Genomic DNA, 71931 nt, shown 5'->3' with positions numbered 1-71931 from the left:
CTCCTGTGGAATGATCCAGTCCAAATCAGGCCCATTCAGAGACTGTCACTCATTGGTGAGCCCTGATGAGTACGTTGAGCACTGTCTGTACGACATGTGTGTGTCCAGTGGGGCACAAGAAACTCTCTGTCAAAGCCTTCAAGCCTATGTAGCTGCATGCCAGGCAGCTGGAGCCAGGATAGGAACCTGGAGAAGACCATCTTTCTGTCGTAAGTTTACAGAGAGGACTTTTCGCTTTTACTTCTCCTAGTGAACTAATGCTAAACTGAAGATGCCTTCCTTACTCATTGTCCCATTTGCTGATAAATGGGGTGGGGTGGGTGAGAAGCTTTCAGGGAGATTAAACTTCTTAGAAGTTTGGGGGGTACCATTACTAGTGAGGTGGTGCCATTTCTTTCTATTTATTTCTAGGACATTAGATGGAGGGATGGTTTCTGCCTGTGGAGGCTGCTTAGATGAACTCAACATGGTGGTTCAATTATTATTATTTCTAAAGAGAGAAAATCCAGATTGGGAGCCAATAATGCCGGAAACAACATCACATCTGTTAGCTTCAGCTATTGGGTGGTATAAAAATGCAATAAATAAATAAATCTGAGGTTATTGGGTTGGGTGAAATGGTTGCCAACACAGGAGCTCCTCACCATTTCTTAAACATTTTGTGAATGAACTAATTGCTTATTACAAACACAGGTCAATACATTTTTTTCATACAGATGCAATTAAGAGTGCTCAGGGCTAGTAGTCATTGATAGCCTTTGCCTTCCTCTCTCCATAGCTCTCACTTGCCCAGCCAACAGCCACTATGAGACCTGTACCACAACTTGTGATTATAGCTGTGCCGCCTTGTCTACTGCCTCCACGTGCACAAAGAATTGCTTTGAAGGCTGCCAATGCAATGAAGGTTATGTGTTTCATGGAGTTGCATGTGTGCCTATGGACAGATGTGGCTGCATGCTTGATGGACTCTATCTCAAGGTAATTCTTTGCATCTCAATTAAATTGTTATTGCCACCTTTGGTTTAGACAGGCCAGCACGGCTCGTGGACTATCATGGACAACCCACTGTGCAAACAGAATGCTGGACTAGACAGACCCTTAGCCTAATCGAGAATGGCTCTTCTTACATTCTTATGAGACATAAGAACATAAAATGAACCATGCTGGATAAGACCAAGGGTCCATCTAATTCAGCACTCTGTTCATTCAGTGGCTAACCAGCTATTGACCAGGGACCCACAAGCAGGACATGAGTGCAACAGTATCCTACGACCCATGTTCCCCAGCAACTGGTGTTTATAGGCTTACTTTTCTGATACTGGAGGTAGCACATAGCCAACAGGACTAGTAGCCATTGATAGCCTTCTCCAAGAATTTATACAACCCCCTTTTAAAGCCATCCAAATTGGTGACCATCACTATGGACATGAATGCGTTTCTACTACAAACTTATGATGGAATTAAATATCTATATATAAACCTGGGCAGAACCTTTTGGTCAAGCTTTTTGTGACAATTGGGTGGGAAGAGAAAATAACCCCAGAATGGGGGGGGGGGGGAATCTTAGATATTATTATTATTATAATAATTTGGTGGGTGGAGATGAGGTGACTTAGGTCTTTTTCTCCCATGTTTTTAGATTAATAAAAAAGAAAGACCTGTGGTCTCTCATAGCAACAGTAAGTCAGTCTGCCAGCCACATTTTCCAGAGTATCCATGGCGCATAACTTTGATCCCCTGGCCATTTCATGGGGGGCACAGCTTAGAGGCTATGGGGATCCTCAGTGTTGTTTTGAACGTCAATATGCATTAAAAATAAAAACTCTGAAAGTGGGGGGGAAATAACCCATCAGCCACCTCAGCTAAGCTAAAATAAGTGAACCATCCTCCAAAAAATTATTGGAAATGTACCTCTCCCTTTCAAAAACCAGCAGAATATCCCCCCTCATTTTCATAAAAATTTGGAGGGATTTTGATATGCCTTATTCTGTTCCATGTGGTTTTTGCAACTTTTCAGTGTTTTCTTTCCGTTGTCATTTTGCATTTCTTTCCTTTGTCATTTTGCAACTTTTCAGTGTAATTACTTTTCATTTCATTGATGGAATCATTTTCCCCTTTTGGAAATGTATGCAAAAACATCTGCCATGATTTACGTAATTTTTCCTGATATGCAAAATTTTGCTTATTTTTCATAGTGTTACACAGCACAGGCTGAAGAAAGATCAGAGGTGTATGAAGTTTTATTTTGAAACAACAACAGCAGGAGCAGCAACAAGCATACACTGTCATATACATTAGTGTATCTTCCATAGCTTTCATACTTTTATTTGATTACAGTTGCATACAATTCCTGAAAGAGAGAAGTCCGAAGTTTGCTGTGGGGCGTTCAAAAAAGCAAAGCAAAGAAAAACAAAACAAAACCGAAATCTTTTCCTTTTGTCATAACAACTTTTTTTTAAAATTTCCCAACAGACTGGAGAAAGTGCCTTATCAGGCAACTGTGCAGAGAACTGCACCTGTAATCTATCAAGCCAGCTCACCTGTGAGAAAACCGGCTGCCGCACCTGCACACTTAAAGATGGGGTGCCTGGCTGTGTGAAGATGGGAGGGCAGTGCAAACTCACCCCTAGGGGGCAGCTCACCTCTTTTGATGGTGCTTCCAGGAAGTACACCTGCAGTGGAGTCTATGAAATTGCCTCTGTTTGTGATGAGAATGCTGTCAAGTGGTTCAGATTGCTAGTGAGCATTGAAAAAGACCGTCACACTGGTATGGTAGCTGGAAGGACTGTCTACTTTTATTTCCCGGATGGATCCATCATGGTTAAAAACAACAGAAGGACGTGGGTAAGTGGAGGCCAGGAGGAACTGAGCCCTGGGGAATATGATGTGAAGTTCAGCGTAGGTTCTGTAAAGGCTTGTTTGCATCAGATGCCCTCAGGACATTTTAATGGTGACATCAGCCAATGATGGACACTGCTGGCGTGATGCACTGCAGATTGCTTGGGCTGCTTTAACAGATGCACATTTTTAAAGATGCAGGACTCCCCTGTGTCTTGGTCACCAGTAATTTTGATGTCAGTTTCTTTTTACAATTCTCTGCCTGGCATTGGTGGTGAATCTGGAAGTGGCAGGAATGTCTTGATTAAGCAAGTAGCAGTATCAGGACCATCAGTTGGACAATGGCTATTTGCCAGCTCTAGGTGCCCTGTAGAAGAAAGGGAAGGGGGAAATGACCTTGTGAACAGTGGAGACTGGTGACCCCTATGTCAGTAGGTCAGTGAATCCGCTCTGGGTTTCAGTCCAAACCAGTCAAAACTCTAAAGGAGTTATCCAAGGTGCTGAATCCATTTTGGGAATATGGTTCAGCACCTTGGAGAGCTCCTTTAGAGCTGTGATTGGTCCTGACTGAAACCCACAGCAGATCCACTGTCCCGCTGACATTGGAGTCACCAGCCCTCACTGCTTGTGGGCACTTCCTTTTGGAATTGGGAGCAATTAAGGCTTCAGTCCTATGAACCCTTACTAAAGAGGCTTCTGGACCTCCACACACATCCATATTCCATCACCTGTTCCAATATTATGTTTTTCAGGTAAATGGACGCCTGGTAACACTGCCATACACAAAAACCTGTAAGGAAAGTTCTCTATCTATGAGCAATGTTCGGGATGGGATTGTCATTGACCAGGACTCTCAAGTGCAGGTTCACCTCCATGCTGATGGGGAGGTGACAGTGAAAGCCAAGGAGACCTTTGCAGGGAAGCTGTGTGCCCCATGTGGAAACTTCAATGGGAACAACTTGGATGACTTGAAGCTGCGCAGTGGGGAGACCACCAATAATTTTGATGACGTCCTTAAAGACTGGGAAGCTGAAGCTTACTAAGGTTAGTAAGATGATCCATGAACACAACAACATATACAGTAGCTATCTCTGATGCATCTAGTCTCACTTTAGAAGACTTTCATGGAGGGTTACGTGCAGGGGTGGGGGAAAATCCATTTGGAATCCACTTCAGTGCTTGGGATAGGGCTGCTTCACTCTTGACAGCTTCGGGGAAGACGTCTTTGGCTTCAGACTTGAGGCTGAGCCTTCCTTGGGTTCCTCAAAGCTTCTGCAGCTGTCAGGGTGGGGAAAATAAAGGCTACACTCACAATGCAGCTTTTATTCTCCCCACCCCACTGATATCTGTCCCATTTGTGCCTTCAGTGGCAGACCCTGCTCACAATGTCAACAGGAGTGCTGCTCTGAAGGTACACATCAGGACTTGGCCAGTTGCCCCTGATTTTCCAGTTATTTTAATTCATGCAGAGAGGTTCCATGGATAGTATCAAACAGTGTCCTCTGCTTGTGGAGGGTGATGGCAATAGTGATAGAGGGCCAGTGAAACTCAAGTTGAACTCCATTCTTTTTTCCTGATCTTAGCTCACATCAAAATCCATTTTCCCCCTGGTTTGGAATTCTGGAATTCAGTTTGGAATGTCATTGAGAACATGATGGGGGGCATAGGCCTTCCTGATCCCAACCTCCTTTCTCACTCCCTCTCTCTCTCCAACTTACATGGTCATAGGGGCAGAGAGAAGGCTTATAACAGGGCTTCCATCCACCCTACATTCTGTTGCGACATTCTTCAGGTCTATCCATGGGGCTCCCAACATCTCCATCATGGATTCCAGAAACCATGGGGACTTTATATCCCATAATTCCTGGAAGTCCTTGTCGATGCTTGTGAAATATCTGTGGCAAATGTCTAAGAATGCCACTCCATAGGAAATATAGTGTTTGTGGTCCACAGACCTTTTAGTAGAATTGTGGGCTTGTCCAGAAGATGGCAGCCCTAATTCTGAGCTGCTGGAAAACTTCAGTGGGGGTGGGGTGGCTCATGCATTATCAGCTGTTCTAATTCATTTTCCAAGCCTGATAGTTCTGACACTTAGTACAATCACTAGACATAGTTAAGACATGGGTATAGCCCAGCCATTATTATGCTTGCTCAAGAGCAGTTTCCATTGATTGAATCCATTCAGCCTGATCCTATTTTGATTCCATCAGAAGTAAATCCGATGGAATCCCCACTGAATTCAGTGCAAATTAAAGGGTTGCAGCTGTGGTTGTGGGAGCATCGCTCAGCTTATGATCAAGCTGTAAAGCTGCTTTTATGTTTCTTTCCTAGGCAGCTCTTCAATCCTTGCAGCTTATAATGCTTTTCTACACCTGTCCTTGCCGATGCCAGGCCTACCTACGTCTCAGATCACAATGGACCACAGCAAAGCAGAATGGATGACTGTCATTTTGTGCAGCATCTGCTGTAGGCCATGGGAACAATGAAGCAACAACAGAAGACCTTCTTTCCAGTTCTGCATAGCACAGTATCTTCTCTTTGACTTTAAGGGTGGCTGCCGTTTTATTCAATGAAAAATCATGAATGCTCCTGCAGAACTGAAACGACAGTATCTGCCTCTGTAAACCTCATCCTGCTGTTGACTGATAAGCTGTCCAGTGGAATAGTTAACTTTTGTTATATGGAGCATCATTTCTGGAACAGCCTGTCTCTTCAAGGGTGACATCTCTGAAGTACTGTAATGGAGGGCAAGAGTAGCCTCCAGATAACAGGAATGGGTGGGCCTGAAGCCCAAGACCTTGAATATATTTCAGTGAGGGCCAAAACAGGTATTACATTAAACACATATTTAAGCTACGTCTCCCTCCCCCTATTTTTACTCTAAAGTTTGGAGGGGAGGGGGGCTTTTAAGATCTAGCATCTGTTAGTATACTGTTACCTTTCTCAATAAAAAGGATCTACTACTACTACACATACCCTCTAAGCGGTAAACCCTACCTCTCAGTTGATCAGTCTCTGAATTATGTTTCATTGTTGTAATATATAATAAATTCTACATTTTCTACAAATGTTGAGATTTGTTTTTCAGTCTGGGTAGACTCATTGTTTGTCTGGATTATTTGCCTGGATTAAAGTAGGTCCCAGTGAAACGTTCCATTGGACATTTGCTTCAAGCAAATGCCATTGCTGTCAGATGTTCCAAGAGAGGGTCAGAGAGAGAAAGTGATGAATGAGATGAACTTTCTGCCCAGAACTTACAGAACAAAGTAGTCCTTTCCACACGTCACCATGAGCCACTGAAATACATCACCTCCTATATCAATAAAGTTAATGAAGTATGACCATGTACGTTCAAATGTGTCACTATCTGACTGGTCTCTTAAATGCCTCTTACTGAGTCAGTTTCTTCCACCCATTGCTCAAATCAGGGTGCCTGTCCCATTTCCAGTTTTGGGCAAAAACTGGTCTAGCAGCCAGGTAAAGGAATGAGTTTAGATCTTTTTGCAAATAATTCATATTGAATTCACTATATAAATTAAGAAGATCAAGACTAATTAATTGATTACTGATTTTGTTAATTCCATTTTCAGTCTCAAAGAGTTGAGCAAACAGACAAGTCCTCCATAGCTCTACACACACACACACACACACACCAGTCTAATAGAGATGGACGTTTACTTGTTCTTGCAAGCTTCACTGGAGTGAAGTGCCATCTATAAATCACCTTGATTTAATTTTCTTTAGTATGGGTTGAGATTGATTTCAATGAGTGGGTATACCATTTTTTTTGCCAGTTTTGGTCATTTATTTCATATCCCAGATCATGCTTACAGGCTATTTTTAAACTTTTCTTGCTATAATTAGCAGTATCGAGAAGGTATTTATAAAGTTCTGAGACTCTTCCTTTAGATCCCAGGATATAGTTAATTACATAGTTTTCAAATTGTCTAAGCATCCTCGTAGCTTGCTGCTTGACCGATAGTACATTTACAAAGTGAAGTATTTCGTGGACTTGAAACCACAAATTTGGAGTATTCGGAATTCTATCTTTAATTTGTTGGGAAGAAATCCAACATTATATATAAATCACCGTCCTTCCATCTAGCAAATTGTGCTTTTTTATCAGAAGCAAAGAACAGTGGGTGGATTAAAAAGGGTGTGAGAGAAGTTATTTGGGGTATAAAATATCTGCACCATTTATTCCAAATTTGTAAGGCAAATTTCAAAAAAGGGCTATTTAATGTAGCTATATTTTTGTTAGTACTGGACAAGAAGAAATAATTGAGAAAGTTATCTCTGGTATGTTCTGTTTCCAGGCCATGTCAAAATCTTTATATAATATTGGAAAGATTTGGCATAATTGAAATGCATCATGATCTTTAATAATGTCAGGAACATCAAGACCATGCAGGATAGACTGTTGATTTATAATAGTTTGGGCAACTCTTGGCTTCCCCCCTTCCATTTCTGTGAATACAGATTTAAAATACAGTTTTAAAACAGCAGAGCTAAAAGACTAAGGCACGATCTACACTACTGCTTTATAATAGTATTGAAGTACATTGACAACTGTTGGGACCGTGACATAATCAATTTTCAAACCATTTTCAAAGTGTTATATCCTACTTGGTGTAGATCTGGCCTAGGATGCTGATATGCTATAATATTCGGAAAATAAAAAGGTCTTCACCTGATGCTAAAAGGAGTACAAGGGCCTTGCTAGACAAGGTCTTAGCACGCTGTGAGGCCCGGTTTCCCTGCTGTGCGTCCAGATGACTCACGGGAATACGGGGTCAGGCCGCGCTGAAACCTCATTTGACACGCCATAAGCGAAGTCTCTTATGGTGCGGCTTTTCCACAGCCCCGGCCTGAGGAACGTCTAGCAGGGTCCGTGGCTTTCTGCGGCTACTCGCTCGCGAGTAGCCGGGAAAAGCCACAGACTGGGCACAGCGCTCATACGAGCGCTGTGCCCATCGGGCCGGGGGGAGATGGGGGGAAGGCTGGACCAGCAGGAGAGGGGGATGGTGGGGGTGGCACACATATCGGGGGCGGGGAGGGATGGTGGAGGGTGGCAAATCTAGGGGACGGGGAGGGATGACGGAGGGTGGCACATCTAGGGGACGGGGAGGGATGGTGGAGGGTGGCACATCTAGGGGACGGGGAGGGATGGCGGGGAAAGAGTGGGCATGGGGCTTAATTAAAAAAAGGGTGGGGGGCTTAATTAAAAAAAACCCACTTACTTTCTCCGGAGTCTTCGGGGCGCACGTGGCCCCTTTAACAACAAAAAAAAATGACCGACGCTGCAGGGCTTCCAGAGTCCCTGCGCGTCGTGCGTCTAGGAGGCAGCGCGGCGAGCTAAAGTTAGCATGCTGTCGCCTTGCCTCCCTGCCAGCTTATCCGGCATGGTCTAGCAAGGCCCCAACATAGGTGCCAGGCGAACCTCTCCAGGGAGCTCATTCCACAGCTGGGGAGATATTACCTTACACTTACCTTTCTGATAAGTAAGATTTTACTGCTCCTTTTCTCTGTGCATAGTTTCCAGAGGAAGAGTTAAATAGCGTGATGCCTCCATGTGTTCCTTTTTCAAGTTTTTTTTAAAAAAGCAAACAAATTAATCATAACTGTGATCACACAAATATCTTTTTTGCAAGCAATTTTTAAAAAATATTTATTTATTTTTGAGAGATAAAATTTCAGCACTTCATAGCTGGTATAGAAAACTTTTTTCTTTAATGATTCAGTCGTACAAGAATAGCAAAGCTGCAAAGGCCAAGTGTGCCTCTTTTGTTTTTCAGTGAAAACCTTTTTGTATAGGTCTGTGCATAATTGGGACTAGGGCTGTGCATGGACCCCCTGAACCGCTTCGTGGCCTGATCCAGAACTTCTGGATCGGGCCCGAACCACTTTGGGTCAATCCGCCCATCCCCTGCTCCGCTCTGCGGAGCAAGATCCAGAGGGGCAGATCAAGATTTTGCCCCCCCTTCCCTACTTACTTGCCTCCATGGCGGACGGAGGAGGCAGGTAACGGGGGAAGGGGGGACAAAATGGGGGCTGATAAGCCCAACTCCCCCCGCTCCCTTACCTGTGTTTGTCATGGTCCATCGTGGGCTTCAATTGAGGCCCCGGCTTGAAGCTGGAAGAGGAGGCCATAGCCTCTTCCGGCTTGAAGCCAGGGCCTCAATTGAAGCCCGCGATGGACCGCGAAAGACACGGGTAAGCCCCCTCCCCCTGCCCCCTTATCTGGCTCTGCCACCATCACCGCAAGGACTGCGGCGGCGGCAGAGCCAGGTAAGCGAAACTCCACCCCACCCCCTTATCTGGCTCCGTCATGGTCCAGCGCGGGCTTCAACTGAGGGCCAGGCCTCAAAGCTTTGAGGCCTGGCCCTAAGTTGAAGCCCAGGACAGACCGTGATGGAGCAGGTAAGCCCCCCTCCCCCCTTACCTGGCTCCGTGACCGTTGCTGCATGGATGGCTGCGGTGGAGCCAGGTAAGCCAAATTCCCCCTGCCCCCTTACCTGTGTCCGTCGCTGTCCATCGCAGGCTTCAATTGAGGACCTAGCTTCAAGCTGCACCCTCCTCTTCTGTCTTCAAGCCAGGGCTTCAATTGAAGCCTGTGATGGACACAGGTAAGCCCCCTTCCCCCCTGCCCCCTTACATCATCATTGCCGCACAGACGGCGCCAGCGCCAGGTGAGTCCCCCCCCACACTTACCTGCGTCCGGAGCTCTGGATCGAGGCAAACCACTTCGCCTCAATCCGCAGCCCCCCGACCCGATTCATCTCCGCCTTTGTGGGAGGCGAATCAAGCCACTCCGCTATCGCTTCTACGAAGCGAAGCGAAGCAGAGCACAGCCCTAATTGTGACTGAATGCCTAATATAACAAAGCACAGAAAAATGGGTTGGAACTGTTCACATTGGTGTGCTTTACAGATTTCTTTGATACTCCACGGACAGAATACATTGCAATGGTGTTTCTGAAATTCCCACTTCTCTCTTTTGGAATAATTCTATATGAACGGCCTGATGACCAACCTGAGTGATGCAAAGCATTAGTTCTATGTCTGAGCAAGGCAGTGGTATAAGAGAGGTTATGGAATGGGTTGGACAACAGAGGCTCAGGTACACTCATTCTTAGCAGCTGAACCATCATCAAAGACCTATAAAGGATATTATAGAGATGGAAAAAGTGCAGAAAAGGGCAACTAAAATGATTAAGGGGCTGGAGCATCTCCCCTAGGAGGGAGGTTTACATCAACTGGGATTGTTTAACTTGGAAAAAAGGAGGCTAAGGGGAGACATGATAGAAGTGTACAAAATTATGCATGGTGTGGAGAATGTGTATAGGGAGACATTTTTCTCCCTCTCTCAAAATACTAGAATCCAGGCTCATCTGATGAAGCTGATTGGAGGGAGATTCAGGACAAATAAAAGGAAGTACTTCTTCACACAGTGTATAGTTAAATTATGAAACTCACTACCACAAGATGTAGTGATGTCCACCAATATGGATGGCTTTAAAAGGGGTGGTGGTGGATAAATCCCTGGAGGCGAAGGCTATCAATGGCTACTAGCCCTGATGGTTGTGTGCTATCTCCAGTATTCGAGGCGATAAGCCTGTGTGCACCAGTTGCTGGGGAACATGGGTGGGAGGGTGCTGTTGCACCATGTCCTGCTTGTTGGTCTCTGGTCGACAGCTGGTTGGCCACTGTCTGAACAGAGTGCTGGACTAGCTGGTCCCTTGGTCTGATCCAGCATGGCCCTTCTTATGTGGTTTTATGTTCTTACACTCTTAAGACTTCTGGTGCAACAGCACCCTCCCACTGATGAGGCAATGAGCTGACACACAAGACCATCATTTATGTGTTTAAAAACACTGGACTGTTGCTGTTTTGCAAGAGATTGGCTCCATTTGAGAGAGTTCCTGGGAACTTTGGGGGAGATATAAATATATTTGCCTCCTGGCGTAGCAGAGATAGTGTTGACGCCTCTCCAGGGCCAACTTGTACAGATTGCAAGATCACATCTGACCCCTTGCATTATTAGAGGAGCAAAGAGCATCGTCCCAGGGGTTGTAATCTGCTGGTTTCATATAGCAAGCCATTTGGTTCTTGCATTTGCCCTGCCAATAAACTCAGCCCTTGGGGCTGTAAGAAATTCCCTGTAAATTCATTGGAAATAGGCATTGTTGACCCCTTTTCTCTATAAAAGGGGGGAAGCAGCTGGGATACAGAGGGAGGGGTAGAATTCTCATTCTTTCACTTCTTCAGTCCAAGACAGGTCTTCCAAAGAACTGAAGGTAAGAGATAATTTTGGATTGTATCTTATGTGAATTTTTTCAGCAGCTCCTACTAAGCAAAGCTGTTCACAGGTCGTGTTAGAACTGAACAAGGATCCATCTAGTTTACCGCCTTTTTCCCATCAAAGGCCAGGGGGAAAAAACCTAAGGCCCTTCAATCTAATGGGTGTCGGTACTGCAATAATCTGTAGAGGAAAACAAGATTATTACCATTGAGAAATGGGGACCTCTTTTCCCCTTATGGCTACTGTTGTGTCAGCTATGAGCCAGCACTGGAAACATCACATCTCAATAAAACATAATGCTGGGGCAAAACTTTACTGCTATGTGTGTTTGTGCATGTATGTGAGAGAAACACCTTTGCTTCATTTTGATGTGTGCAGCTGTTCCCTGCAGATTATTATTATTATTATTATTATTATTATTATTATTATTATTATTATTATTATACATTTTTATACTGCCTAATAACCACGGGTCTCTGGGCACTTCACAATTAAAACCATAAAATACAACATGACAAGACACAATATAAAACTTTAAAAGCTTAAGAGTGCCACATAAAACCAAAGTGAAACCCAGCAGCACTTGTAGCCCAGGTGAAGCCTGTGTGAAAAGGAGGCATTTTCAGGCAGTGTTTGAAAGTTTTTACATTTTCCACCTCCCAAACAAGAGGGTTTTTGAGAGGGTGGGTGCTGCTACAGAAAAGACCTGCCACCAAGGTTCTTCCTGGTGTTATTCCATTCAATTTGGCATGACCAGCAAGTTGAAACTGACTAGGCAAGAAAGCCAGCAGGACGGATATTGACAAACCAACTTCTGATGTGCACCTCAGCTTTACAATACTGCTTAAAAATACTGATGGGGAGCTGTTGGAGTCAGATCATTGGTCCGTTGAGCTCAGTGTTGTCCACACCAACAGGCCTCCAGAGTTTCAGACAAGGCTCTTCCTTAGCCTTTCCCAGAGATGACAGTGACTGATCTTGGGACTGGGTGCTTCTGTGTGCATAGCTTGCACTCTGCTACTGAGCTATAGCTATTCCCCAGCTCTGAAAAAAACTACTATCCATGAATAACTGCAGTTTCAAGAATAGGAAACAAAGACGTTCTCTGCACGTGTTTTTGAATGCAAAGGGTGGAGAAAGAGACATTTCTTCAACTCTCTTCCTTTTCTTGTTTAGCAGCCATGGCAGTGAAGAGGATTCTGTTCCTCTTGGCTGATCTGGTGCTACTGAGTGGTGAGTAAATTGGGCTGGAGGACATGTCAGCTCACCACTACCCTGTTTTTTAGGATGTTTATTTGGTGCTTACTCTGTCAACTGATACCAAGGACACCCCCTGTTTTCTGCTCCCTGGTGAATCATTGTCCTCATTTTGCTTTTGGGGAAAATCTTAGGATGCCTCTAAGTGTTCCTTTAAGTCTCTAGAAGCTATTTTGGGAGAGGAGGGGGTGAATACATCTTAATTCTGTTGCCCATCCTAACATTTTTCCGAATGTATTTGAGATGTTCCCTGGGAGTGAGCCCAAATAGAGAGCCTACTTTTGGGGAAACCTTTCACTCCTTTGCATAAGGGCCCCTCATTTGGCAATGTCTCAACAGTGGTCAGGAGTATGTTTGCACAGCTGAGGTACATGCGCCAACTGCGCCCATTCCTAGAGATGTCTGATCAAACCCCAGTCGTGCATGGCTTAATCACATCCTGTTTGGACTACTGTGATGTGTTCTATGTGGAGCCAATGTTGATACCAGTTCTGAGACTTTAGCTGGTCCAGAATGCTGTGGACATTCTGTTGAGCAGAGCTGGTTACAGGGAGCAGGTGATTTCCTTGTTACAACAGCTTGACTGTCTGTTTATGGACAGAATTCAAAGTGCTCCTTATGACCTATAAAGCCTTATATGGCTTGGGATCAAGGTACCTGAAAAGACCACCTTCTCCCTGCCCAGTTCTTAAGATCTTCAAGACCACTCCTTTCAGAGGCCCGTTTCGTGGTGACCTGGGAGAGGATGATTTCGGTGGTTGCTCCCAGGCTATGGAACTCTCTCCTCTGGGAGGCTAGGTTTGCTCCCTATCTGCTGTGCTTCCATTGGCAGGCTAAGATCACTTTGTTTAAGAAGCCTTTAGCATGTAAGTAAGTCTGTTGGGCTGGGTCCTATTTTAAAAAATATTTTTTTCCCTGTAATAGTTTTTTAAATTTTGTTTTAAAGCATGATTGTATTGTTTTAATTGATTTTAATAGTTTCTGTAGGCTGCTTGAGAGCCTGTTTTTGGTAGAAGGTGGGGTACAAATTCAGGATTAGAGGTAGTAAGCCTATGTGGACCAGTTGCTGAGGTGCTTGTGGGTTTCACATGGGCAGCTGGTTGGCCGTTGTGTGAACAGAAAGCTGGACTAGATGGACACTTGGTCTGATCCATTATGGCTGTTTTTTATGTCCTTGTGTTCTAAAATAAAATAAATGTTCAGCGGGCAGAGAACCAGAGGCAATGGGGGAGAATGGTCATTCCTCTTCATATTTCTGATGCATGGAAAGGAACAGGGAGTTGTGGCCCATATGTGCAAGCTACTATTGTATCTGAATTAGGAATGTAAGAAGCAGACCCCTGGTCCATCTAGCTCAGTATTGGCAATACTGAAAGACAGCAGTTCTCCATGGTTCTCCCAGCCTGACCTGGAGAAGCCAGGGACTGAAACTGGGACATGCTGCATACAAAGCGTAAGAACATAAGAAGAGCCCCACTGGATCAAACCAAGGGTTCATGTAGTCCAGCGCCGGATCTACACTACTGCTTTAAAGCGCTTTATAACAGTTTTATAGCGCTTTAACTGCTTTAAAGTGCTATAAAACTGTTATAAAGCGCTTTAAAGCAGTAGTGTAGATCCGGCGTGCCACTCTGTTCACACAGTGGCCAGCCAGCTCCCCACAGGACGCCCCCAAGCAGGACATGAGTGCAACAACACCCTCCTGCCCATGTTCCCCAGCAACTGGTGTACATAGGTGTACTGCCTCTGATACTGGAGGTAACATATAGCCATCAGGACTATTTGAATATTCTCTATCACTGAGCTACAGCCTTCTCCTAAAATCCCACCCCACCAATTGTGTGTGTGTTTGCACATTACACTGGAATAACAGTTAAAGGAAGTGCTGTGATGTTGCATTATTTCTCCTTCTTTGGTTCCCCTCACCCCCACTGTGTCATAAATTGCAAAGTCTCATGCAGTGTTCTATCCATGCATATCCAAAGGGCATATTTACATAGCTTGTTTACTTTTCAAAAACCCTCCTGTTGCTGCAAGATCAAGAAGAACCAGGTACAACATGAGGACATCACTTTTACTCAAAACTGTCTCATGAAATGCTTTACAGTTGGCCATGGGCACCAGTCTTGTTAGCCTAATTAGCAATCTAAACTTACCCATCATTTACATCTTAAAGCTATTTGCACTTGGGAAGGACTCCTGCATTGAGATTAATCAATGACTTGAGGATGTGATCTGCAAATCAGTGGAAGATAAAATTCCAAGGACAAGTGTGAACATATTAAATTAGGGGAATAGCACAAGAACATGCAGATGATGTGGCACTGAACTTCTAGCTGTGTTATATTTTCAAGATATTGCTGGGTGGATTCTGTGAGGGTCACAAGCAGAGGAGTTATTTGATTTAGTTTCATTTGATTTTATTTGTACCTTGCTATGTGGAAATGTTGTGTTGATTCCAGCCCAGCTCTGCACCGAGATTCCTAATCCTGGATCCCTGAAACAGATTGATGCTGGAAATGGGCTGGTGGTAGGCGTGGAGCCAACAGGCAATGCATTCATGCTGAATGGAGAAGACTGGCTCTATTTGGCAGGGAACATGAAACATGTGACTTCTGGAGTCAGTGGTGTGTGGATGGTGGACAATGACAACAACGTCTATAAGATGATAGCGGGCAATTTGGTGAACGTGCCAGGTAGGTACTGCAGCATCTCTGATAGGTATTGTGAGTGTCCAGAGGCCCAACACGCAAAGCATAATCAATATTTGAATGTATAAAGATGTTTTTAGAAAGTTTTAGGATGCTTTTTAGTATGTTTTTAACAATGTATATTATGTTTTAATTCAGTTTTATGTATTTTATCGCTTATTATTGTTCCCCGCCTCGATCAAAATGGAGAGGCGGGTAAGAAATGAAATTATTATTATTATTATTATTATTATTATTATTATTATTGGCCCTCCTTTGAAGCTCTTTCACCACACAGCATATCGAGCTTCAGCGAAACTGTTCCCGGAGTGCAAGCGGGCGATTGAATGGCTGCTCCCTTTTATAAAACTCTCTGCCCACAGAAAACTAGCTGCCATTAAGAAGGCCTAGTCATCCCCATGGGCAGAGACATATAACACTGTCTTCTTCCAAGTTCAACCATAACAGCAACTCACTCAAGAACAAAATGGCCACTCTAGTAGTCTGCTTATATGCCTGCAGTTAGATACAGAGCCTGTATCTCCTCAAACTGATAAAATTGGTGGATTCAGAGACTACACATGGAATAGCTACATCCAGTTCTACTACAGGGTTAGCCCACCTTCCTGAGCCATGAGCACGTTTGGTCATTTCTGACCCTGTCCTCAGGAACCATCATAAAATAGGGAGGCATGGCAAAAGACAAACAACCTGCTCGAAAGACTGAGTATAAGACAAAAGTGGTCTCAGAGCAAGAACATATTGAACAACTCATTTGAAACCAGTTTTCAGGACCAACAGAAACCTATTTTGCAGCAATCCCCGCTGCCAGTGAGCAAATATTTTTTTGTTTTAAGTGGGAGGGTTAAGACACTTTGCAGGCACCAAGAAAGGAATTGAAGCCACACCGGTATCTGTGGGCCCAGTGTTACTCACCCTGTCCTAAGTATCACTTTGTTGGTAGAAGATTTTAGTAAGTAGGGATGTTGGAAAAATCCATTTTGGGGTGTTGTTCTCAGTGAGTTTTCACCAGCTCAGCACCTGCCCCTCAAATGCCATAGTGGGGCAAGTTCGTAATTTCCTGCTTTTAAAAAAAATGACTTGTGCAAATCAGGATTTGCAAAAATTCGCAGCACAAAATCTTTACAAAAATCAGGATTTGCACAAAATTGCAGCCATAAATATCAGTTTGTGAAAAATGACAGGCATCAATGGTTCTTTATGTCAAAATTTTATGCAAATTCCATTATTCACAATCACAATTTTGCACAAATCCTAAATCCTGTAAATATTCCCAACCACAATTTTGCATAAATGGCATTTCATGGACAAAAAGATGCACGCTCTCCACTTTCAGAAAAAGTCATTGCCTGATATGTGTGAAAAATAGATGTTTCCCCCCTGCCCTTGGCGAACTGGGGGATGAAGAAGCCATTGTTGGTTTCCCAGGAGTAATTTATATATTTCCCCACCACCACCTGACCCTACTGATTCTTCTTTCTCAGGATTCTTCCATCTGATTGATGCTGGGGGAGACCACTTTGTGGCTGGTATTAACTCGGAGAATGAAACACGGTGTCTTTCTCATTCTGAGCTAGTCGCATTGAGACCCAACTCCTCAGTGTCTTGGACTTATATGGATGCACGTCTGAGATACTTCAGCTGTGGCCAGAAAAGCTGTTGGGGTGTGAACGCAGTCAATGATGTGGTTTTTCGTAAGGGTATTGAGCCACTCAGATCATGCAAGGGAAACAGCTGGAACAACATCCCATCAAAATTCTACATGGTTGAGGTTGGGAATGATGGAAGTGTCTATGGGGCAAAACCAGATGGGTCTGTCTATCGCAGGTAAGAGCTATTGGGGAGCATTTGAATGTCTCTCTAGGACAGGGGTGGGCAACTATGGGAGGTCTGGGGGTGAAGTTCATGGGTGCTGCGTGTGGCCCACGAGCCATGTGTTGCCTACTCTTGGCTCCAGGAGAATCCTAGGTTTTCCTAGACAATTTTTGCACAGTGTGATAGTGGAAGGAGAGGGGAATAGACAAACAGGACAGTTAAGAGAATTGGGGATCTTCTGTTTTGGCTTGTAAATGGGGCTTGTTGAGACAGGTGAGGGAATTGTCAAGACAGGTGGAAGAACTGGGCATGTTTAGCCTGGAGAAGAGAAGATTGAGGGGAGACATGATAGCACTCTTCAAATACTTAAAAGGTTGTCACACAGATGAGGGCCAGGATCTCTTCTCGATCCTCCCAGAGTGCAGGACATGGAATAATGGGCTCAAGTTAAAGGAAGCCAGATTCCAGCTGGACATCAGGAAAAACTTCCTGACTGTTAGAGCAGTACAACAATGGAATCAGTTGCCTGGTGAGGTTGTGGCCTCTCCCACACTAGAGGCCTTCAAGAGGCAGCTGGACAACCATCTGTAAGGGATGCTTTAGGGTGGATTCCTGCATTGAGCAGGGGGTTGGACTTGATGGCCTTTTAGGCCCCTTCCAACTCTGCTATTCCATGATTCTATGATTCTATGATTCTATGAATCCTTGCAACGAGATTTATTTATTTACAATATTGGACAATTAGAAGAAAGCGTGAACACCTCCCACCCCCAAAAAAGAATCAAAGTACAGACTTAAAACATTTAAAATCAAATTATAGCTGAAGTGTGGATGGTTGGTCAGGGAAGGCTTGTTTAAAGGAGAATGTCTTCAGCTGACGTGGAAAACAAAACAAGATGGCTGCCTGTCTTTCGCAGAGAGGGAGCCAATACACGGAAGGCTCTGCTCTGGCAGGACCCTGAACAGGCCACACCTCTGTGCAGAAGCACCAGGCATGTCTCATGTGATGACCTCAGTGGCCAGGCAGGCTGACATGGAAAAAGCAGCTTTTTCAAATGGTGTATCTTTGAAATATCCTCTACAGAATAATGAGGAGGTTTAGCAAGACAAGAATCAAGTAGTTGTTAGAATTAAGGGCAAGCACTCTTCAAATACTTGAAAGGTTGTCACACAGAGGAGGGCCAGGATCTCTTCTCAATCATCCCAGAGTGCAGGACATGGAAGAACGGGCTCAACTTAAAGGAAGCCAGAGTCCGGCTGGACTACAGGAAAATCTCCCTGACTGTTAGAGCAGTACAGCAATGGAACCAATTGCCTAGGGAGGTTGTGGGCTCTCCCACACTAGAGGCATTCAAGAGTCAGCTGGACAACCATCTGTGAGGTATGCTTTAAGGCAGAGTCCTGCAATAACCAGGGGGTTGGACTTGATGGCCTTATAGGCCCCTTCCAACTCAACTATCGTATGATTCTATGTAAGTGCAGAGAAAGCTGATAGCCAAAGTGCCCTGGCTCACCCACGCTTGAGATGTAAGGTGGATTAGATGCCCAGGTGTAGCATCTGAAAATTCTCACGAAGGAAGGAAAGAAAAGGTACCAGCCCTCCTAGTTGTAAAGAAAGGCATTCCCTGTCCAGGATTTAAAACACACCACCCCACCCCCCGCATTGTGCAGGGGGTTAGACTCGATAGCCTTATAGGCCCCTTCCAACTCTACTATTCTATGATTTTATGAAATCAGCAGTCTTACAACTTCTTTAATCATTATTGCAGGGATGGATTTGACACCAACCACCCCGCTGGCACCAAATGGACAAAACTCACAGACATCACTGCTCGGGTCAGTCATTTGAGCTATGACATGAATATTCTATGGCTGATCACCAAAGACAACAGGATTCTACGATGTCAACTGTAGCACTACATGGCTATTGTCCTGATCTGCCTTCCATAGATTTGCTACTGCCTCTTGCACGAAGACAGGAACGTTTGATACAAAAATCTGTGGTTTTGGGGAAACATTTCCTTCGAGCCTTTGCCAAAATGCTTGCCAAATCCCAATATTTGCCTCCCGCCATCAAACATTACAGTGAGGACTTGTTTCAGTGCTATGGTGGGAGAAGGGAAACCATTGCTTCTGAGCATTACAAACATACATTCTCCACCACAAAAAACTACAAGAATTTCACCTATTCACTGCTGAATTTCAGACAGGATCTCTCCACCTTCACTGTTTGAAAACAAGGCTTCAAAGGGAGAAGGGACACGTTCAGCCTAGTGCTAAATTAGCCCTTCCGGTATTGCAGAGCAGGGAGTGAAAGAGACTATGAGCATCATCAGACTGGGCGGTGGGGAATCACAGTTCCCTACCATCACTTCTCCCCCCCGCCCCGCTTCTGTCACACAATACTTCCTCTTTCTTCATGGAGAAGGAAGAGGAAGTAAACAATGACCACGTGGCCCATTCCGTGGGTGTTTTTATCATGCCGCTTTTCCTGCACACAGTAGATCACAGCAAGTTTCACTTCTAAAAATAAACCCCACTTACGAGGTTCTTATTCTGTGATGGAAAGAAGGCTAGAAGGGGCAAGAGATGCACGGGAGGCAGATGACGTTGTGCATAGGACCTGCGAAAATCCGTGAGTGCCCAGTAATGAGCATTCAATAAAAAGCTCGTCTGATGAGGCTCTAATAATCACCCTGTTGTACTCACAGTGTGGATGATAATAGTGCTAAAAGGGTAGATCCTCCTCTCCCTGGTATAATCCTCCTAACCTTTTTTACTTGGACCTCATAATGATTTCCAATTATTTGCTTCACTGCAAGCATTTTCAAAGAGATAAACTGTCAGTATTGCTTGCTCTATATAGCATGTCCCCCAGTCTGCTTGCTTTCCATTTTGCCTGATGAAGCCTTCTGTGAAACTCCAAACCTTACACATTCCTGTTGACACCAACCTTACACAGGACTAATGCAAGACTTCATTGTAGCTCATCTGGGCAATGAAATTAACATAACTTTAACAAAGGAGTTGTACTGGAAGGTTCTTATCTTGGATTAAAAGCATACAAACAAACAGATTCCATTTGGTTTGTTTCCTGCTCTCATTGTGGAGCTGCTCAAAGGATCTGTATGGCATTAATCTGTATGGCAGAGATTAGCTGGCCAAAAGATATGGAGGAATAAAGGTATAATTCTGGTATGAAGACGGGAGTTTTAACAAGAGGTGGAACTGATAGCTCTCATTTACCTCTGGCTATTTTGGCTGATGTCCACTTGAGGAAAGGTGTCATCGTTGGAATGTTTCTAGGTTGAGAGTGACCTAGGTTGGGGGATGACAAACAGAGCCAGCCACCTTGGCTTTAGAAAAACAGACTGAAATAAAGGACATTTTGAACAGGTATGTAAGTCTTGAGCTTGTCTTGTTGGACTTCTTCTGAGGGCTCATCTACACCAAGCAGGATATTCCACTATGAAAGTGGTATGAAAGCGGTATATAAAAGGCTGGAGCCACACTACTGCTTTAAAGTGGTATTGAAGTGCACTGACAACCGTTGGGGCCCATTGACACAGACCATATACCACTTTCATAGTGCTATATTCTGCTTGGTGTAGATGTGTCATGGGCCCCAACTGTTGTCAGTGTACTTCAGTACCACTATAAAGCAGTAGTGTATATTCTGCAGTTATCTTCAATACTGCTATAAAACAGTAGTGTGGCTCCTGCATTTTCTATACTGCTTTCATACTGCTTCCATAGTGGTATATCCTGCTTGGTGTAGATGAGCTCCGAGTCAAGCAGAAATAAAAGGCATTTGCTTAAGTAATGCTTTAGTTTGCTATTTTTAAGCTAATCCATCCATATCTTCTCTAAAAGAAAGCACATTTGCTTGAATGAGAGCTTTGTTTGCCAAAACCGCTATTGCACACACATTTCACAAAAGAGCCTGCCCAGATTGCTTGGAGACAGCATTTCTCAAAAAGAGCTTCATGAACAGGGGAAGGAAGCAAGGGGAACACGGAAGACCTTGAATGGGTGGAAAGGACGGTCTCCACTCTCAAGCCTTAACATAATTCTTCCCTAAGCGTCCTTATCTGGTCAGAGATAGCTTAGCTACAGTTATCCATGCTCTGATAACCTCTCGTTCGGATTACTGCAATGCGTTATACGTGGGGCTGCCTTTGAAAACGGTCCGGAAACTTCAACTGGTGCAAAACAGGGCAGCACGCTTACTAACAGGGACTGGCCGACGAGACCACATTACGCCAGTCCTTTTCCAGCTTCATTGGCTGCCAGTCCAGGTCCGGGCGTGATTCAAAGTGCTGGTATTGACATTTAAAGCCCTAAATGGCTTGGGGCCAGGTTATCTGAAGGAACGCCTCCTCCCATATGTACCTGCCCGGACCCTAAGGTCATCCTCAGGGGTCCTTTTCCGCGAGCCCCTGCCAAAGGAAGTGAGGCAGGTGGCTACCAGGAGGAGGGCCTTCTCTGCTGTGGCACCCCGGCTGTGGAATGAAGTCCCTAAGGAGGTTCGCTTGGCACCTACATTATATGCTTTTAGACGCCAGGTGAAGACCTTTTTATTCTCACAACATTTTAACAATCCATAAATTTTAAATAACATGGTTTTAAATTTGTAATTTTGCATTGCTGCTGTTTTTATCTGGTCGAGCTTTTATATTGTATTTTATATTATAGTTTTATACTGTTGTTTTATACTTTGAATGGTTTTAATTTTTGTGAACCGCCCAGAGAGCTCCGGCTATTGGGCGGTATAGAAATGTAATAAATAAATAAATAAAGCTTGTGTGTTTTGGGCTCATCCAAGTTACTGGTAATGGCTGGCCATATAGCTGTTAAGAGCTTTTTAGAAAAAGAGACATACAGTAGTAGCATCCCTAACTCAGCACCACAAACTTTGTAAAATACACAGGGATTCAAATCAAGACATTTAAGAGTTAAATATGCAAAGTCCTGAGCCTGCATGGAATCCAGGAGTTTCAGTTTCTCCTGCATTAATTTAATCATCATCATCATCATCATCATCATCATCTCAAATTCTTTAAATTTTCAAATATTGGTAAATTCTGATCAAGAAACAAACTAAATGAATTTCTCTCCCACCCCTGACAGATTCCACCTCCCTTTGTTTTCTTTTGTGGAGTTCCCAGTCCTTGTATTCACATCTGAAGCCTTAGCTAGACCTAAGGATTATCCCAGGCAAATGGAGGGGTCGTCCCTGCTGCCCCCGAGATCCCCTGTATGTCATTTGGATGCACAGGGATTATCCCGGGACAATTCTGGAATATAGGCCTGGTCTAGCCATGGCCTGTTATATGAGCAGAGTTTATGTTCTTGTTGGGTGTAAGTACCGATCTTCGAATCGAGGACAGGATTGTATTATTAGCATTCAAGCACAGGTGTTTGTTTGCATGTATGTACACTCATAAGATACATCCATCCCCAAGTAACAGAAATAAAGGCTAGAGATCTGAGAGATGGAGTTAAAATACGGAATTTTGCAAAAAAAATAAATTAAACACTGCAATTCTGGGACACCTCTGCCCACAAAAAAACACTTTAAATGATCCCCACCTCAATCATCCCAAAATAAGGACAGTCATTGGATACCAGAAATTAATTGATTATTTTCATTATTATTTTTACCCAGCTGGACTCCAAAAAGTAACAATAAAATAAGCTGGAGGGGAAGGTCTGGAGTGAAGGATTTTCAGGGCAGAACGGGCTGACATACAAGGATTAAATGGTCCACCCATGCAGCAATCCTTTCCTCTTTGCCCTCTGTTTCCTAATTCCTGATAGCTTTGCCAATGCAGGTTTTGAACAGCCATTCAAAAGATGTACGTTTGCGTAGCTGACTTCAGATATTGGCCTGTGCCAGCCAGCCTGAATGGTGCATTTCATCAAAATGAGCCCTGCCCAATTTTACAAGGCCTCTGTCAACAGACATTTCAGACACTGGCCAATGTCAGCTAGAATAGTATATTTCAGTAAAGCAAGCCCTACCCTATTTTACAAGGCCTTAAGAGCCCTCCATAAAATGAACTATCTTCCGTATGGAGATCAGTTATCTGCACAAATATTTGCACAATAGCTTTAGCACGAATCCCTTGTGCTAGGACAAGGGTGGCGTCTCAAAAGGTCAAATGGTGATAAAGCCATAGGAAGCAAGTGGCAATAAAATCTGATTCTCTTGGCATTGCATTTTAATTACATCATGGAGGGAAGCAGGCACTATTGTCCCCCAAATTATGATTTAACCATTCCACTTTTGAGGAAAAGAGAAGAGGAAGGAGCAGGATTCAGAGTCATCATGGTTAATTATCAACCCAGATATTTTGTCTCTACCTTTAAAAGGTCCAACAGATGTTACTGCTTTGCCTCTTGTCTCACCGGACTTCTACACTTGCACACACAGAGAGTAAGGAGCTGGAAATAGCAAAATACCCAATTAATTAGGATCAGCAGCATGACTGCAATACTTGGTGTAGGTACAAAGAGCAAGGACAGGCTGCAGCACCCTGTTGAACCAATGTAAACATTGGCCCTTTCTACACCTAAGGATTATCCCAGGAAAATGGAAGGGATCGTCCCTCCCAGGATCCCCCGTGTGTCATTTGCATGCACAGGGATGATCCCTGGAAAAAAGTCAGGTGTAGAAACGGCCATAGTTGCAAACTGGCGTTTTTTCCACATAACATGGCAGAAGGTTCATTTATAGTCTACCCTTCCCTTTTCTGGGTTTTAGAAGAAATACTTCAATCCCATGTAGGTCTACCTGAAGGAGTGCTTAGATCATCTTTGGAGGCTCTTCTCTGGGTGCTATTGGCCACAATGATACGATAGGGTGGCTACCAGAGAAAGGTCTTCTTTGAATGCACCCCATATCATTGTAATACCCATCCTAGGGAAATCTGCCTGGCATTTTCACTATTCACATTTAGATGCCGAGGTGGGGCCCTCCTCTTCCAGCAAGCATTTCATCTTTAATCTGTTGCTTTGATGATTAACTTTAGTGCTGGCTCTTTAATAATTTCAACATTGGTTTAAATCATTAATTTTAAAACATTTAATAGTTGTGTGTGTGTTTTAATCATTGTAAACTGCCTTGAGGGCATTTGCCAGGTGTGCTATCTCCAGTATTCGAGGCAGTAAGTCTGTGTGCACCAGTTGCTGGGGAACATGGGTGGGAGGGTGCTGTTGCACCATGTCCTGCTTGTTGGTCCCTGGATGATGGCTGGTTGGCCACTGTGTGAACAGAGTGCTGGACTAGATGGACCCTTGGTGTGATCCAGCAGGGCTCTTCTTACATTCTTATGATGGTGCAGGCATTGAAGGAATGCACACTTTTTATAGGAAAACAAAGAAAGATGTCAACCCTCTTGGTGGCTGGTCCAGCAGGCAGACAACACATCATCTGCTTGCATGTAATTCCACTGAAACCCAAGGCATTCCAATTGCTTATACTGAATTATTGCATGACCATATATTTCAGAATTAGTGAGCCCTGTCCCATTCAACATTTTGCAGCTGGCTAATGCTTAATTGCTGTGAAAGCGTTATCACATCTCACAAGCCTCATAAAACCCGCTTTCACTTTTCTCCCACCCACCACTACAAGCACACATCTATACCGGATGATGGGTTTGGCAGGGTGCCATATCAGCTCAAAGATGCATGCTTGAGGGATGCTGGATCCAGAGAACTTGTAAGCCTTGCATCGCAGGGGTAATTCTGGAGGGCTGGCTTCTCCCATCACTGCCGCATTTTGGAATGCTTAGATGGAGGTCATCCCATGGTGGACAGATAAAAAGAAATACTGCTTCACACAGCGCATAGCTAAACTATGAGATTCACTTCCACAAGGTGTAGTGATGTCCACCAGTTTGGATGGCTTTAAAGGGGTATTGGATAAGTGCATGGAGGATAAGGCTGTACATGACTGCTAGTCCTGATAGCAATCCAGAATCAGAGGCATAGACCATTGCTGGGGAACAAGGGTGGGAGGGTGCTGTTGCACCATGTCCTGCTTCTCGGTTTCCCTTGGGCAGCTGGTTGGCCACTGTGTGAACAGAATGCTAGATCAGATGGACCCTTGTTCCCATCCAGCAGGGCTCGTCTCATTTTCTTATTTTTCTTTCTTCTGTGCAAGTCTGAAAGCCAGGCCATGGAACCTGTATTCAATTATTATCTCTAGGGCTCTGTGGCTTTATACCATGGGTGGATGGGACCAAAGCCATACATGGACAGGCTTTCTCTGTTTTGCTTTCTCTTTCCCTCTGCCAATTGTCTGCATCTCTCTTTTTGGAGTTACATTGGAAATTTAATAGAACCATAGAACCATAGAATAGTAGAGTTGGAAGGGGCCTCTAAGGCCATTGAGTCCACCCCCTGCTCAATGCAGGAATCCACCTTAAAGCATGCCTGACAGATGGCTGTCCAGCTACCTCTCAAATGCCTCTAGTGTGGGGGAGCCCATGCCCTTCGTAGGTCATTGGTTCCATTGTCATACTGCTCTTACATTCAGGATGTTTTTCCTGATGTCCAGACGGAATCTGGCTTCCTGTAACTTGAGCCCATTCTTTCGTTTCCTGCACTCTGGAATGATCGAGAAGAGATCCTGGTCCTCCTCTGGGTGACAACCTTTCAAGTATTTGAAGAGGGGTATCATGTCTCCCTGAGTCTTCTCTTCTCAAGGCTAAACATGCCCAGTTCCTTCAGTCTCTCCTCATAGGGCTTTGTTTCTAGACCCCTGATCATACTCGTTGGCGTCCTCTGACCATGTCAGCTCACAGTAGTGGTGCAGTGTAAAAGACAAATTTCCTGTTAGGAAATAATTGGGCTCTTCTTGATTAGGCCTTTTCACCTGCTTTTTCTGCTTCCAGGTTCTTTTCAGGATTAAGATCACATCTCTCCACACAGGTTTTGGTACTGGCATCAGGCAAACATGCTCACCATGAGCATTCCATAATTTGGACACCACGACAGACAAGGGCAGGATCTACACTACTGCTTTATAATGATATTGACGTGCACTGGCAGCTGTTTGGGCCTATGACACATTCCAGATATCATTTTCACACCACTTTCTAAGTGTGATAAACTGTTTGGTGTAGATCTGGCTAAGGCCTTCTCTCCAGGAGCACCTAGAGAAAACCCTCTAACCATGGTCTCAGATGATAAGGGAGGGGATTCTCAGCTGGATCACAGCCCAAGCGTGATGAAAGAGTACCTGTTAGCATCCTTCTCTCCTTCTGATAACCTTGGTCATGAAGGTTGGCAGTGGGGTTGGATCCTACAAACCTTGACCCAGGCAAGATGGAGGAGTGCTTTGCTGTAGCCCTCCCTTCCCACCATATCCACATACATTTTTGTACCATCACAGTTTAGTGGAAGAATGTAAATGCTTTGGAAACATAAGCCGTTCAAGACAACTTCAGTTAAAGGACTTCACTATGAAGGTTTGGGAAAGACCACTGTTTAAGACCTTGAAGAGCCCAGTCAGAGGAGACAATGGCTGAGTTCAGATGACAAGCTAATCAACAGTTGATTTCCTTTTTGTTCCTATTACAGCTCCCCACCCCAGTGTGTGGTCCAAACTCAGCTAGCCTGGGTTAGTGGGATCAGTAGTCTGTCTCAGTGTAAGACAGCTTCATATGTCCATATTAGGGGTGTGCACGGACCCCCCGCTCCGCCCCACGGGCCAATCCGAAAATTTCGGATCGGCCCACTCCGCTCCGCGCCGCTCCGCCCATACTCCGCTCCTCTTCACCGCGGAGCTCCGGCTCCGAATCGGAGTTCCGAAGTGGAGGGGAGTGGTGCCAGGTAAGGCCGGGAGAGGAGAGCGGGGGGGGGGTGTTACCGGGTCCTGCCGCCGTCGCCGCCCATGCGGCGACAGCGGCAGAGCCCAGTAACGGACCAAGGGGGAGGGGGGCCTTACCGGCCTCCGTCCGCGGTCCGTCAGCTTCTTCAATTGAGCCCGCGGTTCAACCAGGAAGTCTGGGCCGTGCGGCCTAGACTTCCTGGTTGAACCGCGGGCTCAATTGAAGAAGCCGACGGACCGCGGTTGGAGGCAGGTAAGGGAGAGGAGGGGGGGTTACCGGGCCCTGCCGCTGTCGCCGCATGGGCGACAGCGGCAGGGCCCGATAAACCCCACTTACCTTTCCGGCGGAGCTCTGGATCGAGGCGAAGGATCCGCCTTCACCTCGATCCTCTTCGCCACGCTCCGCCGGCCCCCCAATCCTCTTCACCTCCACTTTAAGGGGAGTCGAAGCACCCCACTCCGCTTCTAATTCGCCGGTCCGATTAGAAGCGGAGCACATCCCTAGTCCATATGATCATTGTTTGACAATTCAAAAGGGCTAACTAAAGTGGCTAACTCCTATCTGCATCCAAATCTTTGCCATATGGAAGATGCACCAATGAACACATGCACCAATGCCATATGGAAGATGCACCAATGTACCACTTCTTCCCTCTGCATTGAGGAGGAATGACAGTAGTAGCTGCTCAGATAAGTGATGAATGTGTCTGGCACAGCTCTTGCCTAGAAACACACAAGAATGCTGAAATTTTAGATGGAATAGCTATAAATCATTGAGTTGGTGAATCAAAACTCCCTGATGCCAACATACCTGTCTGGACCACCTGCATGGCTTTTAATGTGGTCTGACAGCTACACTGGAATTAGCCTTACCAGTACAAAGAAATTCTCTCTGCTTCTGCAGGTTACTCTGAAATCTCCTGCCTCCCTGTCCTCATTCCACACCCTCGGGGTGAGTTATATAATGTAGGTTTTACATATTGTCATTATGAGATGTGCATATAGATCTTGTAAGGGCTGGGCTACCAATAGATTAAATAGTGTTATCAGCTGTTCCTGCTCAGAAAATGATGCCAAATGATGCCTTTCTCCCTACCCCTCTTAGGGCATTGGCTGGGGCACTAGAGAGGAAGCGACTATATAAGTCCAGATACTCTGAGTACTGAACCAGCCAGATGCTTTCTGCAGGTAAGTGACTTTGTTCCTTTCTCTGTTCACCTTGTGTTGCTTTGATATGGGGAGAGAAAAGTCACTAGCATGCCATATGTTCCTTGGCTTGTAGACAGGGTGTTTGGAATGCCATCCATCTGATGACACAGCTCTGAGAGTGGCTATTTAGTTAAGGCTATGACCTCTGGTTAGAGTTCCATCATGGTAAAGCACAACATTTGTCATCTTGAAACAACTGGTACAATTTGGTCTATCAATATGAAATCAGGCCTTTGAAATCAAATATACTACAAATACATGGCAAAAGTATATAAATGAAGATTCATTTTTCTACAATGAAGGCCAGATGTTCACATGGCATATTATATGATATGAATAAAGCACAACCTTTTGAAAGAAATGGGGCAGAATGGTTGGAACTCACTGCAAAGGGAGGTGGCCCTGGGAGGGCAAACTCTTCTGTTCTCATCCAACTTCTAGAAAAGGAGTTTATTAGGTGTTCACAGGGCTGCTGATGAGGTTGGGATGGTGGTGAGACAGAAACATCCTATACATCTCATTATTTGAGTTTCTTTCTTCTGCTGTTTTCTAGTCATGGCAACAAGATGGCTGCTGCTCTGGACCTGGCTGGTCCTCCTATATGGTGAGTTTGGTATTATAAAAAGAGGAGCCCTGCCCTCTTTAGGTATCTGGTCACTCTAGTGTAGTTCCTACAGCTTTAACTGTTGTGATAAAGAGGGAATTTCACCAGGTGCTGCATGCATGCCTTTTCTATGCAACTGTTAAAGATGCAGGAGCCCTGTCCTCCTTTCCATATGATCGCCCTAGTATTATAGGACATGCAGGTCAGCTCTGTTCATCAAAGTCATTTTTGTAGTATCCATGAGGTGGTAATGTTGCCTTTAGTTCCCATTCAGGCTACCCACGTAATGTGACAATTCTGGAATTTGCCCCTTTAGACACCCCACCCCCTCCTCCCACCCCAAAATAAGCATGATCACTAGGAAGGTCACCGGATCAGAAGAGCCCAAATAGAGAAATCTTTTGGCTCTTCTGGGGAATACTGGGAGTTGTAGGACTTCTTTCTGTCTAAACATGCATATGATTACACCCTTAGTTGCTTTTTTCTGTCTTTTATGAGATGTGACCACAACAGTACAACATATTCCAAATGTCATCTAAATATCACCATATATTTATATAACTTTCTTTCAGGTTCTTGTGGAGCAAGTTCCCGTGGGAAGGAATTCATCACAGCCTTCATGCATAACAGTGGGAAAACCCAAGCCAATCCTAAATTCGAGCTGTTTATTACTGGACATCATCCTGGAACCACTGTCATAGTGACAGCGGACAAGTCTACGTTTAGGAGAACCACATCTATCAACGCAGGACAGACAGTGTCAATTGAGGTCCCTACCTCCATAGAGATGGTGGGGACTGACATCTTTGATCAGACCGTACTGATCCAAGCTGACAAAGACATCTCAGTATTATCCCGCAACTCCAAGCTCCAAACAAGTGCTACCACAGTGGTGTACCCAGTTCAGCAGCTGGGTACAGTGTATTATGCCGTAACTCCAATGGGAGACATGGCAAATACTTTCAAGGAATTTGCAGTCGTAGCCTATTCATTTCCCACAAGGGTTGATATTCACCTGAAAAGGTTGGTTGTATTCAAAGGGCAGGTGTATCGTGCAGGAAGCAGGCTTGTAGCTGATCTAGAGGCCTTCCAAGCAATCCAGGTGCAAAGCTCAGCTGATTTAACTGGCACCAAGATTGAATCTGAGGAACCCGTGGCTGTCTTGAGTGGGCACAGCTGTGCCTGGAGGCTCACAAGCTGCGATCATGTTGTTGAACAGCTCCTGCCCATTTCCAGCTGGGGTAACACCTCCATTGTCCCCCCGCTGTCCTTCCAAAATAGACTTGACCTGGTGTATGTAATTGCTTCCCAAGTTGCTTGCATCAAATCCCAATCTGGGAACGTACAAAACTCCCACAATGTGGTGGCTGGTCAAGTTCTCAAGTTTGATGTGCAGCTTTCTCAGCCAATATACTTCTCTGCTGATGCTGGAATCCAGGTCATATTCTTCTTTGCTGGTGCCACAAGAGAAAATGAAGCCTATGACCCATTCATCATCAACATCCCAGCCTTAGCAAGCTATTGCGTATCATACCACATTGATGGGATGGCCCAGTTTGATAATTATGCTGTCATGGTAGCCAAAACCTCTGAATCCAGTGGGATCACATTACAGAAGAAGGCCATTGGAAACATCCATTGGAAACCAATCCAGGGTACACAATATTCATGGGGTGAATACAATTTGGGCAGAGAAGCCTGTGCTCTTTCTATAGAGCACCCCAGCACACCTTTCGGGCTGCTCATCCTTGGAGTCTCACAAAATGATGGCTATGGTTCTGTGGCTCTTTGCAACTGCAGTAAGTATCCTAATGTGTATATTATATCTTGGCTTTCATGCAGTGAATGGATGTGGTATAAGGTGATTGGATAACATACCAATTCTATGTATGCCACAGAGAGATGAGTAAGAAATACAAAACAGATTTTATGTAAGTTATCTTTTATGGGTACCTTTAAAAAAGTAGAAGAATTCCCAAGGAAATGGTTTACCCATTCCTTCAGTTCCATCAATGTTGGAAGAACTTCCATATAGGATTAAGGAACTGTTAAATTACACACATAGGAACTCTCCCCACCAATGCAAAGAGCAGGCATGCTTTCCCCCAGTCTGGATCAGAACTAGAGCGGGGAGCAAAGGGTTAAAATCCATGTATGAGTCTACTAGGGTGCTGATCTAGATTGAGGAACTGCATTCTATACTAACTTTTTTAAAGAAAGGAAAAAACCATCTACACACTTGTTAAATGTCTGAATGGTGTCTTCTGATCCTCTAATCTAGTGGTGGACAGAAGGGAGATCTTTAGATGTTTGTCCCTGATGCCCCTGCAAGATCTTTTGTCCTTGGAGCTTCTGTCAAGTCCTAGAAGCCCCTGTCAGCATGGTTAATGGTCAAGAATGCTGGGAGTTGAAGTCCCAAACTACTGGAGATCTACTTTCTGCCCACCCCTGCTCTAGCCTAGCCCTAAATGACAATAACAGAAAAAATGGAAGCACCAGGGAGAACAGAAAGGTACAACAACAGATCAGGGGAGAAGGAGCAAGAAAGAACAACAGATTTTCTTGAAAGCTGTAGGCAGACTCCGGGATAGGGAGATAGGAGGTCCTAGGATCAATCTTTCCATTAATCTGTCCTTTAGTTGCGAATATGAATGTGCAAGCCTTCCTTCTTCTCACATCAGTCCGTTGGTTTCTGTTCACCACTCTGCTGCTAAGATCATCTTCTTGGCTTGCCGCTCTGACCATGTAACTCCACTTCTGAAATCTCTTCATTGGCTTCCAATTCACTCCAGAATCCAATATAAATTTCTCCTGTTGACCTACAAAGCTTTTCACGGTCTAGCTCCTTCCTATCTCTCCTCTCTCATCTCACACTATTGCCCCGCTCGTGCTCTTCGCTCCTCTGATGCCATGTTTCTCGCCTGCCCAAGGGTCTCTACTTCCCTTGCTCGGCTTCGTCCATTTTCTTCTGCTGCCCCTTATGCCTGGAACGCTCTTCCAGAACATTTGAGAACTACAAGTTCAACCGCAGCTTTTAAAGCTCAGCTAAAAACTTTTCTTTTTCCTAAAGCTTTTAAAACTTGATTTTGTTCTGACTTTATACTGTTAGTTTTAGCCTACCCAGTGCCTGTTTACCCTACCCCGTGCCTGTTTGCATTCTCTTCCCCTCCTTATTGTTTTATTATGATTTTATTAGAATGTAAGCCTATGCGGCAGGGTCTTGCTATTTACTGTTTTACTCTGTACAGCACCATGTACATTGATGGTGCTATATAAATAATAATAATAATAATAATAATAATAATAAGTACATTGATGGTGCTATATAAATAAATAATAATAATAATAATAATAATAATAATAATGTGTAACTCCATATGAAAGTGGTCTTTCACATAAAAATGTTGATGTGTATGTTTGTATACTGTATAGTACTTTCTCTGTGTAAATTTCCCTCTCACTTTCCCCACATAGTCCTCTTTTCACACACACACACTTCATATAGAAAATATGCACTCACAGCCATGTTCATGTCCCTTTCACAAACAAGCACCCTTTACACAAGTCTCTCAGTTGACTAATGCTGTGATAGGATACATGATCCCTTCTCTGCGATAGTCATTCCCACTTTTCCCAAGGCTTCATACGTTAACTGTTTTAAAATCATCTGAGCAGTATGCAGAACACTCAGACTTCCTAGTGGTACCCAGAGCATTCATTTTAGAAGACTTCAACAGTTGAAGTCTTCTAAAATGGATAGTTCCTTTTAATCAGATGAAACCAGAGCTCCCGTAGTCAATCACTACAGACATTAAGGCTTGACTTCTGCAATGCACTGTACATAGGGCTACCTTTGCACCTAGTTCGGAAATTTCAACTAGTTCAAAATATGGCAGCCAGGTTGGTCACCGGTACATCAAGAGTTGAGCATATTACCCCAACATTAAAATCACTCCACTGGCTGCCAATTAGTTTCTGGGCAAAGTACAAAGTGTTGGTCATTACTTTTAAAGCCCTACATGGTTTGGGTCCAGGTTACCTGCGGGATCGCCTTCTCCCATACACTCAGGTCCTCTGGGGAGAACTTACTTCAGTCAGCCAAAACTAGGCTGACATCAGTTTCCCAGAGGACCTTTTCTTCTATCGTCCCCGGCTTGTGGAACAGCCTGCTGGAGGAGATTCGTAAAATTAACTCTCTCTGTGATTTTAAGACAGCTTTGAAGACTAGCCTTTTCCGGCAAGCCTACCCAGATCAATGTAAAATCAAGAATTTTTAAGCTGAGTTGATTCCTGTACTAATGCTGTTCCCCCCTTTGATCTAAAGGGAGAGGTAGGTAAGAAATGATGATGATGAACATAAGAAAAGCCATGCTGGATCAGACCAAGGTTCCATTTGGACCAGCACTCTATTCACACAGTGGCCAGCCAGCTGTTGACCAGGAACCCACTGGCAACCAAATGGAAGGCTACTTTCATCTCTCTCTCTCTCTCTCTCTCTCTCTCTCTCTCTCTCTCTCTCTCTCTGTGTGTGTGTGTGTATGTCCATAGTAAGTACCCAACATGATACCCCAAAGGTGGCTGACTTCACAAATACGTATATGGATTGTTGAGCATTTTTACAAAGTCTTCATTTCTGTCTATGGGCACCCCCCTACTAGTGACCGACTGTTCTTGATTTTGCAGTGACACTAGAATTATTTCCTTCTAGGCAAACCAGTGCCTTCATGCAACTCGATCCAGTGCAGGAAGAAGGAGAAGTGTGAGATCATAGATGGGCAGCCAGTGTGTGTCCCAGTGTCAGAATCCACCTGCTGGGCACAGGGAGATCCTCACTATCACACCTTTGATGGGAGGAACTTTGATTTCATGGGCACCTGCACCTACACCATTGCCAAGACGTGTGGCCAGGATGCATCTCTTCCTTACTTCAGCATTGAGGCCAAGAATGAGATCAGGGGCAATACTCACGTTTCTTATGTGGGTTTTGTGACAGTCACAGTCTATGACATCACCATCTCTGTCACCAGATCTGAAGTTGGATTTGTGAGGGTAAGACTAGAAGACACACATGTTTCTATATCTAACTCATTTTCCCATGCTCCCACTCCATTTTCTGTGGCCTTGCTTTGTTTGCATGCTGCAATGGTTTCCATAACATTGAGAATGGCTCCTCTTTCTTAAGCTTCATGCTGAGAACTGCGATGCAATTTGGGTGGGTGTGGAAGGTGTTGTATTGATGGGTCAGCAATGTTTCCATGTGACATGTGAGTCATTAAAAGCATCATCTGAAGGGTGGATTTTCGTGTTTCCCTACCATCGCTCTGGCCTCCTGCTGCTGTCCCACAATAGCGACAGTCTCTTTATAGGGGGAGAGAAAGAGGAAGCAGCAACAACCACATGGCCCATTCAGGGGCCGTTTATATCACACCGCTTTTCTTGCATACAGCTGGAAGTGGAGGCACATTCCATTTTTTCTTTTGAAAGAAAGATTAAAAGGGTTCTATTTTGCAACAGAAAAATGAGCGGGAGGTAGACATCATCGTCTAAAGGACGCGTGAACATCCGTAAGTGGGCAGTAGCGAGTGTGTGATAAAATGCTTGTCTGATAATGCTCTAACTTGATGCCTTTTGCTTTACTATTTCTGCAGGCTTCTTAGAATGTCTGGCAGATATTCTAGTGGAATGATTGTTTCCCCAGCAAAATAATAATAATAATAATAATGATGATGATGATGATGCAAATAGCGAGTGGGAAGGGGTGCCAGTGGAATTTGAAAATGCACAAACCCCTTTTTGCTTCCTGGAGACAATCTTGCCTCTGGATAAGTTTTGATGGAGAGCTTCATATTCATAGATTTCACTTTTTCCATGCTGGGCGAAGGGAGCAGGACCTTGGCTATGTAGAGAGTCTGTCAGTGAACCATGTTTTAATGTTGAGAACTAGGGGTGTGCATGGATCCCCCGCTCCGCCCCGCGGGCCGATCCGAAAATTTCGGATTGGCCCGCTCCACTCCGCTCTTCCCATACTCCGCTCCTCTTCGCCGCAGAGCTCCGGCTCCGAATTGGAGCTCCGCAGTGGAGGGGAGTGGTGCCAGGTAAGGCCGGGAGAGGAGGGCAGGGGGGGGTTACCGGGCCCTGCCGCCGTCGCCGCCCATGCGGCAACAGCAGCAGAGCCCGGTAAGGGACCAAGGGGGAGGGGGGCCTTACCTGCCTCCGTCCGCGGTCCATTGGCTTCTTCAATTGAGCTCGCGGTGTGGCCCAGACTTCCTGGTTGAACCGCAGGCTCAATTGAAGAAGCCGACGGACCGCGGACGGAGGCAGGTAAGGGAGAGGAGGGCGGGGGGGTTACCGGGCCCTGCCGCCGTCGCCGCATGGGCGACAGCAGCAGGGCCCGGTAAACCCCACTTACCTTTCCGGGGGAGCTCCAGATTGAGGTGAAGGATCCGCCTTCACCTCGATCCTCTTCGCCACGCTCCGCCGGCCCCCCAATCCTCTTCGCCTCCGCCTTAAGGGGAGGCGAAGCACCCCACTCCGCTTCTAATTTGCCGGTCCGATTAGAAGCGGAGCACATCCCTATTGAGAACTGCCTAGAGAGCTTCAGCTACTGGGAGTAAAAAAATGTAATAAATGAAATGAAATAAAATGAAATGAAATAAAAGTTGTGGTGCGTAAGTTGAGAAATAATGAGACAGAAAACAATAGCTGGGTTTAAACAGGGCCACATTTATTTAATGATCTGCAAAGGGGTGAAAATCCTGTTGGGCATCCAGTATGGTCTGCTTGCAGGCCCCTCAGGTTGGGCGAGCCATTTGTAGGCCGTGGGCAGGCGCTGGACCATTCACCTTCCCATGGGCCTGCCTCTTGTGTGGTAGGGAGACCTTCCTTTGTCAACCCCAACTCAGACCAGAAGGTTCAGAATGGGTGAGTAGGGTTGGCCCCAAAGGTAAGCCTTATCTCCCTAGCTAGGCCATGGGGCTCAAAGCTGGGAGCCTCAGATCTTACCAGTCACCTTGAACAGTGCCTGTGAATGCTCACCAATTCGCAATCCCTTTGGATGCCCGTACCTAGCGCCAAATAAAATGTGAACAAATTGAATCAAATTAACCAATTTATTACTCCAAAGCTGTCTTACAGTGTGGAGTAGGTGAAAAAACTCATGCACAAATCAGAACATGAGTAAAACATTCCTACTTGGACCCAAATGGCAACTAGCAAGTCCACACTGTGTACAGGGAGGGAGCCGCACAGCAAAGAGCAAGATGAGAGGTGTGAGTCTTTCTCTCAAGACTTCCTAGTCCCCTCCCAGGCTCGTGGCCCAGACATCCCAGCCAATGGCGAGCGGGCACGTCTCATCTTCTCCCACGCCCACAAAGGCCTCCCCATGCCCAGGCTATGCCGGGCATAGCAGAATGACACTTGTTGGACAGCATGCTCTGACAGTGAGAGTAGTCCTTAGGATTTGCAGACCAAAGGATAAACCTAATTATTATGCAACCTAGGATACTTTGTGTTTGTTTGAGTGTGTGTGTGGTTGTTGTTGTTGCAGCTGCCCATTTTCTCCCACAGTCCCGAGACTGACCTTATGTCTTGGGCATTATGGAGGAAACAAAATGGTTGCCAGGCCAGAAAAAGAGGTACTGTATTCTACCTACCACTGCGAGTAATGAAAAGCAAGCATCAACACCAGTTCTGCCAACTGTGACCCTACTCTGTTTGGTGGAACTGAATTTGGGCACCCCTCCTGTTTGGGGGACCCTCCTGTTTGGGGGACCTACATTTCAGTCTCCTCCCTTTCAAGCTAAGTGTTCTCATTTGAGGACTTTTGGCTCAGCTATACAACCAATAGGGCTCTAATTTTGGAAATGAATTTGCTTGTACAAAACATTTGAGGTGTTGCAGGAGAGAAAAGTGCTTTGATGAGACTCTTGAAATTTCTCAGATGTTCTAAACATCTCGGTTATATCTACTCATCTTTATTTTTGTTTCATTTTCAGCCATATACTGTTACCAACATCCCTAGTGTAAATCCAACATCTTTGGCAAAACATATGATGACTTCTTGAGGGAAGGAGAATCCTTCTGCTATTAGTTGTTTCTGACTTCTCTGTTGCAGGTAAACAACCAACGGGCCCGGCTGCCGATCTCCTTGAATGAAGGAAAACTCCTTCTGTACCAGAGTGGGGGCTCTGTCCATGTTGAGACTGACTTCTCACTGTGGGTCTCCTATGATTGGAACAGCTACCTGGTGGTGAAGATCTCCAGTAGCTTTTCAGAAAACATATGTGGCCTCTGTGGTAACTACAATGGAGACCCCACAGATGACTTCAGTACCCCCCAAGGGAATTTGGTTCCCAATCCTGTGGAGTTTGGGAAAAGCTGGAAGGTGGAGGATGGTGACAGGTTCTGCTGGGATGACTGCCAAGGGGAATGCAAAAGTTGCTCCCCAGAGATGGCCAACAAATATAAAGCTGAACCATTCTGTGGCTGGATCAGCAAAGAGGGAGATGGTCCATTCAGCCAATGTCATTCTGTGATTGACCCCAACATCTTTCTGGATAATTGTGTCTATGATCTCTGCTTGAATGATGGCCTCAAAGATGTGCTGTGTGAGGCACTGAAAAGTTACGCAGAAGCCTGTCAGAAAGAGGGAGTTGCTATCTCTGACTGGAGGACTCCAACTGGTTGTGGTGAGTGTCCCTGGGTGCTGGGCAAAAAGCAGTAGATTTTACTGATTCAAAAATGATGGATCCCCAGGTATCATGAGTTGCATATGGTTTAGCCAGGCTATTCCACCTTCTACTGTTCTGTCCATATGGATTTTCACACTGGAGTTAGCACAGAACTGGATTCTTGGGAAGATAATAGCTTTCATTGTTAAGCAAGCTCTTTGTCTTCATTGTTACAGAGATATAATTTAAAGTGTCTCCAGAATGACGGGTGACAGCAGAGGTAGGGCGCCTTTGCATGGCCAGCTGACACTTCATGGCTCATTTATACAGCATTCTTAATTTGATTTTCTTTGCCATTTGATCCTGTTGCATCTTATGATTCAACATGTGACTTTAAGTCCATGGCTTTCAGGTTCAGCCTTGCATCTGCAATATGAGGACATCAATACTGACCATCCTTACTGGGTTTTTGTATATGTATAATCCATATGAAGCACATCCAGCACTAAAAAAAAGTACAATTTAAATGATGTTAGTAGGAATGGAACAAAGGAAAAATGCTTTTATCCATCTGTATGATCATCTACATGTGATCAACAGAACAGGGATTGAGGCATTTGGCTAGGAAGGAAAGGGGACTTGCTATTGCTTACATCTGTTTTGCACACATCTTCCAACCTGTTCAGGGACTGGTACGTGAGGTTATCCCATTGTGTGCACATAAGACACCAGGGTTACGCAACCTTTCAGGGCCATGGACGCATTTGGCCCTTTGTGAAATTGTCCTGGGCACCACCACAAAATGGCCATCGTTGGAGGTGTGGCAAAGGACAAGTAACCTGCCTAAAAGAGTAAGTGTGAGGCAGAGGTGGGGTCTGAGACCCAACAAGCTAAATCACTTCTTTGAATCCACAGTTTTCAGCACCAACAGAAAACTATTTCACAGCAATCCCTGCTGCCTTAAGAAAATGTGTTAGTTTAAAAATAAATAAATGGGAGAGAGGTAGGGCAACTTGGTAGATGCCAAGAAAGGTGTCTGGGATCACATTGGTGTTTATGGGGGCCATGTTGCCCATCCCTACAAAAGCCTGTGCAGTAGGTTAGGCTTACAGAATTCTTAGTTAAAGTCCTACGCTCTATCCCCTCTACTACACTAGCAAAGTATTAGCATAGGGACTCTCCATGTCCTTTAATCTTGTATCTTATCTCTTTGACAGTTCTCTCCTGCCCTGAGAACAGCCAGTATGAGGCTTGTGGAGCACCATGTCCTGCAACCTGCAATGATCAAGCTGGTCCCAAGAACTGCTCCTCATTGCCTTGCGTGGAGACCTGCCAGTGCAATGAGGGCTTTGTACTGGATGCTGGCAAATGTATCCCCAAGGCTGGCTGCGGGTGCGTATTTGAGGGGAAGGTCTTCTCCCCTGGCGAGCAGTTCTGGGGAGACAGCACATGCACCAAACTCTGCATCTGTGATGCAGAGACGAGACGGGTGACCTGCCAGGCAGCCAGCTGCAAGAATGGGGAGCAATGCAGGGTAGAGGATGGCATTCAGAACTGTTACCCAACCAGTTATGGCACCTGCTCTGCTTCAGGGGACCCTCACTATATTACCTTTGATGGCCTGAAGTTTGACTTCCAAGGCACCTGTGTCTATCAGCTCACTGGGCTGTGTGTGAAGAGAAAGGACCCGGTGGATTTTCTGGTCCTTGTCCAAAATGACCACCGAGGCAGCCAGGCTGTGTCCTTTACCCGAGATGTAGAAATCTACGTATATGAGACATCCATTGTGATTAGTAGAAAAAACCCTGGAAAAGTCATGGTGAGTTTGATCAGATATTGCTTCCTTTACAGTTCTGTCATTTATTTCTCTGGTCCCCTTGTTTTTCTTGTTGGTGGCCGGCATGCACAATCGTTGATCTTTGGACTATGTGAAAAATGCCCAGAGGAAAAAAAAAGTATGCTCTTTTCTTCCGAGTACCATTCCTATTTGACAGCATACGATGAGGTTTTAATCAAGTCCTGGTTATTTATTTATTTATTTATTTACCCCTTACTGTTAGTTGTTTAAAATTGTGCATCTCTCTGTGTGCTGTCTGTTTATATGTTGTATGTAAATGGTTTTTATAGGTTTAAATCTCTGTAAACTGCCCAGAGAGCACTTTGGCTACTGGACAGTATAGAAATGTAATAAATAAAAAGAAATGGAACTTGATCTGACAACCATTACCCAGAGGGCCTTCTCTTCTGCTGCTCCCAGACTGTGGAATAGCCTGCCGGAGGAGACTCAGACGCGTGTTCAGAACATGGACGCATGTTCAGAAGAGGGCAACCAGGATGATCAGAGGTCTAGAAACAAAGCCCTATGAAGAGAGACTGAAAGAACTGGGAATGTTTAGCCTGGAGAAGAGAAGATTGAGGGGAGACATGATAGCAGTCTTCAAATACTTAAAAGGTTGTCACACAGAGGAGGGCCAGGATCTCTTCTCGATCCTCCCAGAGTGCAGGACACAGAATAACGGGCTCAAGTTAAAGGAAGCCAGATTCCGGCTGGACATCAGGAAAAACTTCCTGATTGTTAGAGCAGTGCGACAATGGAATCAGCTACCTAGGGAGGTTGTGGGCTCTCCCACACTAGAGGCATTCAAGAGGCAGCTGGACAACCATCTGTCAGGGATGCTTTAGGGTGGATTCCTGCATTGAGCAGGGGGTTGGACTTGATGGCCTTGTAGGCCCCTTCCAACTCTGCTATTCTATGATTCTATGAGACTCACCAACTTAGCAGTCTACTAGCATTCAAGAAAACTATAAAGACTGATCTCTTCCAGCAGGCCTATCCAGTGGAATTTTAGGATACTTTTAATATGCTTTTAGGATGGTTTTAGGATGATTTTAACAGTTTATACTATGTTTTTAATCAGTATTTTATGTATTTTATGCATGCTGTTGTTCCCCACCTTGATCCAATTGGAGAGGTGGGAAAGAAAGACATCATCATCATCATGATGCAATCACAGGAACCTAGAACATGATTATAGAAAGCCCTCCAGCTATGCTGACAATTTAGATATTTGGGCATCATTCGTTTCCTTTTCATGGCTAATTTCCAGGAAAAACAGAAAGCCTAAGGCTAGGTTTACACTACTGCTTTATAGTGGTATTGAAGCGCACTAAGAGCTGTTGGGCCACATCACACATTCCATATACAACTTTCATGGCGTTATTTCCTATATTTTATTCCACTTTATCCCAAACACCACAACAAATGTTATTGGGTGTCCAACTTGGTTTAAATGCACCAAGAGGGATGTAAGCGAAGCGTTACCATGATGGGATCATAATGACAGACACAAGCCATAGATTTGGCCTAAATGGGTTACTTTGCCTTATGTCCCATTTTCAAAGTTTTTGGAAACATTATCATTTTCCTCATAATCATAAGAACCTGTTTTTGGCCACTGTTCATTTTTTTTTGGGGGGGGGGGAAAGGAAAATTAAAATACTTCATTAATCTAATATAGACAGCTGTTGTTTCATTGGTTCCAGACTGCAATGAAATGAAGCAGATAAGCCAAGTACACAAGTTTTTTGTGTTAAGAGAGATGCCCCAGCAAGCAAAAACTCTAGATCAATGTGTGAATATCTTTGAGAAATCAATTCATATCTAACAGAGAGGGGGAAATGATCACACGGATGTATTTTGCAGTTTTCTTTTATGCTCTGGGGGCGTCATCCATTGCAAAGGTGTTTCTGAAATCCCCATGTCTCCTCTTTTGAATGGACTTAGGTGAACGGCCTGCTGACCAACCTGCCTTACAGCATCAAAAGCAACAGGATCTCCATGTATAGGAGAGGGCAAGAGGCAGTGGTCCAGACTGACTTCCACCTGGCTGTCACCTTTGACTGGCAAAGCCGCGTCACTGTGACGGTGCCCAGCACTTACGCCGATGCCCTTTGCGGTCTCTGTGGGAACTTCAATGGCAACAAACAAGACGAGATGACCATGAAAAATGGCACAGTGGCTCTAAGTCCATCAGCCTTTGGTCAGAGCTGGAAAGTGCGGGAGGTACCAGGCTGCACAGAGGAGGACAAGGGAGAGTGTTCTGACCTAGCGGCCATTGAACAACACCAACGGCAACTTGGCAAGGAGTGTGGGCTCATCCTAGCCAAGGACGGTCCTTTCAGAGAGTGTCACAGCAAAATTGACCCAGAGGGATACTTCCAAGATTGTGTGTACGACTACTGCTTCTTTGAAGGCCAACAAGCTGTGATTTGCCAGCTCATCGCCAGTTATGCAGCAGCCTGCCAGGCAGTTGGAGTGACTCTGTACGAATGGAGATCTGACACCTTCTGCAGTAAGTGCAACTACTCAGAGCAACGTTTCTGGGAGAAAGAGATCAAAAGCAAAGTGGTTTTTTTTAAGTGAAAAGGGAGCAGTGTCATCTTTATTTATTTTATTTTATTTTATTTATTACATTTTTATACCGCCCAATAGCCGAAGCTCTCTGGGCAGTTCACAAAAATTAAAACCATAATAAAAAAACCAACAGTCTAAAAACACAAATATGAAATACAGTATAAAAAGCACAACCAGGATAAAACCACGCAGCAGAAATTGATATAAGATTAAAATACAGAATTAGAACAGTAAAATTAAGTGTTAAAATACTGAGAGAATAAAAAGGTCTTCAGCTGGCGACGAAAGGAGTACAGTGTAGGGGACAGGTGGACCTCTCTGGGGAGCTCATTCCACAGCCAGGGTGCCACAGCGGAGAAAGCCCTCCTCCTAGTAGCCACCTGCCTCACTACCTTTGGCAGGGGCTCACAGAGAAGGGCCCCTGTGGATGATCTTATGTACCTCCGGGCAGGTACATATGGGAGGAAGCGTTCCTTCAAATAACCTGGCCCCAAACCATTTAAGGCTTTGAATGTTAATACCAACACTTTGAATCTGGCCTGGACCTGGACTGGCAGCCAGCATGCAATTTAAGTATGACAACCATAGTCTGGCTTGGAGCAGGCTGAAGGGATTCCACATAAACACTAAACTTGGCTCAGTGATCTAATTCTTTCTGGAGTAAGTGCAAATATTGTGAGCAAATGTTCTGTGTTAAACAGAGCATGGCATTTTTAAAAAAAGAAGAAGAAAAAGAAGCATTGCTATATTTATGTGCCATTTCACATAAGACCGTAAGCTTAATACTTCACCTGTCTTAAAACTAGAAATGCAAAATACCAAAAAAACAGGAAGAAAGAGAAGAGTTCCACTCAATACTGAACCAAGAGAGGGGTCACTAACCAGAACACAAGAATCAAAAATCATCGGCGTCTTTTTGATTCTTGTGTTCTGGTTAGTGACCCCTCTCTTGAAACTAGGGATTGCCATCTCTGAGAAATCCAGCCCTTTGGGGGCTTGCCAGATTTCCATGGTGCCTCAAACCCAGCTTGCATTTGTGAGCTGAGCCAAAGTTTTTCCTGGAAACCCAGGAACGTTTTGCTTTATCTTTTGAATTTGCATAAATAGACATTTGTGCAAATTGTGGGTGCAAATCACACACATTTCAGCCACAACGTGTGCAAATCACACAAATTGCAGCTGGCATTTGCGTAAATTACACAAATTTCGATTTACACAAATTTCGAAAAAGATGTAAAATCCATCAGCTGGCCTGACTCAAGTCGAACCGGCTGGCAGAAATCAGAACGGCGTTCAGGGGGCCAAGCTGGTGAAAGCTTGTCAATCTCCAACCCTCCTCCAGCAGGATTTGCTCAAGATCCCTATTTGATGCTGCCTGGTAGGATGTATCTCTGCTCCTAAGTTGCACTTTCTGCTCTAAACAAAGGATGTCATTGAAAAGAGGGAATCCAAGCATGTATTTGATGGAATATGGATGCAGATGGGAATAGTAGATTAGACAGTAGCTCTCAGCCTTGAAACTGCCTTTAAGAATCCATTAGCATACTTATAACCTGTTTTGGCATAGCGTCCCAAAGCTTTTCCCCCCCAGCTAAATTCTTCCTCTCACCTTTTCATATTTTCCATCGGCAGGTCTTTCTTGTGTTCCAAATAGCCACTACGAGCTCTGTGCTAGAGGCTGTGGCCAGACGTGTGGTAGCATCCATGTTCCTGTCCTCTGTCCAGCTCACTGTCAGGAAGGCTGTGTGTGTGATGAGGGCTTTGTGCAGAGTGGCGATCAATGCGTCCCCCTATCCCAGTGTGGCTGTCTCCATCAAGACCACTATTACTTGGCAGGAGAGACTTTCTACCCAACATGCCAAGAGTGTTGCGTGTGCCAAGCCGGGGGGACTGTGAAGTGTACCACATTTTCCTGTGGACCTCATGAGGAATGTAGGTTGACTGGTGGCATCCAGAAATGCTACCCTGTTGGCAACGCTACTTGTTCCGCTTCTGGTGACCCACACTATCATTCATTTGATGGACTGGCCTATGATTTCCAGGGCACCTGCACATATACCCTTGCCAAAGCCAATACAGACAACCAGGTCCTGACTCCCCTTACCGTGAACGTGGAGAATGAGCCCTGGGGGAATGGGCGAGTCTCTGTTACCAAGATGGTCTCTGTCAAAGTTTATGGCATTACACTCACGTTATTGCAGAACAAGAAGGGGCAAGTGAAGGTGAGTCTATTATGCTACCAAGAGTTGCTGATCATTAGGCATTTAGCCATTCCATTTTGAATAAATTGATTGTTTTGGTTCAGTTGATTTGTTTAGCCTCCTGTGCAAACCTTGCATTAATCCTAGAGTTATGGAAGCTGGACATGGAGGGGGATAGAAAATAGCCATGGGGGCTCCTTATTTCCCACCCCCTTCTATTTCTTCCTCTAGTTCAATATGAACATGTTGGTAGCTTGGTTGAGATATATAATTGGTGGAACCTTAATTGCATTCAAGACATGCTCATTTCTAAATACAGTTTGAAGAAGCACAGCTGCTCCGGAATAATACTGAGGATTACACCCTATTCTGGGCAGAAATGCTATAATTTTCTGGTTTGCTTGGCACAATCTTAATATCAATTAAAGTGTTCTATTTCCAACTTTTGTTTTATCTTTTCATACTTGCCAACCAGCATAAAGTTACGCTTACATAACTTAGTGATGCAACTCCATCACAGACACTGGGAGAAATCCACAACACAGTCAAATGACTGGATTTCTATCAATCCAATCCATTCCATGGAGTCTGCATCAGACCAGTTTTTCTTGAGTTGCACAGATTCTGGAGACTTGCAGACCATTTTTTCCCCACTTTCTGGGATTTTAGGCATTTGTAGTAATAGAAAAATCCATTAAAAATATAAAGGCTGAAAATTTGCATTTCTTCTATAGACTAAAGCATGAAAATTTGAATGGGGGTATTTGTCCATTTGGGGGGATTTGCAAATTCAGGAAATTAGAAAAAATCAAATTCTGTCAATGAATAGACAAAGGAATGAACACATTTTACTTAATCTGTTCATCACTGCACTGGCTAAATTATGGTTTAGATACAAACTTTCCTTTTTTTTCCTTTTAAACTTCAGTTCTCTCTCTCTCTCTCTCTCTCTCTCTCTCCTGCAGTCTCCCCACAACCACATCTTGCATGGCTCCAAAATTTCCTGAAATGTTAGTACCGGGATGGGGGATGTGAGGTCCTCCAGATGTTGCAGGATTGCAACTACCCTCATCCCTCCCCATCAGCTAGAAGGACCGATAGGAGTTGCAGTCCAAGAACATCTGGAGAACCATACATTTCCCATGCCTGGTCTAACTGATGATGGAGTAATTGGGAACATATTGAGCCAATGGTGATATTGACTATTGGGTCAATATGACTGAGAGACAAAATAGGATGCCTTCAGGTGTTTCATGACCATCAACCACCTCTTATTTAATAACAGTTCTTCACAACAGTCTCCTTCTTTCCCATAGGTGAATGGCGTGTTCCAGCCTCTCCCCGTGACCTTTTCTACTGGGAAGCTCAGAGTCTATCAGCATGGCACTAAAGTCTTCATACAAACTGAATTTGGCCTCACTGTGAGCTATGATCTGGTTTATGATGTGAAAGTCACTGTCCCAAGCACTTACAAGGGCCAGATGCAAGGCCTGTGTGGGAACTACAATGGGCAGAAAGATGACGAGTTCCTCCTACCCAATGGCCAGGTGACCTCTGATGTGGCAGCATTTGGTGCTGCTTGGAAAGTCCCAGACCCTGGGGCAAATGGATCCTGCTCAGATGGATGCTCTGGGAGTGACTGTCCAGTCTGTGAGGAAAGGAAGAAGGACATTTTCAAACAGCCCAACTACTGTGGGTTCCTCACTGCTTCTGATGGCCCCTTCAAAGCTTGCCACAGCAAGGTGGACCCCAGTGTCTATTTCAGTAACTGCATCTATGATCTCTGCCTGGGCAATGGGGAGAACAAGGTCTTGTGTCAGAGTATCCAGAGCTACGTGTCAGCCTGCCAAGAGGCTGGGGTCTCAGTGGAACCCTGGAGGAATTCATCTTTCTGTCGTGAGTATTGGGGACCAAACACCGGGCTATGCGTACATTGAGGAGTGAAATAGGAGCAGTGTCTGACCTGACTCACTAGTTCTTCGGGCTGCAAAATTGTGTCTTTTCATTTGTTTCATTCTACATCTCTTGGGCCCTTATTACCTCAGGCAAGTATTCATATTTTTAGTCTGAGAGCACCACCTTGACTATATCCCCCACCCTTGACCCAGTCTAATGACAAGTTCAAACAAAAAAGGCAACTTGCCAGGTTTTTCGGCCAGTTCTTCTTTGCCTGAACCAGCAATCTGGTGGTTGGTCAGAAGGCAGGTAAGCAGAAATCTTCTGAAAGCTCAATTTATGCCTAAGAGACAAAATGCCCAGCATTAGGAATGTGCGCTGCTTCTCCTCGAACCGGAGAAGCAGGAGCGGAGTGGGGGGCTTCGCCTACCCTAAAGGCGGAGGTGAAGAGGATTGGGGGGCCAGCGGAGCGTTGCGGAGCGGATCGAGGTGAAGGCGGATCCTTTGCCTCGATCCGGAGCTCCGCAAGAAAGGTAAGTGGGGTTTCCCGGGCCCTGCCGCTGTCGCTGTCGCCCATGCGGCGACAGCGGCAGGGCCCAGTAAACCCCCTCCCTCCTCTCCCTTACCTGCGTCCGTCCGCAGTCCCTCGGCTTCTTCAATTGAGCCCGTAGCCCAGACTTCCTGGTTGAGCCGCGGGCTCAATTGAAGAAGCCGAGGGACTGCGGATGGACATAGGTAAGGCCCCCCTCCCCCTTGGTCCCTTACTGGGCTCTGCCGCCATCACCACATGGGCAGCGGCGGGGCCCAGTAAACTCCCTCCCTCCTCTCCCTTACCTGCGTCCGTCCGCGGTCCCTCGGCTTCTTCAATTGAGCCCATAGCTCAACCAGGAAGTCTGGGCAGGCCCAGACTTCCTGGTTGAGCCACGGGCTCAATTGAAGAAGCCGAGGGACCATGGACGGATGCAGGTAAGGCCCCCCTCCACCTTGGTCTCTGCAGGTAAGGGAGAGGAGGGAGGGGGCCTTACCTGGCAACTCTCCCCTCCACTGTGGAGCTCCGATTCGGAGCCAGAGCTCCGAGGCAAAGAGGAGCGGACTATGGGCGGAGCGGAGCGGGCCGATCTGAAATTTTCGGATCGGCCCGCGGGGCGGATCGGGGGGTCCGTGCACACCCCTACTCAGCATGTCAGAGACAGCAGCTTTATAGGACTGTAAGGAAATGTATTGTCTCACCAAACTTCTTTTGAGTTAGAAACTGCAGTACCACCTTTTGGCTTCTTACAAGTGATGAATACAGGTAATAAAACAAACATAATACCTGGCCTTCTTATTCTGGTACCCAGACATCTCTCATGATTGATAAGGGGTTGCTTTAAAGTATGTGATTCACTTGGCAGGGAAGCATTCTAGAAATGAAATGAAATACAGCACGCATTTGAAATTTAGTAAAATCTTTAAATTCAAAGGCAATAACTAGGACTGCAGTTTGTTTCCAATCGGCTCCTTTGAAATTTGGGTTTGAGGCCATCGGTGTGCTAATTTCAATGCTTTATGCCTTATTTAGAGAAACAAGGCGGGGGGGTATTGGACGTCATGGGTGGGCTCGGAGATCGCGGGTGGGTGGGGGGAAATTGGGGGCAGGGGGGAGAGGGGAACCCTTTTTTTTTAAAAAAAAAAAAGAACCTACCTACATTGTTGGTGCGCCCCTGCACTCATGGCCCCTTTAATATAGAAAATAAAATGGCTGCCACGACGGGGCTTTCCTTTACCCCGTCGCATCAATGTGCCGACTGGGGCGACAGCCCGCGCTAGCTGCCACGTGGGCTCGCCCCTCCTCCCCACTGGACTTTCAGGTAGGTCTAGCAAAGGCCTATGTCTTCATTTGCCAACAGATATTCAGGTTAACTTTTCCTCTGCCCTCTTACCTTGAGTAGCACTGTGGATCTTTAGATTTAGTTCTAATACGTCTTTTCTTCCAATTTAGCTCTGAACTGCCCAGCTAACAGTCACTACAAGATCTGTACCGACCTCTGCTCCACCAGCTGTGCCAAGATCACAGACCCCAGACCGTGTCCGGAGATCTGTGCTGAGGGCTGCCAGTGTGATGATGGCTTCTTCTTTGATGGCTATGGTTGTGTTACTGCAGGAGACTGTGGGTGCTTCAAGAATGGACGCTACTACAAGGTAGGCTGATCTTCTGAACTTTATTTTTTGAAATTTTCCCTCTTCCTCCTTCCATCAATTGGATCAGGTTATATTTAATTTGTTTTTCTGTCCAGGCTTGCTCAAATCCATATTCTTTCCAACCAAAAATCAAAACCACTTCTGATCATTTTCAGAGTTTCTCAGCAGCCTTTTAACAGGAGCCAAGTGTTGTTGCTTTTTAATCTGTCTTGAAATGCCTAAATGTTTCTCTTAAAAACATAGAAGAGATAAAAGTCCTAGTAAATGAACTTTACTTGATACAAGGAAGTGAAGCAAACTGCAGAATCATCCATTTTTAGATACTACAATGCAATACAGCACCTACACATCTCTCTTTACTGATGATGGAGATCTATTTCAACTGTGATTCTATTGTTGTTACATTGCATTATTTTCAAATCTCCCACCAGCCCAATGAGACAGTTCTGTTGAATAACTGCCAGGAGAGCTGCCTCTGCATCCCAGGCCAAGGTGTAATCTGTGAGGCCCATAGCTGTGCCACTGATGAGACCTGCAAGATCCAAGATGGAGTCATGGGTTGCATCAATAAGGGTAAGGAGATATATTCATATAACCACCCAGGCTAGCAGGCATTCAGTGAAAGCCTAAGGTTGAAAACCTAAGGCGTGTGTTGGTTTGATCAAGAGTCATGTTCCCCTACATCACCAACTGAGACCTTATCTTTTCCCCACAAAAGCACTTTTCCCCACAACCACTGCTTCTCCCTGCTGCCACAACTCATACCTTGAACCCCACCCCACCAACCCCCACATACATTCATCAGGATCCCAGAGATTCAGATTCCATTTGTGCTGCATTCTTGCTGCGTTCTTCTTTTCTCTAAGCCACTCTTGGACTGAAAAGGTGAATAAGCAAACACCACTGCTATAATTTCTCCATGCTATAAGCTTCTGAACATAGTGCATGCACTATGCTGAGTCCCCCTCCCTCTCCTATAATACTAGAACCAAGGATCATCCCATGAAACTGATTGGTGAAAGATTCAGGACAGATAAAAAGAAGGACTCCTTCACACAGCGCATAGTTAAACAATGGAATTAGCTACCATAAGATGTGGTGATGGCCACCAATTTGGATGGCTTTAAAAGGGGGTTGGATCAATTCCTGGAAGAGAAGGCTATCAATGGCTCCTGGTCCTGATGGCTATGTGCTACCTCCAGTATCAAAGGGAGTAAGCCTATGTGCACCAGTTGGGAGGTGGGAAAGTGCTGTTGCACTGTGTCCTGGTCGACCACTCTATGAACAGAGTGCTGGACTAGATGGTCCCTTGGTCTGATCCAGCAGGGCTCTTCTGATTTTCTTATATTCTTAGCAGTGGCAGCCAGCAAGCACATGAGCTCTCATCTCTCCTCAGATGTTACTTAGCAGTGGTGTCTGGATGCTGTAGCACACATTGTTATTTCTTTGGCTACCGAGTTCTTTTCAGGCTCTGCTATACCACCATGATCTGGTGTTATCAGGAAAAGTATTCATTTCTCTTCCTGATACCACATCTCAGGTTTTAGGTTTCTGGTTTATGTGAAGTCATTCATTTGAGAGTGCTATAATTCCATTGCTTGGCTGATGTTTGATCACTGCTTCATGATTCCAACCGAATGCTATTGTTTGGATGGTGACCCATGCCAGGCAATGATCACTGCTTGCCCGTAGAGAGATGCTATCAAAATTATTCCCTTTATGGTGGCTTTCAAACACTGTACATCAATGCTTGTTCTCACTATTACTAAACCACTGGGAACCAAAAATTCTTGCTGGCTTACTGCAAATCATACAGAGATCTCCCAGGAGATTCTGATTGACCTCCTTCCCACCCCTTGCTGTACATAACTTTTAGCACTTTTGGTGGTGAATACGATTCGTAAAGCCCATAGATAAATAGTTGACCTAACAGAAGAAGGACAGAAAGTTGGGGCCATGTGTTGTTCTTGTCTTTTGCTTTCCCCTGGATCTATGTCTAAAACTCACATAGATTCACTCTACATAGCATCTAGCACTCACTCACATTTTCTTCCTTTTGTTTCAGATCCATGTAAAGCCTTGAAGTGCCGAGAAAAGGAAACATGTAAAATTGAGAATGGCCAAGCCGAATGTGTCCCTGACTTCACAGGAAGCTGCTGGGGCTGGGGAGATCCGCACTACCATACCTTTGATGGGATGGACTTCGATTTCCAGGGCACCTGTTCTTACATCATTGCCAAGTACTGTGGAAATGATTCTACGCTGGTTCCTTTCACTATAGATGAGAAGAATGACAACAGGGGCAATCAGGCAGTGTCCTATGTGCGCCTGGCCAACATCTATGTCTACGGGTACAAAATCTCCATGTACAAGCAGGAAATTGGAAAAATCAGGGTATGTCAGATCAAGGATGTGTGTTAATTTCATTTCTGTCCCTTTCACAATCCTGAATGTGAACATGACATGAGCAGGAACACTTTTCCCACCCAAGAAATGTTAGCAAATTCCCATCTTTGCAACCATATTTGAAAAGTGCGTATATATATATATATATATATATATATATACATATACTCAAAAGATATGCATTTATTTATGCATTATGGAGGGGAATTACACTTTTGAAAAATATGCAAAGAAATATGTATTTTCCCCCCATTTGAATTGCCTACCTTTCCTGTTTGAACTAGCCAAAAAAAAAAAAAAAAAGGTCAAAAAAACGCCACATGACTGAGCCAAAACTAGCTTCAAAGTAATTTTCATACAATTTCAGTGAGCTCGAAAATTGCTGTTTCTCCCATCCCCATGTCGGATAGCCAAGGGGAATGACCCCATAAAATATAATTAAATTCATACAAATGTATATCCATTAGGAGAGAACCAATATTGGTTTATGTAGAAGTAAAGTAATAAATATATTAGAATGGAGGCTATTAACTAATTATTGCAGGTCATTCTCAGAAACTTCAGTTTAGCTTAAGTCTTTACCCTAAAAATAAACTTTTAAATGTTTTTAAATAAATACATAAATCAATTCCAACCAACCTCTAAATAATTGAGATAATGACCTTCATTCTACATGTGTAGGTATTCCATATTTTGTCCCATAGGGCCCAATTTAAGTGGTTTGATTTTGTCAAGGTGTACTACCTAAGTCTTCTTCTCAAGACTAACCCACAAGGAAATGGAAGCAGCAGTCTTATTTTTTTGGAAACTTGCACCTACCATGATATTATGCCATTATGAGATTATGAGGCTACTTCATGCAGATAGGAGTGTCACTGCCCTAACTTCAGCACTTCATCTATGTAGGTTGAGTGGAAATCCAGATCCCTCACCTGCTAAATATTTGTGTAAACTAACTTTAAACCATTTCTGTGACCACACTGCCAAAACAGAAATAATAACATGGGGGTGGAGGGGAGATTAAACCAACCAGACTTATCTGATCTACCAATGAATGTGCCCCAGGACAACAGACAAAAATTAAGCTATCAAAAGAGCCAAAGCGAGATTGGTGGCCATGTAAAGCAAGATTAGAGCCAGAAGTAGGTCTAAATTCCCCTGCAACAATGGGTTAAGGGCTGTAGCTAAAATACATGCAGACTTCCAGACTGCGTAGAAACAAAGGGCGTTGCTAGACGTACCGGGTGTTCCGTCGTTGAGGAGCGGTGAAAGCGGCTTTTCCCGTTCAGCCGTGACGCCTCATCATCCACACCTGCCTTCGATTTGTGGCGGAAGTTTGCGCCGGTTGTGCTGCTGCCGCCGCGAGAACGGTTGCGCAGCCACACCGGCCTGATTGCCGCGGCTTTTTTTTTCGCTCGCTGCACGGTTTGCGCACGTCCGAAAGACCGCAAACTTGCGCAGCCGTCAGCGATGCCGCCGCCGGCCCTGGCGGCGGCAGCGGCGGCAGTGCCAGTGCCAGCTGAAGTGCTGCTGGTGCTGTTGAGGGTCAACATTGATGCGCTCACTTCCTGATGGGGGTCGTGGCGGGTGTCATATGACCCGAGGTCAATCGTCTGCATGGCCACTCTGTGCCTACATCTCCCATCATGCCTCTGAGGTGTCGGCGGCGATGACCGCCTCTGTGCCCTGTGCCCCATCCCAAGGAGCCAACCCACATCTGGCCGTAGCCATGGCAGCAGCCCACAAACAGCTCTGCCCTCTGCCAGCCTGGTACCCACACTAACAGGCAGCGTACAGCACCGCCATTATGCGGCCACGGTAGCTGCCCACCGCAAGGAGTCACCAGCCACTTTTCCGGTCCTCCGTTCCTGCGCAAACTGTCACTGGGGAAATAAAAAAAAAAAGCCGCTCCGCCGCGCTGCCCCAGCTGGCGGACTGCGCGCAAATGGCGGAGGCGGCTTGACCGAAGCCGCTGACCACTCCCCCTTAGCACGCCTTTTCCTGCCCAGTGCGGACCGCAGTGACCTCACATCCTCCCACACGTACTCCGAATTACAGCGGGACAGCAGGAAAAGGCGCCCTAAAACTCACTTTTTTAAAGTCGGGAGAAAGAGGCTTCACCGCGGGATAACGGCGGATCCTCGTGAACGTCATCTGGAAGCCTCGACGTGACTGCGGAAGGTAACGCGCGCTAGAGCCTCGTCTAGTAACGCCCAAAGACTCAGGATAATCACTGATCATGGAAACAAGCTAATGTTCCTGGTCACTTGGGATGAGTTGAGACATGACTACTACAGCCAAGAATGAGTGAGAAGGTAAAAGTGACTCAGCTCAACAAACATAAATGAGGGGGAGGACTACAACAAGAACCATTGAGTACCAAGACAGTCTGATAAAAAGGCATCACAACAAGCCAATTCAAGAAGAAAAACACCCAGGCTTGGTTTTGGCAGATTCTCCCCAAATAGTTTAACACCATGAGCAGATAATTCTTTCCACACAAATAACATTATCCCCACCCTTCAGTGCCACCATTTCCCCCCAAAATGGATACAATTTACAAACATCAGCCTGCTTCTATATTAAATATCCAACTCCCACCCCTTAAGGACAGATTCTAAGGAAGATCAAGGTTAATTTGAGCCAGTGATTATTTGAACCTAAGTTTGGCACGAAGTCTCTGCACTGGAGCATGTGAAGTGATAATAGAGAATGCCTCTGAGCATGGAAAAAATACATTCTCATCTGAAAATGTGCCCCCATTTGAAATCCATTGCAAATATTCCAGATCAGAGGGCCTGGTGTCCAGATAGGGGGTAGTGTTCAACAGTGCCCTATTGCTGGCAGCTAACACTGCTGGTCCCGGTGTGCATGTGGCCATGATGTAGCACTTCCAGGGTTAAGTCCCTAAACAACTGGCAACACTCATTTCTGGAAGGTGTGACCTGCCCTTTCCAGAAACGAACATTTCTGTTCATTTGGGGACTTGCCCCTGGAAGCACTACATTAGGGTGACGATATGAAAAGGAAGACAGGGCTCCTGTATCTTTAACAGTTGCATAGAAAAGGGAATTTCAGCAGGTGTCATTTGTATAGATGGAGAACCTGGTGAAATTTCCTCTTCATCACAACAGTTAAAGCTGCAGGAGCTATACTAGAGTGACCAGATTTGAAAGAGGGCAGGGCACCTGCAGCTTTAACTGGTGTGATGAAGAGGGAATTTCACCAGGTGCTCCATATATACAAATGGCACCTGCTGAAATTCCCTTTTCAATACAACTGTTAAAGATACAGGAGCCTTGTCCTCCTTTTCATATGGACACCCTACACTACATCACAGCTTTCGGTAGGACGCTGTTGGAATCTAACCAAAGTGTGTGTTTGTTTGTCTGTTACCTCTAATCTTAGAAATAGAGGCTGGAGATGTGGGGGGGAATTCTTCCCAGAGACTGCCTAAAAAATTTTGCTGCTTGAAGCAATGCACCAAATTGTGCTGCCCGCCCCCCTTCCCAACATCCCACTCAATAGGGGCAACACTTTAAAAAGTCTTGTATCACCATTCAGCCAACCATCCCTGAGTTCATCTAATGCCTGTATTCTGCAGCCTGAAGTAGATTGCTTCGTCTTGCTCCATGTTTAGTGTTACTTCATTGTTTCCTCCAATGCAAGCATTAGCTCAGGGTTTCCTCTTTCCTTGAACACCAGGCTGCATGGGATTGTTAGGAACAATATCCAAAGAGCAGAACTCTTAGAAAACCAAAGGAATAATTCTTGGTGTGTGTTTTGTTCTGTTTTGTCATTCTGCCTCTAGTTAAATGATGCAATTTTCAGCCTGCCTTTGACTCTTGAAGATGGCAAGATCAAGCTTTACCAAAGTGGCCCCAACGTTGTCATGCAAACAGATTTTGGCCTCCAAGTGACATATGACTGGAACACACACCTGGTGATCAATCTCCCCAGCAGCTACTATAATGCCACATGTGGGCTGTGTGGAAATTTCAATCAAAACCCTGGCGATGACATGGCCTTTCCCAATGGGACCAAGGCCTCCTCCATCGTAAGCTGGGCCAGCAGCTGGAAAGTCAAGGATCGGGACCCCTTCTGCTGGGATTCCTGCCAAGGGAATTGCCCAACATGTGATGACAGCAAGAAGGATTTGTATGGAAAGGAAGAGTACTGTGGGGTGATCAGCAAAACCTCAGATGGGCCCTTCAGAGAATGTCATGCCCTAGTGAACCCAGATGACTTCTTTGATAGTTGCATTTATGATGTGTGCCTGAATGATGGGGCCAAGAACATCCTTTGCCAAGCACTGGAGGCCTATGCAAAAACCTGTAGGAAAGCAGGTGCCATAATATATGACTGGAGGACACCATCCGGTTGTGGTGAGTGCTCTTTCCCCAAACACAGAATGGCTGAGTTCACTTGACCACACACATAGCTTAAGTGAATCTGGAAGGTCCTACTTTGGTGAAATATCTGAGTCCACTTAAATTTGAAGGGTCCTACTTAATTTTGGAGGGTCGTATTTCAATATGGTGGGTCCTACTTTGGAAAAATATCTGAGTTCACTTAATTTTGGATGGTCCCCTTCAATTTGGAGAGCACTGTGTTGATAAAATATGAGTTCACTAGCGAATGAATCTGGAGAGTCCTACTTTGGGTAAAATATCTAGACATTGTGAAGAATGTTAACATCATTTTGAAAGGATTCACAAAACCGAATCCTCTGATATCCCTACATTTGAGATGAAGGGAACACTACTTTGTTAACTATTACCACATGCCCTTTTTGCCCATGAAAATCCAAACATTCCTGTATGTAAAGTATCCAATAGAGGTGGGCAGAAGGTAGATTGGGATCTACTCATAGATCTCTGGGTGATTTGCATTGGATCTGATTCCCGACTGTCCAACTATGTCAGACACTTTTCTCCCCTGAAGTTAGGTTGCTGAAAAAGAACACTTGAGGGAAATCCAGAGGTGGACTTGTGTGTGACAGGAGTTGTGAATCTTGAGCTTTGGTACTGATCACAAATTCCTGAGCTGAGCATGGGCTTGTTGATGGGTTCTACAAATTAGATCCCACAAGACTGGAAGATGCCCAACTCTGGCATACTGGCTCTTTCCAGGTTGAGGTTTTAGCATTTATTTTGCCAACTGTTAAATAACTGCTGCTCTTCTCCTCCAATACCCCTTCCAGTTTTGCCATGCTCTGAGAACAGCCACTATGAGTTCTGTGGTAATGCCTGCCCAGCCAGCTGTTCTGACCACACCGCTCCATCTGCCTGCCAAGAGCCATGCATGGAAACCTGCCAGTGTGACGACGGCTATGTCATCAGCGTTGACAAGTGTGTGCCCATAGGGAGCTGTGGCTGCACCTACAATGGCTTCTACTACGAGCCTGGGGAGGAATTCTGGGCCGATGAGAACTGTGGCACTCACTGCACATGTGATTCCACCCTGGGGATTGTGGTGTGTAAACCAGCTAGCTGCAAAGCTAATGAACAGTGCACTGTGGTTGATGGGGTCCGGGGCTGTCATCCCATCAGCTCTGCTACTTGTTCAGCATCCGGGGACCCTCACTACACCACCTTTGATGGAAAGAGATACGATTTCATGGGCACTTGTGTCTACCAGCTGACTGGACGTTGCTTTGATGACCCAACTCTCAAGCCATTCACTATCAATGTGGAGAACAACAACCGAGGCAACAAAAGGGTGTCCTACACCAAAGTGGTAACACTGGAGGCTTACAATTTAACCATTGTGCTTAGCCAAGAGCGTCCTCGTCAGATCCAGGTATTGACATGGTTGGATGCATGTGGGGGGGGGGCTCTTGGTGTTATTACAGGACCCTTTTGACTGGTGGGGAAGATCTTGTAGATCTTGCAAATGCTCATCAATAACTCCTGCATCTTGGAAGAGGTGATGGGCTCAATTGTGGCAGTCCGCAGGAACTCTCTTAGGCCATTGTAAGTTTAATTATTGGGTTATATTCCTCATTGGGTCTATTGATATTCAGAATGTAGGTGAGTTAAGGTAGCCACATTACAAAGCCATCGTGACTCTTCATCAAATATATGCATTGGATAGCCAACCAAGTGCTGTTAGATCCAAATCCAGAGGATGGGACAAGCAAAAAAGTAGTTTGTAGCTAGCAAAAACACAGGTGAGCAACATTGACCCAGAAGCTTTTATAGGGATAAATGATGATGATGATCATCTTCATCATCCAATCCAAGCTGCCCGTCCAAAGATGTGAAGGTTTTATTCACTTGAAGCTTGTTCTGTAAGGTACCAGTGAGAATCGCATTTGCCTTATATGCAGACTTTTGGGAACTGCTTTATGGATCCTCTTAAAATTAAACTGGAATGAAGCATTCTAATGACCATGCCTTTTCACAATTGCATATTTATACATGTCTACTCGGGTGTGGAATTTCAAAGGTGTTCATATTAGTTGAACATCTCAAGTCAGTTTTACTAGTGGGGCTTAAAAACCAGGAGGAGGGGAGGTAGATTACATCTATGACAGTTCCTTCCTGTTGCATCACATTCTAGGTCAATGACATCTCTGTGAACCTGCCTTTCTACCATGAAGACAAGATAAAGGCTTACATCCGTGGGAATGAGGGTTTCATCAAGACTGATTTTGACATGACAGTAACTTTTGACTGGAATAGCTATGTCAAAGTCACTGTACCCAGTACATATGCCAATGCTGTCTGTGGCCTCTGTGGCAACAACAATTTGAACCCCAATGATGACTTCACCATGAAGGATGGAAGCCAAGCATCAAGCATAACCCAATTTGCAGAGAGCTGGAAGGTGGCAGATGTCCCTGGTTGCTCAATGGGTTGCACTAATGATTGCCCAGTATGTGGGGAGGCACAGGAGGAAATCTATAAGGGTGACCAGTACTGCGGGATTCTCATCAAAAAGGATGGGCCATTCCAGCAATGCCATGCGACCATCGACCCAACACCTTACTTCATTGATTGTGTCTTTGACACCTGCCAGTACCATGGCCAGCACGATGCTCTGTGTAAGGCTGTCAGCATTTACGTGGCAGCCTGCCAGGCACTGGGGATTCAGATTGAACCATGGAGGTCAGACTCTTTTTGCAGTAAGTGTCACCTCTTCCACTTGCTTTAGCACAGTTCTGTAGGGGATGGTTGAGCAAGTGCATTCCAGACGTAAATTGAAGCAGTTGAAAGAATAGGTTTGTCAAAACATACAATCCATCCCGTACACTCAGGTCCTCTGGGAAAAATCTACTTCAGCTAGCAAAAACTAGATTAACAACTGTTACCCTTTTCTTCTGCTGCCCCCAGACTGTGGAATGGCCTGCCTGAGGAGATTCATCAACTTGACAGTCTTTCAGAGTTTAAAAAAAGCAATAAAGACTGATCTATTCCGGCAGGCCTATCCAGTGAAATTTTAGGATGTTTTAAGGATGTTTTAAAGTTGTTTTAATCATGTGTGGTATGTTTTTAATCACTTTTTAACGTGTATTTTATATTATGTTTTTATACTGTTTGTTTTTATACTTTGAATGGTTTTAGTTATTGTGAATCGCCCAGGGAGCTTCAGCTATTGGGCGGTATAAAAATGCAATAAATAAATAAATAAATAAATAGGTTGCAAAAACTAGGGATGTCAGAGGAATTCAGGTTGGAGCTTGAGTTCACCGAGTTATCATCAGCTCTGCCCCCTCCCCCCAATGCCAGTCTGTGGATTCCCACACTTGCCCAGTTTGGCACATTATGAGTCAGGCAAGCTCAGGGATCCCCACTTACCCACAAGCCTCCATTTTGTGAAAAGCATTTTAGGTTAATTGCCATTTGTGCAAAAGGGCGGCCATAGTACGATTTCCACAAAAATTGCAGGTATAAATGGTCTAATTTGGGGGTAAATGGTTCTATTTATGGCCGCTACTTTGCACAAAGTGGCAACTTACATGAAAATTTTTGTGCGTGTTTCTTTGCAAATGGTGGCCTGCAAGGGAACGGGATGCTGCAAGTTCTCACCAGGTGCCCAATGGGCCATCCATGACTCACCCCACATGTCTGCAGGGGTCAGGCAAGTAGTGCACAGGGTTTAGGTGAGTTCATCTTTCCCTAGCAAAAAAATTGACATTCATACATTCATAAAAAAAAAAAATCCAAATGTGAGATTTCGACTGAGAGTTACCCTCCTAAAATCTCTTCCTACATTAACGACCAACTACAATGTTTAAATATGACTATTTTATCAATGATCCTTAATTTATCTCTGTTACTCAGCAGAGGTAAGGGCTTAAAACATGTCACATGTATATATTCAGGGAATATAGTGGGTTAAGAGAAATAAACATACTAATTTTATTTTGAAGGCTACTTGGGGGGGTAGTCATACGAACATATGAAGAGCCCTGCTGGGTCAGGCAAAGGGGTCCATCTAGTCCAGCATTCTGTTCACACAGTGGGCGATGGACGGGACTATGACTTCCATGGTCCTACTTAGATTCGGACCATTCACTTCAATTGGTCTACTCTGTGCAAAAGTAGCATTGGATAATGCCCTTGTTTTTTGTTTGTGTTTGTTTGATTTTTGGGGGGGAGGGGTGAGTGGAGTTATAACATCTAAGTCCTGATATATACAGGTCATTAAAAACTACCACCACCTCAACAAATAGACCTGAATTTAAAATGCATAGAACGAATCTGAAATTCAGATTTGTTTTCAATGTTACAATATCCTCATTCAAATTCAGTTTGAACATTTAAGGGTGCAATCTATGAATAGTTAGACAGAAAAAAAATCCTACAACTCCCAGCATTCCCTGGCCAGCATGTCAAAACATGTCCAAACAAGCATAAGATTGCAACTTTGTGAGAAATCTCCAATTAATTTCACCTCGAGAACTCATGTAACTGGGTTCAGGTATATTCATTATTAAATCTTGAGCATAGTGGTGGGAACAGCACAGTCTTGGTCCATCCATTCCTTGCAAATAATGCTCCATCTCTTAAAACTCGGTTTTGTATGTATTCAGCAATTTCAAGGCGCATAGGACAAAGCTAGGAAGATTCTTCACACTGAGATGCTTCCACTTTTTTTTTTATTTATTTAAGGATTTTTATGCCACCCTTCAGCCAAAAAAGGCTCTCACGGCGGCTTACAAAAGTATTTCTTGACAGTCCCTGCCCACAGGCTTACAATCTAAAAGACATGACACAAAAGGAAAGGGGATTGGGAGGGAGGCCGAGGGGGGAAAGGAAAGCAAATTCAGGCACTACAATCTTATTTGGAAAGTTCAGCAGTTACAGGTGACAGCAGGAGGGAGGGGGCTCTCAGCTGGAGCTGGACCCAGGCACGGTGGAGAGGTGCCTGGCTGCTGCTTCCTCCCTCACTGGTGGCCTCTGCAGAGACAGTTGACAGCAGGAGGGAGGGGGCTCTCAGCTGGAGCTGGACCCAGGCACGGTGGAGAGGTGCCTGGCTGCTGCTTCCTCCCTCACTGGTGGCCTCTGCAGAGACAGTTGGTAGCAGGAGGGAGGGGGCTCTCAGCTGGAGCTGGACCCAGGCACGGTGGAGAGGTGCCTGGCTGCTGCTTCCTCCCTCACTGGTGGCCTCTGCAGAGACAGTTGACAGCAGGAGGGAGGGGGCTCTCAGCTGGAGCTGGACCCAGGCACGGTGGAGAGGCGCCTGGCTGCTGCTTCCTCCCTCCTTTCTAACATCTAACTTGTAAAATAAGTTAGATGTTAGAAAGCTACTCTTTAGTCAGATGATAGGTTTGGGTAACATCTAATTTAACCAGTAGATGTCACTCCAGAAACAGAATCAGCAACAGAGCGATGCTGACCTATTCCACTCCTCATGCCCAAAGAACCATCTTTCCTCCAAAATAATATCATTGTTAGCTTGAAATTCTCCACATTCTGTTTTGTCCTTTCTTCCAGGCCCTGCCTGCTCACTTAACTCTCACTATGAGCTCTGTGGAAATGGCTGCCCTGTCACTTGCCACGGTCTCTCTGCTCCAAAGGGCTGTAAGGCATCATGCAAAGAAGGATGCTATTGCAACGTTGGGTTTGTCCTGAGTGGGGACCAGTGTGTTCCTCTCGGTGACTGTGGCTGTGTGTACCAGGGCAAGTACTATAAGAAAGGAGAGGATTTCTACCCCAGTTCCTCCTGCCAGGAACGATGCCAATGCACTGACAATGGAATTGTTGAATGCCAGAAAACCTCTTGTGGGCCCCATGAGGAATGCAAAGTGGAGAATGGTGTCCAAGGCTGCCATCCTGTGGGCTCTGGCAAATGCAGTGTGGCTGCGGGATCCCACTACTTGACTTTTGATGGACGGGACTATGACTTCCATGGTACCTGCATTTATACTTTAGCTAAAGTTGATGGAAAGGGTTCTTCTCGGCCAGCAAACTTCTCTGTTCTAGTGGAGAATGAGGGATCCCTGACAAAGATGGTTGTGGTTTCTTCTCATGGATATACTGTTGTCATTGAGAAGGCAATGAAGTGGCAGGTCAAGGTAAGTCCTACTGTGAATTCAGTCTTTAAATAAGATGCTGATGAATTTCACCCAAACTTCTTATAATTGCAAGAGCCCTTGGGAGTACTCTGTGCTATATCTAGGGATTTCAAAGATATCTGTCTGGAGGTCACCAAGCTTTCATTGGACTTTCATTCATTTCTCAACTTCGTCTGCATCGAGTTGGTCCACTTGTAGATTTTTGAAGTAGGGATAAGTTGCCTAAATAGCATTTTTCAGAAATTACACAAATAGCAGCCACAATTTGTGCAAACTGCTATTTATGCACTTTAAAAAAAAATGTAGAAGATCCCAGATTTGGGGAAGAAACCCACAGTTTGGCTCACAAATGCAAGCTAAATTGGAGGAAATGTGGAAATCCTGCAAGCCCTAAAAGGGCAGGATTACCCAATGATGGACATCCCTAGCCATATCCCTAGCCATATCACATTATTGGCCCTGGTTAGGCCTCATCTAGAGTGTTACATCCAGTCCTGGGCTCCACAATTCAAGAAGGACGCAGACAAGCTGGAGCGTGTTCAGAGGACGGCAAGCAGGACGATCAGGGGTCTGGAAACAAAGCCCTATGAAGAGAGACTGAAAGAACTGGGCATGTTTAGCCTGGAGAAGAGAAGATGGAGGGGAGACATGATAGCACTCTTCAAAGACTTAAAAGGTTGTCACACAGAGGAGGGCCAGGATCTCTTCTCGATCTTCCCAGAGTGCAGGACACGGAATAACGGGCTCAAGTTACAGGAAGCCAGATTCCGGCTGGACATCAGGAAAAACTTCCTGACTGTTAGAGCAGTACGACAATGGAATCGGTGACCTAGGGAGGTTGTGGGCTCTCCCACACTAGAGGCCTTCAAGAGGCAGCTGGACAACCATCTGTCCGGGATGCTTTAGGGTGGATTCCTGCATTGAGCGGGGGGTTGGACTTGATGGCCTTATAGGCTCCTTCCAACTCTACTATTCTATGATTCTATGATTAGGAAGTGCCACAGGGTGATGTAGAAAAAGAAGTAGGGGGTGGGGGATTTCCTACTCCCTTTCTCCCTGCTATCCCTGCTGAATCACTGAATCTGTGATTGTGGGCAGTTGCCTATGTTTTGTACATATATCATGTAATCATAGTTTCTGCAGTCACATTCTTTGTTGTTAATATAGGTGGATGGAGAGTTATATACATTGCCAATGAGTACGGATGATGGAAAACTCTGGGCCAACCAAGAAGGGAACAATATCATTGTCCAGTCTGACCTTGGCTTCAAAGTCCTTTATGATTTATTCTCTTATGTCCTTGTGGCTGTGCCCAGTACCTATCAGGGGCAAGTCAGTGGCCTATGTGGTAATTTCAATAATAACAAAATGGATGACTTCACTCTGCCCAGTGGGAAAACCACCCAGAATGTGGATGAGTTTGGAGCCTCTTGGAAGGTTCCCATTTATGGTCCCAATTGTTCTGATGGGTGTGGTGAGGAATGCCCCATCTGTGATTCATCCAAGACAGCACCCTACAGGCCTGAAAGTTCCTGTGGAATGATCCAAGCGAAATCAGGCCCGTTCAAAAACTGTCACTCCTTAGTGGATCCTACTGAATACTTCAACTATTGTCTCTATGATATGTGTGTGTCCAACGGTGCAGGAGAGACCCTCTGTCGGAGCATTCAGGCATATGTAGCTTTGTGCCAAGCTGCTGGAGTTACAATCGAGCCCTGGAGAACAAACACCTTCTGCCGTAAGTTTGCACACAAATCTACAGTTCCATGTCTACTCCTTTCTTTCCCCTGCCGCAGGGATACTTCAGATAACCAATGTGTTATACGAGATCAACAGAAGTGATTTATATCAACCCTGCCCTTCTAATGCATGTGCACCATTCAGTGTGGCTTAAATAATTAAAATACAGTATCACAATAAAACAACACAACCAAATAAAATAGGGCTGTGCACAGCCCTCCCCCCTTCCCCCAGTTTGACTCAGAGGCCAATTCAGAGCTTCCAAATCAGCCCTGATTCAACTCTGTGTGCCTCAGCATCGCCCCGGACCCCTTTGGATTTACTTCCAAATCTGAAGTAGGGTGAGTGTTGCGGTTTCCTAGGTGGTCATGGGCTCCCAGGAAAGCCGGGTGTGAGGCCGACCCAGAGTCCAAAGGACTCCCTGCCTGCCTGCCATTTCCAGACACCTTAGTTTACAACATTAGATGTATGGCAGGCCAGACAGAGAAGGTCTCCTGGAGGATGGATGGCTCGCCTGCATGCACAAAGGCTTCAGGTAAGTCCTATGGGCAGGTGAGAGGGGAAAGGGCAGTGTCTGGCCATTTGGATGAATTGGCCCAAAGCGCTTTTTCTGCTTTGGGCTGAGGTGATCTAATACAGTTCTGAACCAGATTCAGGCCGAGGTAGACTGAATCGGCACACTTTGACTCAGATTTGGGGTTTGGGACCAACCCAAAGCACACCTCTAAAATAAAAATAATATTAAAATACATTGGGCATAACAGATTAAAAAGCACCTCTTCAAATGTAAGCTGTGTGTGTGTGTGTGTGTGTGTGTGTGTGTGTGTGTGTGTGTGTGTGTGTGTGTGTGACAGCCAGCTGGGCTTCATGGGGCATGTCATTGTTCCGTAGTTTTGGTGTGGCCATGGAGAAGGCCTTATATCTTGCCATATCCAGCCTTGCTTCCACTACAGGCAGGGCACCCCACCAGTTGTTACAGGAGGATGTAGTCCTTTAGATAACCTGAATCCAAGCCAACCAGGACTTTAAAGAACATTATCAACCCTTTGATTTGTGCCCAGAAATAAATCAGCAACTAGCGTAGCTGCTGCAGGTTATCTATGTGTAACATAATCATTAGGACAAGGGTCCACTAGTATTCTCCCTGCTACATTCCGGACAAAGTAAAGTTTCCAAAGGTAACCATTTACGTGCAATGTAGGCGATGCAGTGAGAGGAAGTTGACGTCATAAGTGAGAAGGCAGTGGGCAGTTTGATACAGTCATTCCTCGTTTTGACACCATTTCTATTGCTGAATTGTTGGTGTTCCATGATGCTATTAATGCAGATTTTTGAATGGCACCTGGATGTGGAATCCAGAGAACATGAGCTTTTCTTTTCCTTTCCTTTTTTTAAATAGAAAAAGCACATTTCTAGTACTGCTATTTCTGCAGATATGCATAAACATCCATTGACAATGTTGGCAAGTACTCCAAGCATTTCAATGGTGCAGCAGCATTGCCCTACAAGAATCTCTGTCCTCCTCCTCCTCTTCACTGAAGGTCAAATACCCTACAGTCCCCTTTTATCTGTAACTTCCCTCTTGCTAAGAGATTGTTCATGGTTAAGAACAAGGGGGAAAATTGTAGCCAGCAATTCAAATATCCAGTTCAAAATACAATAATCAGGTTGAGCAATTTTATGCAAAAAATAAAATAATAATCCACTTTTATATATATGAATCATATTGTCTCTTCTAGAAAGTGCATTTGAGGGACTTTGGTACAGAACAGAGGGCTGACATGCCCTCAATGTAATTAGAGCATACAGGGAAACCAGCACTCTGTCTTATTATAATAGTTAAATTGACCCATATGAGGGTGTCGTCACAATTTCTGAAAATAGAATATGTATTTTACTGAATTTACTGAATTTCTTTTTGAATATATATATATATTTAATTTTGAATATCACAAACACAACATCTTTACACGACATATAATACATATGAACAAAGGTACGCACAAAACAACTACACTTACAGTAAAATACATTTTTTTAAAAAAATTAAGGATAAGGTTAAAGTATATTTTTGGCCCTCTTCATGCCAGAAATGCTAACTAACTTCTTAATTACTATTGATATTTCAATCAAATTCAATCCTTTTTTATGACTTATCTGGATCTCATACATTGGATTCACAGAATCATACATTATTTCTCTCTAATTCTAATTTACTGAATTTCTTCACATATACCATATACTCTGATGAAAATGGGTGATTCCCCCTCCCAGAAGAATGTCTACCTAGCTAGTACTCCATATATACTTGCCTGCTTCAGCCTATTTTTATTGGTCTTCTCTCTTTCTTGCTCTCTCTTCAGCCCTCACCTGCCCCCCCAATAGCCATTATGAGTTGTGTACAAGGACTTGTGATTTCACCTGCACCAGCTTGTCCACCTCAGGGCAATGCACAAAAAAATGTTTTGAAGGCTGCCAGTGTGACAGCGGCTATCTGTTTGATGGCGACAGATGTGTGGCAATGGAGGACTGTGGCTGTGTACATGACGGGCGATACATCAAGGTAAATGCAGCAATCATTAAGTTGTTGTGTACGTAGATGTGTGCATGGTTTAAGTAAGCCTGGAAGAGGTGGATCATTCCTCCTCTCTCCTAATGCAGGCCTTGATGAGGAGAAATACAATGTGCTTCCTCTGTCATTGTGCACTGGGATTCTTCAGGAGTGAGTGTTTATTTCTTGTGTTTGGAAGTAATATACAAATGTGTTTGGGAAGTTATGATAGTGTCTTGTGTGTTGCCTGCAGAGCAGAATGGGGAATTGCAAGCCATGCAGGTAAGCTCACCATTAGCAATGGGAGAAGGGACGATGTTCAAGTTCATCAAAGTTCTCTTCTTTGAGAAGTTTATTCTGTAAATGGGGTACCACCACTGAGAAGGCCCTCTCTCTTGTTGCCACCCACCTAGTTCTCATATATATATATATATATATATATATATATATATATATATATTAAATAAGATTTTTTTAAAAAAAAATATTGTACTGCAGCTAGAGGAGATTGGAGGATATGTTTGTGTACATGCTCCTTGTTTCACTGTCAGTTCACAAAATTTTGGATTTTAATTTGTAGTGTTTCTCCCTTTTTGGTGTAAATGTTGCAGGCTGGAGAAAGTGTTGTCTTAGAAGGCTGTCTGGAGAACTGTACTTGTCACATGTCAAGCCGGCTAATCTGTGAGGAAACCAGCTGCCAGATAGGAGACATATGCACCGTTCATGATGGTGTGCGTGGTTGCATGGGACCGAAGGGCGAGTGCATAGTCACCCCTGGGGCACGGCTGACCTCCTTTGATGGTGTCTCCGGGGAAATCCTCTACAAAGGGGTGTATGAGGTGGCTTCCCTTTGCAACGAAAGTGACCCCCTTTGGTTCAGGATCATAGCAGTTGTCCAGGAATGCAAGGAATGGGATTTGGCAGCAGTGTCAACAATACATGTATTTTTCCGAGGAGTTTTCATCACTGTGAAAAAGAGCAAGGAGACATGGGTAAGTACCGAAATCAAGATGGGATGGATCAAATAGGATGGACTGCATAGTTTAAAGGAGGAACATGTGACCCCATTCTAAAATCGCCACTCCAGATCAAAATGAAAACTTAAAAGTCAGGGCCCACGCAGAAGTGGAAGAGGTCTACTCTGCCACCTTTGTGTTCCCTATTACCCAGATGATGGCTGCTCAGCTGGGTAGTGGGGGGAAGTGGGCAAGGCACCCCATAGCTCTGTGGGCCACACAGAGAACACCCTGTGTGTGTTTTCCCATATGTGATCTAAAAGTTATGAAAGGTGGACAATTTAAGGATGAGGGACAAAGATCTGAGGCCCAGCTATCAACAAGTAAGCAGTGATGGTCCAAGCCAACGTTGTATGGCAGGAAAGGGCAGGTAAAGCAAAGCTGGAAAGGACTTTAGGCTTCATCCCACGTACCTGTTTCCCTCGAATTATCCCCTACAGTGCAAAGCTGTCGTTGTTGTTGTTGTTGCTAGCTAAATCACACCCTGGGCGGTAGTGCTCCTTCAGATCCTTTGCATACCAGGAAAAGGGTTTAAGGGGGGAAATGTAAAAAAATCATAAAAAAATCAACGGATGACCCAATCCGATTCAAATTTGGTATGCTTAAAGCTCTCCTTAATATTTATTACTGTGCCAATTTTGATGACTTTATCATTAAAACTTATGCAGATGTAAGCATTTGTTTAATTCGAAGCTTAAACGTATCAAATCCTGCTCCTGCACCCCCAGTGGCCGCTCAGAGAACAACAAATGATTCGCTCCTAAAGAGGTATCAAAATAGGATGGGTCTTTTGGCTTTATAGCAGAATTAAAGCAGGATGCATGGGAGTGCTTCACAGTCAAAGCAGATTATAAACTGGAAAACTTCAGAGTCCTTTGCATGTAATTTGCAGTGATTGCACAGTATAACGCTGGTGTGATAAAGCTCTTTGTACAATCACCTTAAAGATGGAAGCAGGGAGAGGCTCAAGGGGACCCTGGCATTCTAGTGAGCCCCATCAGCAGGCCCTGCAATGTCTACTTGGCAGTGGAGCAGCACCGAGCAGCTGAGTCTAGCCACAAGTTCCTGCAGTGCCCCAAAGACAAACTTTAGGGTGGATTCCTGCATTGAGCAGGGGGTTGGACTCGATGGCCTTGTAGGCCCATTCCAACTCTGCTATTCTATGATTCTATGATTCTAGGTGAGGGTATTGTGGGAAAATTAAATGGGGGCTAGACTGGAGTGGCAGAGCAGGAAGAAGAACAAAATTGGCAGGCAGGGCAAGCATCAGTGGTGGGCCCTGGCAGTTGCCCATGGATGCCAGGTGCAGATGATGCTGGCCCTGGATGGAGGCCAGAGAGGAACGGAAGTATTATGAAACTATTGCAAGACTGTAGAATACTTGGGAGCTTTCATCTGGGTGTGCCTTGCACTGAGTCAGTTCATCTGGAGGTCTGCCTTTTTCTGCTGACTCATTCAGGCTTCAAGTAGCCCCACAGGGTAATGAGATACTCTGCCTATCTATGGGGATGAAGGGTTGATGATCAGGGAAGAAGCTTATCCCAGGTAGAAAAAGAAGCATGGCAGGAAGACGGAAGTCAGAGCAAGTAACAAAGGGTACTAAAGGGCCATCTAGAGAGCTTTGTGAACCTCCCAGAGAGTTTTGGCTATCAGGTGGTATAGAAATGTAATAAGTAAATAAATAAGGACATGAGATGAAGTTTGCATCAGGCAGAAGTAGTAAGTATTAGCAGCCTCTCATACAGCAAAGTTGCATTTTATAACTCCTTTACTACTGCAACAACAACAGACTACAAGGAACATCGACTAGCTTGATTTAAACTCAAAAACAGGAACAGGAAGTTTGAGAAGATGCTTAGAACTGTAAGAAAAAGAAAACAAACGAACAAGGTCAAACTAACAAGATAGGTTACAGCGCCATCTACTGTTGGAACAGAACAACTAAAGGCTTAACGTTGAAGCTACAGTCCAAATGTTGAAGTGGACCAATTCATAATGCATTCCTCTGTCTCTATTCACACATTCTCATCTCTCTAACAGTATGGAGGGAGGAGAAGAGCTACTCACCCATTCATTAGTCTCTCATAGAGATGGACTAATAGCAGTGTCGTTTTTGCCCGACATCTGCTAGTGAGTTACCCCGTGTCCAACCTTAGAGGCTTCATTCTTAGGACCTGTTCACACAACACACTAAGCCATGGTTAGGCTGCTGACCCCTTTGCAGCAAATGGTTATGTAGCCACCATAGTTAGGAATGGTTTACACAACACACTAAGGGCTCATCTACACCAAGCAGGATATTCCACTATGAAAGTGGTATATAAAAGGCAGGAGCCACACTACTGCTTTATAGTGATATTGAGGTGCACTGCAAGATCTACATTACTGCTTTATAGTGGTAATGAAGTGTATTGACAACTGTTGGGGCCCATGACACATCTACACCAAGCAGGATACAACACTATGAAAGTGGTATGAAAGCAGTATATGGTATGTTTCATGGGTTACAACAGTCAGTGCACTTCAGTACCACTATAAAGCAGTAGGGTGGCTCTGCCTTTTATATACTGCTTTCATACCACTTTCATAGTGGAATATCTGTTTGGTGTAGATGAGCCCTAAGTTAAGATTCACATGACACGCTAAGCCATAATGTTTGGTTTAAAATGCTTAACCGCCATGGCTTTGTCTGCCATCTGAACAGGGTCTTAGAGTAGTTTTGAATATGATGAAGCAGTATGGGGGTTCAGGAAGCAAAAGTACTCAAAGAAGAGTCAAAACCTTTGATATATGAAAGCTGTCTTCTTCTTTTCCTTTATGCAACACTAACCCTCTGCTTTTCAGGTAAATGGGCACCTGGTGCCACTCCCAGTAAAGGCCTCTCAAGATGTGTCAGTAAGCCTCTCTAAGGATGGGATCGTGATTGAGTTGGCCTCTGAAATAGAAGTTCTCCTCCGACCCTGTGGGGAAGTGCTGGTTCAAGTCAGTGACAGGTTGGCAGGAGAACTGTGTGCCTCCTGTGGGAACTTCAATGGAAATAGTGCCGATGACCTGGAGCTGCCTGACGGAAAGGTAGCAGGAAACATTGCTGAGGTCATTGATGCCTGGAAGGCCATGGATTTCTCTGGCTGGTGAGTGGTGCTATTGGTGGTCTTTGTCTAAGAAGGATGTAGGATAAACCTGGCACTCTAATTGCTGCATACAGAAAGCAAGTAGTAGGCAGAAGTAGGCAGCAGGCAGAAGTAGTAGGCAGCAGGCAGAAGTCTCTTAAAGCAGAAGTAATGGATGAATAAATTCAGATAGTGTAATACCCATCAACTGAGCCTATATGATAATAGTATTGCATGACCATCCACAGGCTATTGGGTTAGATAGGCCTTGGTCTGATCCATCATTGCTCTTCTTAAAATCTTAAATAAAATTGTAAATGGGGAAATATTGGGAAAATAAACAAGCTTACTATAACTTTTCTCTCTAGTGATGCTTCAAAGTCAGATGATCCACTGTGGCCTCCTACCTATTCTGCTCGCCATTGGTAGCAAGCAACTATTCACCATTATACTCCAGAGCAATGTTTGCCGATGTAGAATATTCCATGAACAAACAGGAGGATCCCAGGGGAGTAATGAATAGAACTGTGTTCAAGTTGGTTTTTTGGTGATTCTTAATCTGTATTATCTGGGATGTATGTATCCCCAAAAACTCAACATATGCAACATATCATTCACATTGTACGTATGCAAAAAAAAAATCATTTACAGGACATAAATGCAAGTAAGCACATGTATACAATATCTTGAAATTCAAGAACATAAATCCACATTTATCTAACACACACAACTACATTTATCTAACACCCACATCTACATGTGTTTACTTGCGTTTATGTCCTGTAAATGAGTCTGTGCTTAATGAGGCGTAAGAGATATTTCGCCCCAAGTTTTAATCTCATTATATGAGCCTTGTATCTGTGTAAGGGTTATCATACTTTAATGCACATTGACCATTCATATCATTGTTTGTATAACATATTGTACAATGTGAACAATTTGTTGCACATGTTGAGTTTTTGGGGATACATACATCCCAAATAATACTGATTAAGAATCACCAAAAACCCAACTTGTACACAGTTCTGTTCATTACTCCCCTGGGGTCCTCCTATTTGTTCCTGTTTTCACAGTGAGGGTTCCTCTCTTTTGTGCAACATGTAGAATATTCCATAGCATCACATTTCCTGCAGTACATCCCCCATCAAGTGTACTATGCCAAATAAAGTTATATTTTTTCCTCTGAGAATCAATATATCCTTTCCATAGGAATGCACGAGAACTCAATTTTTGCTCACAAAACCATATGAACATGCTCTGTTCAAAGCTCTGAACATCAATGTGAGCACAAGCACATCCTCGCTAGAAATAGTTGTTCATTGTCCAACATGTCTTCTCGTTCATCTCATTTCTGATTCCCAGTTTGATTGGCATACATTTACTAATTTGCACAATTCGCCTCCATGGATTCAATCAGCCCTACTTTAGTCTATGGTAGGGTGACCATATGAAAAGGAGGACAGGGCTCCTGTATCTTTAACAGTTGCATTGAAAAGGGAATTTCAGCAGCTGTCATTTGTATATATGGAGAACCTGGTGAAATTCCCTCTTCATCACAACAGTTAAAGGTGCAGGAGCTATACTAGAGTGACCATATTTAAAAGAGAGCAGGGCTCCTGCAGCTTTAATTGTTGTGATGAAGAGGACATTTCACCAGGTTCTCCATATATACAAATGGCACCTGCTGAAATTCTCTTTTCTATGCAACTTTTAAAGATACAGAAGCCCTGTCCTCCTTTTCATATGGTCACCCTAGTCTATGGAGGAAAGATGTGCAAAAATTTGGGGAAACTTGCACAAATCTCCCATTCAATCAGTGCTCCATTTGCACAAGGTTCCCATTCACACAGAGCGAACAACAATTGCAAATGCAAATAGGAATCAGGCAAGAAATGGGTGGCAAAAAGAATGCTTGGAGAATTCTGGCCATCTTGGAGAGAAAAATGCATGTAAGGAGAGCCAGTATGTTTGAAATGAAACTGGGTACGGAGGCCTGGGGAAGTTTTGGGAAGATTCTCACTGAGGCATGAATAACCTCACTATTTGCTTCTTCACTCTCTTCTCTTCCAGTGATGTCTAAAAGCCATCTGAGCCACAATGGATCTCGCCCTACGCTCCTCACCATTAGTAGCAACTATTCACACATAGGTTCCAGAGAAAAACTCTTCCATGTAGAGTATTCTCTGGGGTCACATTTCATGCAGCTCAGCCTCTTATCAAATGAACTCTGGCTGCCAAATATAATTATGCTGTTTTCTCCTAAGTGTCAATAAATCTTTTTGGAAAAATTGCTCTCGAGTGACATCATTTTGTCTACACGATTTTGGCTCTGTGGATATGCAGTGAAAGAGAGAGGCTCGTCTAGTGGCAGATAGAGTGCTGAACTTTGATTGGGCCCCAGTCTGTGCTCAGTGTCATGCCTCCAAAGGGGGATTCCTTCTCAGAGAAGAAGCTGGAACCCCCGAGACCCAGGGCACCCTAGATCAGGTACCATCATCAGACCAGCTGGATCCTGGGACCTTGGGGGTAATGTTTGTGGGTCCATCACTGTCAGGAGGAGGGTATTCTGCATGTGAAGCAGCGGCTGATCAACCCCCTGGTCCTCAAGCAATAAACCAGTAGGACACCTGTGAGAAAGTGTGCCTG

At 44.8% G+C, this 71931-nt stretch overlaps 2 protein-coding genes across 2 annotated transcripts; both read left to right on the top strand.

The window, feature by feature from the left end:
• The first annotated feature begins 10892 nt into the window (after positions 1 to 10892).
• On the top strand, positions 10893 to 19998 carry LOC134407922 (fish-egg lectin-like). The gene is made up of 5 exons (XM_063139927.1): positions 10893 to 11134; positions 12319 to 12372; positions 14859 to 15092; positions 16592 to 16934; positions 18692 to 19998. Exons 2-5 carry the CDS (start codon positions 12321 to 12323, stop codon positions 18834 to 18836), a joined length of 774 nt encoding a protein of 257 aa, XP_062995997.1. The 5' UTR covers positions 10893 to 11134; positions 12319 to 12320; the 3' UTR covers positions 18837 to 19998.
• Positions 19999 to 29363: 9365 nt separating this feature from the next.
• On the top strand, positions 29364 to 71561 carry LOC134408349 (IgGFc-binding protein-like). Its single transcript, XM_063140603.1, has 19 exons — positions 29364 to 29490; positions 33285 to 33625; positions 36690 to 37263; positions 38463 to 39064; positions 41030 to 41597; positions 43292 to 43881; positions 45177 to 45756; positions 47738 to 47937; positions 48369 to 48510; positions 50003 to 50331; positions 54155 to 54728; positions 55547 to 56145; positions 56908 to 57472; positions 60288 to 60868; positions 62036 to 62606; positions 64972 to 65171; positions 65771 to 66151; positions 69020 to 69306; positions 71356 to 71561. The coding sequence occupies exons 1-19, from the start codon at positions 29364 to 29366 to the stop codon at positions 71363 to 71365; spliced, it is 7821 nt and encodes a 2606-aa protein (XP_062996673.1). The 3' UTR covers positions 71366 to 71561.
• Positions 71562 to 71931: the final 370 nt, after the last annotated feature.

The sequence above is a fragment of the Elgaria multicarinata genome, chromosome 13 (assembly GCF_023053635.1).
Source record: "Elgaria multicarinata webbii isolate HBS135686 ecotype San Diego chromosome 13, rElgMul1.1.pri, whole genome shotgun sequence".
In the NCBI taxonomy this organism is placed as follows: Eukaryota; Metazoa; Chordata; class Lepidosauria; order Squamata; family Anguidae; genus Elgaria; species Elgaria multicarinata.
This window is presented reverse-complemented; position numbering and strand designations above follow the sequence as displayed.

Bases quoted from the DNA above. Each gene is read 5' to 3' on its own strand.
- LOC134408349 (XM_063140603.1), top strand. From the start codon at position 29,364: ATGGTGGGGACTGACATCTTTGATCAGACCGTACTGATCCAAGCTGAC. The intron at 41,598-43,291 runs GTAAGTGCAACT...TTCCATCGGCAG, and splicing joins GAGATCTGACACCTTCTGCA to GTCTTTCTTGTGTTCCAAAT. The intron at 43,882-45,176 runs GTGAGTCTATTA...TCTTTCCCATAG, and splicing joins ACAAGAAGGGGCAAGTGAAG to GTGAATGGCGTGTTCCAGCC.
- LOC134407922 (XM_063139927.1), top strand. From the start codon at position 12,321: ATGGCAGTGAAGAGGATTCTGTTCCTCTTGGCTGATCTGGTGCTACTG. The intron at 12,373-14,858 runs GTGAGTAAATTG...TGTTGATTCCAG, and splicing joins TGATCTGGTGCTACTGAGTG to CCCAGCTCTGCACCGAGATT. The intron at 15,093-16,591 runs GTAGGTACTGCA...CTTCTTTCTCAG, and splicing joins CAATTTGGTGAACGTGCCAG to GATTCTTCCATCTGATTGAT.